Here is a 72,089-nt window from a genome sequence, read left to right as displayed (position 1 = left end):
GGCATCAACCTGTACAGTATGAATGAAGCATCAACTATAGGAATAGTTTGGATGCAAAATAAACCATATTTTCATATGGTTTATTCGTCACGCCTCCGGTGTGTAAAGGCCTTTATGTTTAATGAACTCTTTCATTATTTTTCCTGGGATGCTTTTTAGGACTAGAGAATGAAAATGCCTTCCCAAAGCTTTACTCATCTTCCCTACTATGTACCTTCTAGTCAGTGAATGTTTACCTTTTAATGCGTGGCACATGTAAACATAACAAAGCCCTACCATCACAAGCTGTCATGAAAAGTAGACAAAATGGCTCCAATTATTTGTCTTGGAGCTATTCCAGTAGTCTCCCCTGAGGGAGAGAATCTCCATATTATTAAAGCTATACTCATCCACTATAGATACATAGTGATGATACTCGCATAATAACTTATATCTCATTTGTGAACAGGGCTGTCCATGCCCCCCTGCTAAGTGATCTTACATTGTGTAACAACAGCTCCCTTCAAAACATAGCATTATTTAGGTATTAAGCCAATAACCCGTTAAGATCATTTGTAAAACGTTTGAGGAATTGCTGCCAGGAGTGAATTAAGTGTGGCCCCTGGTACCACTACTGGAGATTCCTCAAGAGGAGCCAAATAACTCGGATAATAATAATATATCAATTTGCTAACTTAAAGGGCAAGTATGCATGAACACACAAAGCACACGTGCGCATGCGGACACAATATCACACGCCATAAAATGACACAATATAAATGCCCTGTCCTTCATGCCTAGCAGCTGATGTCTGATATTTCATCCTTGTTGTTTTATTAAAGATTTAAACAGTTTTGCATCTCCAACAAATACATATTGGCCAATTTCTCTGACACCCACTCTGATCTAATAGTGGAGATATGGAGAAAAGAGAAAACGAAGTGAGAGAGAATGAGAAAGAGAGGGGAGGGGGATCAAGATGTGTATGGTATATTATATTTCCACATGTGAATGTAATGCATTTAGAGAATGCATTATTTTATATTATCAGAGCTAAGGGGGGCGTGTGTTACATTAAGGTGGATATGAGTGTTGTCACATCAAAGACGGGATGTGAATAGATCACAAAAAACCCTATCATTACCATTATGACTGCTATGCACCGAAGCGTCATTTCTCATGACATGATCTGTCCTTATTAGTATTAATAATAAAGTTATAATAATATGATAGTAATATGCTGCATACACACACACACACACACACACACACACACACACACACACACACACACACACACACACACACACACACACACATATAAGTGTATATCAATATATACACTGTGTATATATGTACAGTGTATTTGTTCTGTATATAGTATACGTACATTATGTATGTCCAGTCTCATATTAATATAATTATTAATGTCTATAGAATATTCATACAATATGTATGTCCAGTCCATAATTATTCATGTCTCCCATGCTTTTATCTCTGTCTCGCCCACAACACACACACACACACACACACACACACACACACACACACACACACACACACACACACACACACACACACACACACACATCAACAAATGTCGATTTCTCATGCCGTTGTTTTACCTTCTGCAGTTTACTTAGTTTAATTTCTGCGTCTGGTCTCTTTCATGGCTCCTTTGTCTCTCTCCTCCTCTGGATCCTCAAAGTCAATCGATTGCGTCCATGGCTGAGGTTCCTCTATCCTTGGCTCTCTGACCTGGGCCAACCCCCGTCTCCTCACCCTGCGTCTCCTTCCCAACTTTGATGGCAGCATCCATATCATATCCATGTCACCGGGCTGACACGGTCCGTCCCGCATCGATAAACATTTGGGGAGGGCAGATTTTTCTGGGTTGAATAATTTATAGTGCATGATTAGAAACTCAATCCTGAGTGGAGGATCTGGTTGCTTGTATGTTTGTCTTGGATCTTTACAATAAAACATGACCCAGTCTGATTAGACGGGCCGAGGCCGGAGCTGTGTGTGTGTGTGTGTGTGTGTGTGTGTGTGTGTGTGTGTGTGTGTGTGTGTGTGTGTGTGTGTGTGTGTGTGTGTGTGTGTGTGTGTGTGTGTGTGTGTGTGTGTGTGTGTGTGTGTGTGTGTGTGTGTGTGTGTGTGTGTGTGTGTGAGAGAGAGAGATGCAGTGATTCAGGGTTTTACTGTGGATAAGGACAGTAGAGGTATCCTCAATCAAAACTTGTCATCCTCAGAGGAACTTCCCTTTGGATGTCTAACACTTACATGTGCATGCGCACGGCACACTCACGCACACACACACACACACACACACACACACACACACACACACACACACACACACACACACACACACACACACACACACACACACACACACACACACGCAGTCACACACACACACACACACCCATTAACATTACCGTCAATGTACAAGGTCAACCTAGAGGTGAGAATACTGTAGCTGACTCGTGGCTCATCACCGACCTTGACCTTTCACCTTTTACTACATTGCACCATATATCAGATACTGAGTTAGAGATGTAATGTATGACACTTCATGGCCTTGTGTTGTGATTTGATGATGATACAGTATATTGAGTTATTGCAGACAGTGTGACATACGTACAGTACAAACAGACAGACAGTCTCATTAGAATAGCTTTACCATCTCTTTGCTACTCAACTAATAGAACAACTTCCAAACAACTTTAGAGCTATGTTGGTCCATGAAAGTTGTTGTTATTCCACTGGTATTGGTGTTGTTCCTTTTCTTGACACATCTTGAGCACACATTTCTCATATCAAATAAATGGATGATGTGATGCATGATGCATTGCATTGCATTTCTAACCGACAAAATGTGCATAAAGAATTTAAAATGCTCACATTTAGTTTTTAACCATATTATCCCTGGCATCCTAGTTATTTGGGGCAAATTCAAACATTTTCGAATTGGCTGTTTTTGTTTTCTGTTGTATGATGAAGTACAGTATGTAGGGTTTACGTGGTTAACCTTGCCTGACTTACAACCCATGGAAGCAGACAAATTTAAGGCTAGTGTCTGACAGTCATTGTTGTGTCTCACTGGTCTTTGTGTTTCACACAGAGAGGGAGAGAGAGGGAGAGGGAGAGAGGGGAAAGAGAGACAGAGAACTTCTCATCATAGCTAGGAGTGTGAGTTTTGGGTGCAGAGGGGTTGTTATGTTCATTAGCACAGTCCAAATGCCTGGAGGCATAAGCAGAGGAGGAGAGCGTGGGGTAGAAGGGGTGGCTGGGGGGGGGGGGGGGGGGGGCTGGTGGGTGCTTGTATGGAAATTGACCAGTATAACTGTAACTGTTCGTCTGGTACAGGCCTTTGAAGTGAGCTGTTCAGTACATGTAGCGGACTTTGTTCTTGGTAATTGCCTAAATGATCTCCACGGAGCGAGGAGTTGTGCTACAACTGTACTAATCCAGGGGCAACGTGCTGATTTGACGGAGAGCTTTTCTCCGCGTTGATCTGCCTCCGCCCTGCTCTGCACCCAACACCACCACCACCACAAACAGCACCCTGTCTCCCATTCTGTTTGGTCTCTTAATTAGCCTGACGCATGTAGGGTAGTGGTTCCCAATCTTTTATGGATCCAGGGCCCACTTGAAAATCTCGAAAGCATCTGACCACTTAACACGGTGGGCAGATGGGTGGACCGCGTGCATTTTCACACCATGTTTATTTTAATGATCAATCAATCGATTGTGTTCCGGCTTGGATCAATGCAACTAACATTATTTACCCTATTTATCGCTATCACAAGAAAGAATACCATGACTTTTTTTTTTTGCATATTTTTTTTTTATATTAATATTATATTATCATCAAAATCTTAGTGTTTTGCCAATTATTTTGGGGCCCACTGGCAACAACCTGCCTGCCCACCAGTGGACCCTGGCCCACAGGTTGGTAATCGCTGCAGTAGGGGGGTGTCACGTCATCGTAGGGATGAGGGTATAGGGGAGGGGGGTGGGGGGTGGGGGGGGGTTCTGTTTGTTGTCGGGATGATGGCCCATGTGCTGCCCAGGCTTATAGCCACACGCTTAACCCCCTCTCCTTGACATCATAGCCTCCGTTCTCCCCCATTGATATGCAAATGAGTGGTGGCAGCACCCATTTGCAAATGAGGGAGGAATAATTAGTGCACGGAGCACTTAGCAACAACAACAATAATACATGCCTCTGATCCACGCTGAGCTGCCCTCTCTTTGTCATTTAACCTGCTGCTGGCAATCCGACAAGAACCCCTCCCCACCCACCCCTCACCCCCCCCCCTACCAAGCACCCCCCCCCCCCCACTGCACCAGAGACACTGGTGGGTGGTGGGGCATCTTACAACACAAGCACAGTGTTTGGCCTTTTGGAGGCTCGCCAGGGTTCAGGCAGCCAGTGGAGCATGGAGGCCACGCAGAGCCCAAGGCCAAGAGGAGCCGAACACGGAGCTCAGCCTGGGTTGGAGACCTCGCCGGTATGCAGGGGAGGTCAGAGTCAGGGAGCGCACTGGAGAGGAAGTAATGTGTATACCCTGAGACACCCCCAGCTCACACATCCTGGAGGAGGAAGAGCGAGCGAGCGAGCGCCGAGCGAACGCCGCCGTCTTCTCAGTGAAAAGAAAAGAATAGCAAAGAAAGGAGAAGAAAAACAAACCTTTAACAGAAGAAATAAAAACTTTCATTTACCGCAGGATGGGGGGGGGAGTTGTGAGATAATGGTTATATGTGTCTCTGTCGGAAAGTAGAGCAGCAGAGAGAGCAAAAGAGAGGATGAACGAGGAAAAGAGAATCAGAGAAAGTTGGTAAAAAGCCATATGGTTGCAAAAAAAAAGGAAAGCAACAGCTTCAATTTCAAGGAAGACGATTCAGTGACTTTGGGACTGGGAAACATAAATCATTAAGGCCAATTTACATACAGTCCTATTGCACAAAGGGGCTTCAAAGAGGTGGGTGTCATGTTAGTGCTCCGGTGCCAGGCGTAACGAAGAGCCCCCCTCCCACTGTCCCAGGACGGGCCCAGTGGCAGGGTATCAGGTAGTCTAAGGTCCCATATAAAAGCGGCCCCTATGAATTATAAATCATAGGCCACTGGAGCCACAGCCTGTGGGATACAGAGGGGGTAAGAGGGGACCGTATTCCCGGAACAAAGGACAGCGGTGGGAGGGGGTCAGGTGAATGGTTGGCTGGGGTGGGGGGGCATCATCGTACAGGATGGGATGGTATGTCATTGTTGTCTAACACAAGCAGACTCTCTTTTATGGCTGATTTATAGTCTGTCCTATGACACTGTCACGCCCCGGAAATAGCTGATCTGCACGCCCCGTCGAGTCGCATCGCAACGCTTCGTGAGCTTGTAGATCAGCTATTTTTGGCACACCCATACACGTTGTGTTTAACTTCCAAGCAACAAATGTCATCAGCTGGTCCCGCTATACTTTACTACACTGATTAATCCTGAGTGACAACCTTTGTCATTTGACACTTTCAGAGTTTAATTATTTCCCCGGATTTTGCCGTGTATTTTCCATGTTTAACATACAGTATTTGAGATCATTTTCATTAGGGTTAGGGTTATTATTAATCACTGTTGCTCTATTTCAATTGTGATGTTTTCGTGCAAGCTCTACTGATTTTCTCTCTTATTTCTTGATAGTCACAGTGAGAGAGAGAGAGAGAGAGAGAGAGGGGGGAGAGAGAGAGAGAGAGAGAGAGAGTGATGACATGCAGCAAAGGGCCTTGGGTTGGATTGGAACTGGGGCCAGCTGCTGGAAGGACTGTAGATGTTTATGTGGTACAGTATGTGGTATGTGCTCTTACTACCAGGTGAGCCGCTGGGGTGCCCCCTATACTGTGCTTTTTTGTGCATACTACATCACTATGGAGGGGAGAGAGAGGAAGAGCTCAGATTCAAAAATATGCCCCCCCCTCTTCCATGGCATGAAGTGTGTGTGTGTGTGTGTGTGTGTGTGTGCGCGCGTGCATGCTCGTTGGTGCTCATGTTCACGTGTGAAAAAAAGGGCTGGCTTCTGACCCAGCAGGAGTTCACTGGTCCCGCCCACTGGTCAGTGGTTTGAAGGCCCGGTCCAGTCAGAGGCGATTGAATGGAAATATTGTTTTTTTGGGGTAGGCATGCTGATGAAAGGTTGATTGATATGGTGTCAGGCGCTCTGTGATGGATTAAATTGTGTGTGCAGACGGCTGTGGCCCTGGCCAGTCATGGCTGTTGCTGCCTCCCTCCGCCAGCCACTGCCGCGGCAGCTTTAAGAAAATTTGATTTTCGCAGCTCAGAAACACACGGCAGCCCCCTTTCTCTCCGCTGCCTGACTTCCATTTAGTTTGAGAGTGCACAAGTGATTCTTTATTGGATGAAATCTGCGCCGGATTGGATAAAGTGTTAGAGCGCTGAGCCATCTATCACTATCACCGCCCCGGCTCCAGTTTCGTTTTAAAAGAAAAGAATGAAAGGGGGGGGAAAAAGCAGAAAAGAAGAAGAAAAACAGACAGCCATAGGATGTTGGAGATTTGAAAATTAACTGTGGCAAGAAAAAAAAGAAAAGATCTATTCTCCGACCGCTAAGCCTGTTTCCTCCATCGAGGGATGGCATGCTTTTCTCCGTAGAGGTGGATCCGTCCCTGGTTCGCTCAAGCTCTCCTCCTCAATGGTTATTCTCAAAATGTCCTCTGTGTAGCCCCACCCCACCCACACACACACACACACACACACACACACACACACACACACACACACACACACACACACACACACACACACACACACACACACACATCCATGCATACTGTACATACAGTACATACATACCCTGCATACACAGTAAAATCCTGAGTGTAACTCTGAGATTGAACAAATGTAACCAAATGGACCCGTAGGGGAACATTTGTTCACTCCCAGTGTTAAATGAACACCAAGAATTGTACTGTAAGTTTACTGACCACTGCATATTTTCTCTCTCCTGCTGACCACACCAAAGCACCTTTACAGAACTACTGAGCAGATACTTAATTCACGTGCAGGAGCACAAGATGAATTTATTGTGATGACAGGCTGGATAGATTTTTATCATAATGTAAGTCTTATACTCCAAATATGGAATCAGGGAATAAATAAATAAATGTCATAATAACTTGCAATACTGTATGAGATGGGATGAATGTGTATAGAGGTATTATTTGATGGACACTAGGTCCAGACAATTAGGTTTTGAATGCTCTAATTTCTCTTATTGCAGTTTTTTTTTCACATTTTAAGAAAAAAATCAAGCTTATGTTGTAAGTAATTATAAGAATACCGAATGACCTGCACTTTTAAAGCTTTTTTTAACTCCGTAAATGTCTGCACAGTAAATATAACACAAATACAAGTTTCAAAAGAATAATCTTCCTGAGGACGAGTCAATGAATATTGCTATTGACATACAGATAAAATACCCTTCAAACGGTAACACTAACATTAGCAAAATATAGCTATTTCTAACTCTGTAAATGTTTGCCCTAACACAGTAAATATAACACAAACACAACTTTCAAAATAATCTTCCTGAGGACTAGTCAATGAATATTGCTATTGACACACAGATAAAATACACTTCAAACGGCAACACTAACATTTGCAAATTGACAGCATGAATTTCATATACACCAGAACAGCAGTGCATTCAAATCCATTTGCGTGTCATGATCTGCAAGCTGGCCAGGTCTGTCCCACAGCCTGCAGCTATCTGTCCTCTCCCATTGCGGATAAACAACAGTTGGATGGAGTTGCTGACCACATAGCCCAGCCACTTGTGTCTTGTCCAGCTCAGCTAAACCTGATTTAGCTGGGTCTAGCCTCGTCCAGTCTATGCTACCCAAGGGCTGCTGGCAGCAGTGGACAATTTACTCAACCCCAATGCTTGAGTCAAAGTATAGATACTCCTGGTCAAATATTAACTCAACTACAAGTGTAGATGTGAAAGCTGTCACTTGCTTTAGTAAACATGCTTTAAATTTTCAAAGTTTTCAAAAGTGCAAATTACAAGGTACATTTTATTTTTTAATATTAATACATTCCTGCATATAATACACATTTTCGCAAAAAGATTTTCCAGAATTTTTCTCAAAATATCAATAATAGTGAAAACATGTGTTGTGAATTTGTCGAGTTTCTATAATCACTATTTAAAATAGGGTTTACGTAAGTGGTTCATTCATGCCCCTTCCAAAAAAAAATTGGTGTAGTCAAAAGTACAATATTTATCTTTTGTAGAGCAGTGAAAGGAAGTATCCAAAAATACAAATACTCAAGTAAAGTACAGATACTAAAACAATACTCAACTAAATGTACTTTGTTAATGTCCACCACTGGCTGCTGGCCTATAGTCAACTCCACCACAAACCAAGCAGATTTCAGCCTCACTGTCAGCCAAACCAATAAATTAGTCAGCCCTGTTTGTTTGCTTACATCCGCCCATCACTCATCCATTCATTTTTAAACACTAACCCTCTCTGGCCTCTCCCGTTGCTAATATGCTCTGCTCTATGGAGCAAATGGCAGTGCATTTAGCTCAGGGCGACACAGATACTCAGATCACGTCCAACGAAGAGCCTGCAAAAGGGAAGAGCTGGGGGAGGAAAAAAAAAGAAAAGCAGAGAGGGAAAAAAACAGTTAGAAGCTAAAAGCATACAGTAAGGAACGGCAAAACTCGTATGTATTTCATTTTTGTCTTACATAATTCATTTTTAAATGAGCCTCAGATGATGCAAATGTGTTCAGATCCTCCCTCTTTTCCAAGTCTTTACCCTTAAATGTCTCTGTGGCTATAGTGTCCTGAGGCAGTTTGGCCCCTCAGACCCCCCCCCCCTCCCCCAGCCTTAATAAATCATTATGGAGCAGAGCAGCACTTATCGGGCTGGTCAGAGACCTCTAATGAGCACGGGGACCACGACTCAGCACACACCCCAGAAATATTTTATTAAGAGCACATTTAAACACACTATCCACTCAGGATGTATGACCACATTGGTCAGCCCCGTGAATCATATCTGTGTCATAAATAGCAGGTCTTGTGGCCCAGTCCCGCCTGGGAGATACAGTAAGTACAGTGTTTTTTTTTGCTGTCGTGGAAAGTAACTAAGTATACATTTACTCAAGTACTGTACTTAAGTACAATTTGGAGGAACTTTTACTTTATTTGAGCATTTCCATTTTTTGCTACTTTATACTTCTACTCCATTAAATCTCAGAGGCAAATATTATACTTTTCACTCCACTACAATTATTTGACAGTTTTAGTTAAAAGTTACTTTGTAGATTTAGATTATTATTAGAAAACATACGTTAACCAATTAACCCATATTTTATACATTGTCTATTCGCAAATAGACGATTGTACGAGCTCACAACCCGATGCATCGCTTGTAGATCTGCTATTTTCAAAAACGTTCGAAAGTTTTTTGATGCCAATATACTTTTACACTTTTTCTCTTTGAATACAGGCCTTTTACTTGTAACAGAGTATTTTTGTATTGTCATATTGCTACTTTTACTTAAGTAAAATAAACTAAAGCCTGAGTACTTCTTCCATCACTGCAGTCCCCCGGTTCTAGTGGTCCAGAGGCCAAGGCTGAGTGTCCTCAGTGGGGTGCTTGGATCTCGTCCTGGTCCTAGATGGTTCCTATGGGGCCATCTGACCTGTGCTCTTATGTTCTGCTTATGACGGCCCTGCAGGGGGACGATTGTACTACCAGGTCCTCGTCATAGCAGTGACGGGACACCCTCTTTGAATTGGCTGAATTATCAATATTCTCACATGCTGTATATTGACCAAAAACTGTTGACATGCACGACTGATAGTCTTGACACACAATTATGAAGATTTTAATTTGTATATATATATATAATATATAGCCTATAAAAAAATTGAATCACCCTTATATATGTAATATATATATTACCCTTATATATATATCACAAAATAACAAATCATTATTAATGCACAAAGGCATTTTTCTTTAAATCAGATTTTTTCATTTTTTGTCACAGAAGTTTTGTCATTTTCTTCACATTATTGTAACTTTTATTAGCTAGGGTCAATATATTAGTTTTATACTTTAAAAAGTATTCCTTCTTTTTGCTCTGATTAAAAAAAGAAAGGAAATAATGTCATTTAAGGCAACGGGAGGCACAGAGAGCTGACGGTAGAGAGAGATTGTGCAGTCTTCTTTGATACAGACAGACTGTCATTAAAGTGTTGCATGAATCTACCATTCTAAACTACCTGACCTATGATCAGGGAAACTTACATCGTTAATGCATCATTTTTTTAATACGTTGGAAAATTGCTCAGACCACTGAACAAAGGCAGAGCGAGCAAAGGCTCATTGAGGTTAATAAAAAAAAAGGTAAGAAAGGCTTTCTCTTCCATTCCTTTTAAGTTTCCAACATCCACGACGGAAGCTAACTACCAAGTAAAAAAAAGAAGAAGATAAAAATCATTACGTGGTTGTTTCATCTGACTTTTTTCTTTCTTTTAACTCCCCAGTGCGGAAACACTGGGCTGATTAGGGCTGACTAAAATCTAAAACCTGCCATAGCACTTCTGCTTCTTCCTCCACTCTTCAACTTTTATTTTTAATGGAAAATTGTCCCCAAGCTCGTTTACTCAGGAACAGAGGGATATAAATGTTTTAAAATTTAACCCAAAAAGGAAAAAGAAATGGAAGAAAATGGAACAGCGAGGAGGAAAGGACAGGTAATCTGAGGAAGATTTTAATCTTAATAATTCATAGAGCCGTCCCTCAATCCCTGCTTTCCCCCCTCCCTGCTGACTGGTGTTTGATGAAGATACAAGGTTTCTGTGTGTGCTGCTGGGTACCAGCTAGGTAAACGCTGCAGTCACGCCGCAGTGTCGATAGCCCTCAGATAAGACCAATATGAGACAGTAACCAATGGGACCCCAGCAGAACAGAGGGGAGAAGAGGAGAGTTTAAACAAGGTTAGAATGGCAGGAGAGAGAGGCCCCAGGGAAACTATAGGCAAGACATCAAGCCACATTCTATGCAGTGAAATGTGGAATGTTAATTTAACTGTGTGCGCGTGCGTGCGCGCGTGTCTATTTCGTAGTGGTTGTAGGCCAACATTCTCAAAAATAGCCTAGGTGCTTAATTTATACACCTGTGTTGCGCAGTGAAAATATATGGTAATAAATGGTTAAAGTTTGTGAGAAAGTTTATTATTAAAACAGTCTAGTCCTGCTACAGTACATCTACCAAACCAACTGATTACAGTGTTGTGAACAGTGTCACCAACCAGAAGGGAGGAAGTGGATATTATTGTAATGTGGCAGAAACGTCACCGTCATCATTATTCTAGTGATCTATAGTTTTGCACCCGGTGGCGTCGTTCCTCGCATGCAAGGAGAGGTGGACCTGCATGTTAACACTTGTTAATGAAGTCAAAAGGTAAAAGCGGTTCCATAGCATTTTGTGAACATGTTGCCCGTGATCACAGAGAAATCAGTGACGGTTTGTAAAAGAATGGACCAGCTGACGGGATGAAAGTGATGGAGAGAGAGAGAGAGAGAGAGAGAGAGAGAGAGAGAGAAGGAAGAGGGCTTGAGATGCTCTGAGATACACTCCTCATCTGATCCGCTTTTAAGTCGCGGCCCAGCATGCTCAGCGGCACAGACACTCAGACCTGCAGCCCCTCAGGGTTCAAGCTCCACTCAGAGTGCTTCTCCTGGCCTGGCTCGCCCTGCCCTGCCTCCTCTCTGCTGGAACCACCAGGCTCCACTCCACTGATCACCAGTGGTGGTCACTACAGTAGAGTCAAAAGTATAGCTACAGTACTCCTGGTCAGATATTACTCAACTGCAAGTGGAAGCTGCTCTGTCAAATTTGTACTACAAGTACTGGAGTAGTTGCTTTTAAAAAATCTTTATTTAAGTCAATTGTAGTGACAATTGCAGATCTACAAGCTCACAAAGCGTTGCATTGCGATGTGTATTTTCACTATACTTGAAATAGTCTTAAGTAGTTAATTCATAATGTACTCTTGTACTCATAATGTTCTTTTTCTTTTGGAGTCAAAAGTTAAATATTTGTCTTGTAATGGACTGAAAGCGATTTCACTACTACTACTACTCAAGTAAAGTATAGATACTCAAAATGTTTACTTGAGTACAGTACTCAAGTAAAATGCGCTGCGCTGCTGTCCACCGCTGCTCCTCTCTGCTGGAACAAGCGGGCTCCACTCCAGTGATCACACACACGCTCCCCCTGACCAGGACGTGTGTGTTGACACTGTGTTTGAGGAAGCGTTCTGTGATAATGTCCCGGTATTGATCAGCTATCCGCAGCTCTAGCTGCTGGAAAAGAGATCTGTATTCAATCCAGACTGATCGTCAATGTCGGATACAAGACAGCAAGCAGAGCTAGCCATCTCAATATTTTTGTCTGCCGTTTTCTCTTTTTTTTAAAACCACTTTCACTGTCATCCCTATTTTGGGCATGTTATTATAGGCGGACGTGTTCAACATTTTCCAAAATAGCGAAAACAGCAGATCTACAAGCTCACAACACGCTTCCAAACGACACGTTGTGAGCTTTTAGAGCAGCTATACATCTCTATTTATCATACGAAGACGTATATCCTTTCTTGTTCTTTCCCTTTCTGCTGGTCAAAGGGAGGGGTGGGGTTTTCGGGGTGGAGGTCCAGGGTTCACCAAAGGTGAAGGGCCCTCCTTCCCATCTGTAGTGCTGAGAGTCAAGTTCAGCCAGGGGGTCTGCGGAGGGGGGGCTGGCAGTCTGGACGCCATGTCCATCTGGGTCAATCTGCATATAGAGGACAGCTGACTGAGACACCATGCACGTTCTGGCTGCTGACACGAGAACATGGCTGAAAGGGACAGCGAATTTGACAAATGTGATTCTTTAAAGCACCTCTCAGGTCCATTTACGCACTCGGAATTTAAATGAACGCTCAGGATTTTACTGTGTGTGAAGTTGTGTGATGAAAGCCTTAAAACACCTCTTCGAAATAATGTATTTATAAAAATAATAAAATAATAATCCGTAAAACTGAGTGAAATTAAAGTGGAATTTCTGTTTTCCATGAAAATTCAAAAGTGTGTTTGTGTGCGTGTGTGTGTGTGTGTGTGCGCGTGCGTGCATGTAAACATCCATGTGAATAGTGTGAGCTGTGTCCTCTCTAGAGGTGCAGAGGCCAGGCTCACGTCTGCCTCTCATATGCATGTCTTTTATTGTCTATTGTCTGTGCCGGCGGACCTCTCTCACTTCTCCGCAGTAGACTTTTGACCCTGCTCATTTCCCTGTCCGTTTTCCTGCCATTAGAATACCGAGCAGATGTGAATGGGGCTCTGAAGCCAATGCTAATGAGGCCTCCTGAAAGTATCCCCAAATCATTTTCATGGGCCGTAAGTAGAACTGACTGAGAGGAAGTATAGCCTGTTTCCATATAAGTCGCTCCTGCTGACTCCTGTCGTCTCTTTAACCAGGCATGGATTTTCAAAATAAGAAACAAAATTCTGTAATTTCAGCCAAAGCTCAATAGCAGTTGTCTGAGCTGGAGGTCACGTGTGTGGTTTCCCTGTCTTCTGCGCGTGTGTTTGTGTGCGTGTTTTCATGGCTGCGTGTTCGTGTGTGCACGTGTGCGTGTCTATGACGTGCGCCTGGGTGTGTGTGTGTGTGTGCGTGCGTGTCTGTGTGTGCGCACGTGCCCGAGTGTGCACGTGCAGTGGGTGTGCATGCATCTGTGTATTTGTGTCCCAAGGCTAAACAAAGCATCCTATCCCTGACTGTCAGTTCCTGCTGTCACTGCAGAGGCCCAAGTGTGTGTGTGTGTGTGTGTGTGTGTGTGTGTGTGTGTGTGTGTGTGTGTGTGTGTGTGTGTGTGTGTGTGTGTGTGTGTGTGTGTGTGTGTGTGTGTGTGTGTGTGTGTGTGTGTGTGTGTGTGTGTGTGTGTGTGTGTGTGTGTGCGCACGCACGCGTGTGTGTGTGTGCGCGTGTGTGTGATCAATCTCACGTCGACCAGTCATGGTGTCAGAGTAGCAGTGCATCTGACTCTCTCCTGTTCTCTCTCTCCGTCCTCTCTCTTTCTCTCTCTCTCTCTCTCTCTCTCTCTCTCTCTTTTTCTCTCTCTCTCCCTCTCTCTCTCTCACCCTCTCTCCCTCCCTCCCTCCCTCCCTCCTTCTCTCTCTCTCCCGTCTCTCTTCTCCTTTACCCCCATGATCTCTCTCTCTGCCTCTGTTCTCCTGCTCCTCTCCCTCCATCCATCCATCCTGTCCTCCTGGCTGTAGGACAGTAGGAGAGAGTCGGGTCAGAAAGCAAGCCTGGAGGACTCATCCATCTGGAGGATAATAAATTCAAGCCAGGCAAAGAAGGTGTGATCCCTGCGACACTCTGGACATCTCCAAACCAGGTAACCTCTCTCCCTTTACCTCTGCTGTGGTTCACTGTCAAATCCCTCAGTGTTAACGGAACTCTGAGGGTGTACGGGGTCCATTCGGTCCCATTTGTGCACCCTCAGAGTCACCCTTTCCTCATGCTGTGGTTCACTCTCACTGTGAGTCCACTGAGTTCTGCTCGCTGACTGATCTGCTGACCAGCACTCACTCAAACTCTCTCTCTCTCTCTCTCTCTCTCTCTCTCTCTCTCTCTCTCTCTCTCCCCCCTCCTCGCTCGCTCACTCGCTCTCTCCTTCACTAGCGTGCACACTCATGCTGTCATAATACTGTATGGAGTACACACTTTCTCGCTCAGTCACTCAGTCACTCAGTCATTCAGTCATTCAGTCATTCAGTCATTCAGTCAGTCACTCTCTTTCTCCCTGTCTGTCTCTCTCGCTCTCTCTCTCTCTCGCTCTCTCTCTCTTTCTGTCTCACACACACATATGCACATACGTACGGTACTTTCATATCATCCAAGGACACACTTGTGTAAACACACGCGCGCGCACACACACACACACACACACACACACACACACACACACACACACACACACACACACACACACACACACACACACACACACACACACACACACACACACTCAACTCAATAGTAACTTTAATATACTTTGCTGGAGTGAGACGAAGCGTGGTTTCCTCCTCGATCTACATTGTGTGGGATTCCAGGTTTACAGGTGTAGCGTTACAGAGACATGTTTTATGCTCCGAGGTGGCAAATGCCATGTTTTTGAAGTTGAAGTGGGTTGTCTTTACTGCCCTGGGCTGTACGAGGTGCGTCTATACCTCTGATCGCCTCTGATCGACTTTCTCAAAGGTTGCCGCTTTTCTTTGCACTGATTTTGTGTATTTTATGTGTTATGTTCCTTTCTGAGATGAACCAAATATATATATGGTATATGTGTAACTCTGGTGACTTGGGAGCGGTTTATATCTGTGTTATGGTTTGACAACACTTTCACTTCCTAACCTCTGAAGCGATTGCAGCAATGTTGTCCAACTTTGAATGTGTTTTCGCAGATGTTCTTTTCAGAATATAATAGAGCTAAGGAGTTGTTGCATTGACATTGCCCCCATAGCTCATAACCTGCAATGTTTATACATTGAAAGCGGATTCTGGCACCCACACTTTTTCACTTGTTTGTTGACTTTTAATACTGAAAACTTGTGACTCTTCCATTCATCAACATTATTGATGGATACAGTAATACAGGTTACATCTAATATTACATTTTAGTGGGTTTCTTGTTTTTCTTTTGTTATGCATTTGCATTTGTTCAGGATATAGGATCTATTATCAACAAGTAACAACTATACAAATTATTATTAACATGCACTTTAAATGCATATAAAATTGTCATTTTTTATGGTTTTACGAGTTACTCCAATGTACTGTCTCTTACTTCACATGACTTTTTCGTTGTCGTTTAGTTTGGACTGACAATCTGGATTAACTTTGTGAGTGTTGCTCGCTGGCATGCAGGCGGTTCACAGTTTGAAGGAAAAAGGAAAAGGCGTTTCCTGTAAATGTCACTTACATTTTCAGATGGAGAGATATGTTTCCAACGGGTCAGCACAAGAATTTCTTTGAGGAGGCATTCTGGCAGACTTTCAGAGGAGGTTAATTGGGAGTGTGCTGGCTTCTCATTTTAGAAATGTTTTTTTTTTTACCCCCTTCTTACAACCACCAACCGCCAAATGTGTTTGCCCCATCATCATCTTTGGCTTTATATTGTAATACCAACTGATGCTACAGTACTTACACAGTGAAATCCCGCGCTAATTTAACTCAGAGAGTTAAATTGTCAGACTTTGCAATTAAAAGCCCATGAGAGTAGCATTTGCAGACTCTCATTTAACAAATGGATAAATGAACACTTAGGGTTTTACTGTGTAGGATATGGAAGCTAGTCAACTTGTTTTAAACGTATAATTTACACATACAAAGCCCCCGGTCCAAGAGGTTAATGGCTGACAAATTAACCCCTGCAGCATTATCTTACAAATAGCCCGCGGCCTACGATAACCTATAATCAATATCACCAATTATGTGTCAGACGGGATGCTTGTGGCCATGACCTGTCTCATGAAGAGACTTCTGAACGGAAACAGGATCTCTCTCACTATGCAGATGTATGATCTCTTAGGTTATGATGTCATTACAAGCAGGAAAATTGTTCTAAGTACACAGGCACCTGGGACCAGCTATCCACTGCCTATAGACAATTTTGTCTTCTTTTATCCTTGTCCTTCTTTATGTTTTCATCCATTTTGACTTTTGCAGGGTCCATGTATGCTGATAATTTTGCAAGACTGTCAATTAATTTATAATTAAAAGTGTGTGTATATAAAGCTGGCTAAACTCTTTTACGTCATACAGCTCTTAATGAAGTCTATGATAAAGTTTAAGAACCGAACATATTTAATTTCCTTCCAATCTGGAAAATAACACCTGAATTAAATTGTATTCTTAAACTAATTAGTCTTTAAACAGTTTCCAAATGTTTCTACACGAGTGAACATTTCATATTTGGCCTCTATCTTGTAATTTGAGGATATATTCATTTATATACATAATTTCATTAATATTTTAATTTGGCATTAGTTATAACATTTTGAACATTTTCTACTGTTTACATGTGTACTTTTTGTGAGTGATAACCGATACAGTAAGATGTGCATTGAATGTGCATTTGGCTGCAGGAAAGTAGGAAATTGGTGCATCCTGTTAGAAGTGATTAGAAGTTATTGGTTATTTAAGTTGCTTGCAAATAATGACAACATTTCAAAGCTTTGCAGTATAGGCTAATATTTTTGCAGTTGATAGTTGAAAATAAGATTTTACTGATATTTAGTGTAATCTATACTTAGCTAGCTAGTTACCAATTAATGTTGGCCTAAAAACACATTTAAATATGTTATTTATAGACCCTTTGCTATAGGTCTAATATCATATGTAAATGGTGTTAAGCTATTTTTAAATGATCTTGTGATTGTCAGTATTGTGTTCATCATGTACACCTGCTAGATTTGATCATTTGAACACTAGAAACATTAGGCTAATTAGAACAAGTTTCTCTCTCTCTCTCTCTCTCTCTCTCTCTCTCTCTCTCTCTCTCTCTCTCTCTCTCTCTCTCTCCCTGCCAAGTATAGGGCTGAACAACAAACGTTAGACATAAAGTTAATTAGGCTACATATTTCAATTAAGATATTTGGGGATTTGTAGCCTAGCCTACACATCAGGAATCCCTTTCACATTTCCTCCTATAAATTCTGGCCTTCTTGTTTTCTTGAAGTCCTTCTGTGAAACCGATTGATCTATACATGTTAGTCTTTGATGTTGGCTGTGCTAAGGAAGGCCTAAATCCTAGTGTAAAAAATATATATATGCTGGATTACGTTTAATTTGTATTCTCAGAACTGTTATTTCCGAATCATTGCTAATGAGACAGATGAATAATTTGCACAAAAAAAGTGTAAGTAGATGGAATAGATTGCCTATAATAGTAAAGTGCTGGGGCAACTTTTCACCAGAAACAAACAGAACAACACAGGCTACTTTTTATAATAATTATACATGCCTAATAATAACAATAATAATACCCACGATACGAATTATGTCTAATCGGCCTATTGGTGTTTAGGCTACTTAAAACAGGCAAATAAACATATGTGGCTCTCCATATAAGACGCATGATCTTCAAGCTAACAACTCGTGGCGGTGATGTGTAGATCTGTTCTTTTTGGCATGAAGCGACGCCCTCACGGTGCCGTGGAGCATAAATTATCTTAATGGTCAGCGGGTCCATTGAGACCTTGAACTTCACCGTGGTTGTAGGCTATACTGGGAGTTCAGACACGGGGGACAGCTGTTGTTTTCCCGTGTGGGTCTGACTGCATGGAGCATAATGCCTGGTTGTGACTCAGACGACGGCAGCCAACGTGAAGTGACAAATGGTCATCATTTTGTGGATTGTTAGGATAAATAACTGTGAATTTTCTCTTGTTTTTTGGGGGGGGTTTTTACATTTCTTTTTGGATTTAAACGGTTTTCACCCGGCACAATATCATAGCGTAGGCTACCTGTTCCTACGGTAACAGGATAGGTGGGCATTATAGCACCTCGATGTAAAATTGGCTATTTTGTCCAAAATGTTTAAAGATAATAAATAATATTTGAAAGTAAGTACGTAGGCCTATACATGATGTGAACATGCACAGTATATCAGACGTAACTTTATCCTTCAACTTCTTGTTTATGCCCCACAATTACTGGATAAACAGGTTTTGTAGCAATTAGCAGTTGTAGAAATATTAGACCTTAATTGTGGAATGTTTAAGCATGTTCTAATCATGTATACTTTACTTTACTTAAAAACATTTTCTGAATATTTTAGTTTTTAATATTTTTTTTTACAAAATAGCCAATTTTACATCGAGGTGGCCAGATGTCCCTAGTGCCCTACCATTTCCCCCCCAGCTTTGTTGTGTCCAAAACCTGCTGAAGATTTAGGCCTGTGTCATGGACATCAGGCTATAGCGGAGTGGCCTAATAGCAAATAGAAACATGTAGACAATTCATTGTTTCTTTTGCTCTTTTCCTAAATGTCATTGTGGTGGTTTTAGCTGCTGGCCTGGATGCTTTCATCGTTTTGTTTTTTTGTTGTAGTTTCTTTTCCTTTTTTTTTTCTTCAAACATGGGCTATTTTGTTTCACAAATGCTAATTGATTAATGATCAAACATTCTCGCCAGGCAGTAGATACGTTTACATCCTGCATTGATGTTTCAGGTTTCTATTTTTGTTGCATATCAATTTTGGCAATATAAGACTACACAGGCCATATTTTCTATAGGCTATCCAGAATGTCAGTATTTTCTGTGATTGTGGAAGTCACTTTTAAGCAATATTTAAATCCCCTTTGCTCTTGGAATGAAATCAATTAAATGAAATTAAAAACATCTAAAACATTCCACATTTGTCATTTAAAAAAAAAAAAGCAGATCTACAAGATCACAATGCATTGCATTGTGAGCTTGTAGATTGTTATTTTCAAATAGCCAATGTATGTATAGGTCAGTCTTTTTTGTGATTGTGGAAGTCACTTTTAAGCAATATTTAAATGTCCAATTGCTCTTGGCTTGGAATGAAATCAATTAAATTATATTTAAAAGTGAAATTTGCTTGAATCAGGGTATTATTATTTACAGAAAGAGAGGCTTTGTAATCATCAGCATGGAATGACCAGGAGTTAAATTAAAGAGATACTGACAGATTCAAATGTTAATTGTTTGCCAATTTAACGTCAAACAAAAAATACTTGGGCAACAGAGATGGTTTTCTGCCCACTCATTTCAACATTTGTATTAATTTATACCATATGTTTGCATCTTACTTTAGATTGAACTGACATACTGGGGGTAATACATTATGGTTCAATAGCCTACATACAATACACTGTCTTAGTAAAGTATATACTTTTATGATTAGCATATTATAATTATTTGTTGTTTAAAAAAACCACTTACATGTTGGGCTAGATGTTTTTTTATTTGTGTTTATTTTAATTGCTCATCAGTTTCAGCTGTAATCAGGCTAAGGCTTTATTTTATTGGCAGGACTTTGGCCTAATTGTTGCATCCATGTTAACAAGTGTCCCATTAGAATACAATGAATATTAAACAGACAAGAACAAACGTGTCATTTTCAATTGGATGATCACTCGCCAAAATTCCTTAACAGTTGGCCCACCACGAGGCAATTAATAGGCCTTTACAAGCCATTATTACCCCGCGATAACGGCTAATTAGCCCTGATTACCAGTTCAAAGGGAGCCTAATTGAAAGCCTTTAGAAAAGGGAGGTTGTGTGTTCCAGAGACAACAAGGCCCTTTACAAGCTGCTCTCAGTGGTATAAATGCCATTCACATTCAAATGAGACTCACTAAGTTTGGCACAGAAACAAGCACGCGCCTGCCTGCCGGCCTCCTGCCTGCCGCCCGTCAGCGTTGCCAGATTGTGTGAGAGAAATAAGAAACCAGGTCCTTGAAAACAAGCCCAAAAGAAGCGACTAGGCCACATGAGCACTTTAAACCTATATAGTACTGTATACATGTTTGTTTGTTTGTTTGTTTGTTTGTTTGTTTGTTTGTTTGTTTGTTTGTTTGTTTGTTTGTTTGTTTGTTTGATTAATTGATTGAATACTTTATTAACAGTTTGCAAAAAAGCACAGGAAGTACAGTTCTATATGAAAGGATGCTAAAAGGATTAAACCCAAGAAAGCACTATGGCTTGTTTCCATTGGGGTCCTGTGTATTCAATTCATGGAAACATTTAGTGACAAATATGCAATACTAGGCAAAAGAAATGTTTTTTTTTAAATAGCAGATCTACAAGCTCCCAACATGTCGCTAATGCACTGTGAGCTTGTAGATCTGCTATTTTCAAAAAAATCTTGAAATAAAATGTGGAATATTTGGAATATTTTTGAAACATTCTAACAACACAAATCTGGTACAGGGCACAAAAAAAAAAATCAGATGGGGGTTAGGGACAAAAACATATTCATTTGGGGGTCCATCACCATGACAACCAATGGTTTAAATAGCAATTAAAAACTTTTAGAAACAAGCCCAAATAAGCATGTGTACTTTAGTGACAAGCCCAAAAAACTGCAACCCGCAACTACCAATATTTGTAGCAAGCAACTTTACAGAAAAAGAAGCCCAAAGTCGCTTATAATAAGCGGACATGGCAACACTGCCTGCCGGCCTCCCGTCTGCCGTTAAAAGCCCTTTGTTGCCGGTTGATGTATTAACTTGACACGTGCTGCTATAGGAACTGATTTGGTTAATTTTGGGAGAGATGGCTTATTGCCCGAAAGCTTAAAGAAGAGACAGAGAGACAACAATCTCAAATAATAAAGGGACATGAATGAACTAGAAAATACTGAATTGAAACAAGTGTAAAATTAAGACATTATTGTCTATTTAGGGTGTATATTTGGATATTTTATTTATTAAAAAAAAAATCTAATCTAAAATTAAAATCAAATGAATCATTTAGGCCTACACACAAAACCAACGCTATAAATACAAGAATATAAGCTGGGGGGGAGGTGTGTGTTGTACATGTAGGCTACTTTAAATGTATGTATACTGATGTACAGCCTATACTACAGTAAATATATAATATATATATATATATATGATATAAAGCCTATACTACATACAGTAGAGCAGCGCCTTGCACCTGTCTGTCTCACGCACGCACGCGCACAGACTGGCACCCCCCTCGCGCTGTCGGCATTGAGGACAGTGTTGCCATAATTTGAGAGAGAAATAAGCAAACCATGGTCTAGGAAAACAAGCCCAAAAGAAGCATCTTATAGCCACATGAGCACCTTAAACCAATTATATGCATAGGCTATATGAAAATAGCTGATCTACAAGCTCACAACGCATCACGATGCGACACGTTGTGAGCTTGATCTGTTATTTTCAAAACATATAATATTCCAACAACACAAACTCTCCCTGGCACAAAACATTTATGAAAATATTGAGAACCACTGGTTTAAATAATAATTACGTTTTTCGGAAGCAAGCCTAAATAAGCAACTACCCTTTAGAAACAAGCCCCAAAAACCCGCAACCACCAATTTTGACAAGCAACTTTACAGAAAAAGAAGCCCAAAGTCGCTTATAATAAGCCGACATGGCAACACTGATTGAGGACTGAGCTCTGCAGGCCATGATTGGCCATGCGCGTCATATTTTGACCAAAAACACACACACACACACACACACACACACACACACACACACACACACACACACACACACACACACACACACACACACACACACACACACACACATGCCTTTCCTCAGGCATTTGTCTCTCTCTTTTGTGCATGCACTACAGTGAATAGGCCTATGTCTATGTGACCTAAATAACCATTTTATCGTATAGGCCATGTTCTGCCTCTCAGACATCACGTGTGATTAATCTGGAAATGTCCACGTTTTGCTATGTTTTACTTGGTTGTATAATATTGCTGCTTTGATGAGTGAAATATTAATATGATAAAGATGTGTCAATGCAAATCTCTCTTGTGTAGCTCACATGTTCTGGGATATGGGGGGCTAATGTAATATTAATGCTGCTAGGGCTTGTTTAAAAACACACACACACACACACACACACACACACACACACACACACACACACACACACACACACATATATATCTCTTTCATAATGTTAAAGTGTAGGCCTATTATAACATTGGGGGAAAAACATTTAGCATCTGCTAATAGAAAATTTGGAACTCATATGTGTTTTTCTTCAATAAAGACAATTACCCTTTGTAATACAGTTAGAATTAAATGTTTGTGTCAATGCAGAACCAAACCATGAACTGCTTTCAAATTTCATAGATTACACTGATTAATCATTTAAATAGCATGAGCTAAATTAACAACCTGACATTTTGGCCATGTCATTTTAAACGAACATTTTCCCAAAACATTCAAGGAAATGTCATAAAGTGTCATAAACTTTCACAAATATTCAAAATACCCCATCTATAAGTGCACACTACGTTGTGATTTGATGTGTTAGTGAGCTTGTAGATCGTCAATTTCTGCTATTCGGCGTATAGCAAAGTATACAGGGCTTAATTGGTTTTAAATACAGCAAAACAGGAATCATGCTTGAGCATGCTTTGAATATAAGTGAATTTTGAATGAGCAGGATCTCCCATCAAGGCCAATTGAGATGTATTTAAATGGACAATGGTGCCAGTTGGTGGTATTGATTGTAGGATTGTAAAGGTGTAAGTAAAAAGGAGTGCTGGTGTGTGTACGCTCTGGGCTGTGTCCTGGGTGAGCGCAGAGGAGGACCGCAGGATAATGAGGCGTAATGCTGCCTGAGACAGGGGCCTCCTGCAGAATAATCCCAAATTATACCCCGAACCAAGTGATCACTCTCCTGGGGGGCCACAAGGTCAAGTCCATGACCTCTGACCAACACAGAAGAGTCTGTGTCTGGAACATGGCTGCTGCACAGACAGACCAGGGGGACCTGCCTGTCCTGAGCCCTTCTCCTCCTCTTCCTCCTCCACCACCACCTCCCCCCTCCTGGCTTCATTTTAGCCTAACGCTCCATCTATTATTTAGCGGACTTATTAAAAGTTATTTCAGAGCCGTCAGGTCCTGCCAGATGACCTGAGAAAGGGGGCCTCCTGAGTGGCCAGTCAGAGACTAGAAAATCCAAATGGACACAGTGGAACCGCTAAAACACACAGGCTCAAAACAAACAGAAAAACACGGCCTGCATTATTCAGCAGTGCATTCGCTTTAGGAGAAATAAGAGCTGTTCAATATTTCACAAGCACAATCCCCCAATATGGGCAAATGTTTAATTAAGGCCAAGTGGTGCCATGTAAATGTCAGATAAGACCAAATAAAAGCACAGCAACAATAAAGTATACCATTCCTCAAACACTAATGTAAAAACAAAAAAATAAAGGAAAAGTCAAAATTATGCCTCCACAAAAACATATTACAATTTAATACATGAAAACAGTTGTCATCAGAATGACGAAGTAGTCTTCTGACTTTTATTTAAAAAAATAATAATTAGCAAATGAAAATGGTTGTGATTCTGGGCAGATATTGTAATTAACAGCAATAACGTTAAAATAGAATATCAAAATCTTTAAGCGTCAATCTCTCTCATGTCTCATGTCTTGAGACACACCTCTTCTTGTTTGGTCCACGCTTAGTTTTGAATATTCATTTCTCTGTTGAAGAAACGTGACATAACCTTTTCCCCCTAATGTGATGTGTGCACACGCACTTCCCAGCTGTGTCCGGAGAGGGGCTGGGCTGTGTGTGCACGGAAAGAGGGGGGGGATGTATAGTGCGGGAGCAGGCCGAGGCGGAAAGGTCAGGGGAGGCAGGAGACAGGCGGGCTGGCCGGCTGCTGAGGCTTTGAACCTAACAGATGGTGAAGGTTAGGTGACGTCCCCTCGCATGGCCTTTCCCCAGTAATTGAGGATAATTTGAGCACCAAAGAGAGCAGGGCCTGTCCACTGTCAGACCCGGCGAAGAGAGGCGAGGTTAATATGAAAATGATTTTGCATTACGGCCGGCTTTGTGAGGCCGGCCCACAGTCCTAATCCTGGCCTGAGGCGGTGGGGATGAGGAGTGTCACCCTGGGTCCAGGCGCCACGCCACGCACATGAATATATCTCCGACCCACGGCCCTGTGCCCCCCATTAACCAGCACTCTGCCAGGACCGATTACACACTCGCACTCTGGAGCCGGCCAGGCTTTGGGGGGCATTTTAGGGAGGTGGGAGGTTTGAGGGTAAACTGACATCACCCCTTATCCCGAGGTGCAGAAAGACCATGTGATATCATTTGTTTTTTCACCTTTCCCTACACCAACTGTATCTGGCTACATCACTACAGTACATCTCCTACCAGTACCAGTACCAGTACCTCCCCACTTTAACCATGTAAAACCCTATATAAAGTACTTTTCTTTGCGACAAATAGCCAAAATAGCAGATAAGCTATTTTAACAATGTTTGAGAATTTCTTTGAAAAAGAAAATTCAAAGATTTTGACAATTTTATAAAATTTGCCCAGGGTTAATGTAGTTTAAACTAAATCAATTATCTTTTTATTTAAAATTTGTATTAACAGAAATGGCAAATTATGTGAAACTTTACCAATGTCAATTGGCTCTTTGTGCTCACGCCTGATTACTTTTTCCTATTCTCTCTTGTTTTTGGGATTGAAAAACAGTGCATTTGTAAAATGACTGACTGAAACTCCCCGTGGTATCATCCTGTCAGCCGCAACTGTGGGACCAATTCTGTCCAGAAAGTTGCCTCTTTGGTGTGATGAAGTCATTTACAACTATTGATCTAATAGTCAAACTGGGCATGTTAACCTGAAGAGCCTTGGAGGGAGTTTCTGGGAAAATGGAGGTGCCCCAGGGACCCTCCCATGAGCTCAACTGAGACACAATAGACAGAGATGTAGGTTTAAAGCGCTTGGCCTGAGCCCTCTGATAACTCAGACTAATGCTACAGTCCTGTCAAATGTTCACACATCTACTCTACTATCAAAGCAAAGAAGCAGGGATTGATGACCATACTGCTGTTTGTTGGATTGAACTGTACGATTAGTTAAAGTTTTCATGGTTGGTCTGTGCAGTTTTTTTTCTCCTTTTTTTCTTTCTTTTTTTAAGCTTGAAATATAGTAATCCCAGTTGCTCATTAATATTTGCAAGTCTATTTCTAGAGAGACCTGTTGAAAACAAATGCTGGAATTCATTCAGTGGAGCAAGGCTATTGATTTTCCTACAAGCCATCCAAATATAAGACACATATAATATCACAACGAAAAAATAGGGAGTGCTCCACTGGGTTTAGCGCAATAGTGTTGATACTGTTGACGTCAAAAAATGTGATCTTCAAGGATAGGGTAGTCGAGTAAGAATAAAAAGACTGTCCAGCTTACTTACAATGGAATTCCCTGGTATTGGATGGCTGGCGAACAAAACATCTGAGGCACTCTGATTGTTACGAAAATCCTTTATTAACTCATGCATACACCTGAATGTGAATGTATGACTTAAAATTTTAACTTTGATATTTGATAAATATTTGATAAATTTGATATTTTTAATTAAAGCATGTATGCATGCACCATATAAATGTAGCTGTACAGTAAACATCAATACACTTCATTATATTTAATTAGCAGACTTTTTCAATTTCTTTTCATTTAACCCCATGGTGTCCCTATTTTGTGCATTGTCATTATATTTGTCAAAGATTTTGTCATTATTTGTATTATTGGTAAGGATACCCAACACTGGTCTCTGTCCCCCATATGTGGTCCACTCACCATCCAGTCATCTGCAGGCTCAACCCTTTTAAATTACTCTGTGATTCTAGATATGCTGCATGATGGCCTACTGTACCATTTAAACATTTATTCTGTGTCAAATGTGAAATATTTATTTGCCTTTTGTCAGTCAGTCAGCAAGGTAGATTTATTTATTTCAGGCTCAAATGTGCTTGTGTGTGTGTGTGTGTGTGTGTGTGTGTGTGTGTGTGTGTGTGTGTGTGTGTGTGTGTGTGTGTGTGCGTGTGCGTCCGTGTGTCCGTCCGTGTGCATGTGCATGTGCATGTGCATGTGCATGTGCATGTGCATGTGCATGTGCATGTGCATGTGCATGTGCATGTGCATGTGCTTTCGCGTGCATGCATGCATGAGTCCGTGCGTCTGTCTATGTGTACATGTGTGCAAGCGTGCACGCGTGTAAAATTGCTGCTGTTCCATTCAGCTGTGTGTGTGTGTGTGTGGGGTGGGGGGGGGGATAGGGGGGCTCGGGGCTGGGTGGCCCGTGGGCTCCCCCAGGTGTAGTCCAGATGAAGGGGTCTTTATTGGGGCGTCCCCACCGTTGAGCCCTCTGCGTGTCACTCTTGTTCCCCAGGAGTGGCCGAGCTCTAAAACAGCTCCGGTGCCTGTGACCTCCCGTCTGAACATGGCCTGGCTCCAGGCAGGAGAGGGAGGGACACTACAAACCCTGGAGGATATCCCTGTCCAGCTCAACCACTCTCCTTCTCCCTTTACCTGATTTACGCCCGATTTATATTTAGCTGCGCGCCAGTGTCTCGCACTGAAAATAGCCGATCTACAAGCTCACAATGCTTCGGGGTGTGGAGCTTGTATATCGGCTATTTTCGGTGCAAGACACGATGCACCACCGAGTATTAAATCAAGCTTTATACTCTTGGACGAGAACTGATCTACAAGCTAATAGCCACCTTCGATACTGACCTCGCTAGGCTGAATGTGAGGGCCATTGAATCTCCGGGCCCCCTCAGTGCTTATAGTAAACTACAGCATGTTCATGTTCTGATGTGTGGAGATTAATGATGTGTTTTTGGCTCTGTTCACAGCACAGTTTTATATCAAATAGAATAATAGTAAGAGGTGAAGGGGTTAAGTTAGCCAGGGCAGACATTAGGAGATTCTCTCTCTCTCTCTTTCTCTCTCTCTTTCTCTCTCTCTCTCTCTCTCTCTCTCTCTCTCTCTCTCTCTCTCTCTCTCTCTCTCTCTCTCTCTCTCTCTCTCTCTCCTCTATGTGGACTAGTTGCTCAGGTCAGTAGAACCCTCAGAGGGTAAAGACAGGGGGCCAAATGGAGATTGTAGAATGCTCTACCAAACAATGAGGGAAACAGCTGTTTGATACAACTCATAGGCATTTTTCATTCTATTGTTTATCTCTCTCTCTCTCTCTCTCTCTCTCTCTCTCACACACACACACACACACACACACACACACACACACACACACACACACACACACACACACACACACACACACACACACACACACACACACACACACACACACACACACACACACACACACACACACACACAGTACTTCTGTTTTTCAATATTTCATGACATCTTTTAATTCAATAAATCATTATAATGAACATATTTTTGACAGTTAACATTTATATTTATTTGCTCTCTCACCAGGGGTGTTTCTCTTTGACTGGTTGTTGTTGAAGATGCTATCTTGCATAGTTACATGTAGAAACACATGGAGGAACTATAGAGGCATCTTCTTCTTTTTTATTGTCAGTTGTGTTGCAGTATTGTGTGTGTATACAGTATATAGCATCAAGGCATCTTTATAATTATTTTCCAATAATTTATCCTTTTAACTTCAAATCCAAATAAATAAATAAAACACATCCATCATTCTTTTGACCCACAAGATCATGGCAGAATGTGTGTCTTTGAAAAAGTAACACAAAATCTACTTTTAAATAAGATCAATTGTAAACAAACCCAGGCCAACGCTTTGAAAGGCCTTGCCAAGAGATTTACCTCGCCCTGTGGCAAATAAGATTTCTTGAACTGGGTTTAAATTTCAAGTGTCTTGGGTTTAGAAAAACCTGGAACAAAAGAAAGCCGGTCTCTGAACAGCAAATATTATCTGCTGCTTGGGCAAGATGTCAAGATTGGCTTTTTGTTGTCTCAAATACAGGGGCAGGATGCTGTCTGGTAAATCCCAGAATAAACCACAGCACATATCCCTATTTACTCGCATTTAGTAGGATCACTATAAAACCACATCTACATGCTCTGTTTGAACAAAGTAAGACAGACATTATCTTTATTTTGTATTTATTTTCAGTAAGCTGTATGATTTTAAGATTAAAGAAAAAATAAATATATATATAGCACCTTCCCAGCCTCATTTGATTCACACAATTCATACAGTTTGACCGTTTTACTCCCATTGGAACATTTCTAGAATATTCATTGCATTAATTGACCACATTTGATTTTTCAGCTACAGAATAATAATATTCAGAATTGAAAGCAACTTCCTATGTAATAGCTTCTGCTTGGAGGGGGTAAAATACAGAAAGATAAAAGGAAATTGTTTTGGCCGGTGCATGTACACTGTGTAATCCTGGGCGTTAATGTAACTCCGAGAATGTACAGAATGGATCCGTATGGGTCCCTTTGGTTCCATCAGTACATTCTCAGAGTTATATTAACTCTCAGGATTTCACAGCATATAGTGGCTATCTCTGTGGATGATAATGATTGTGATAGCTACTTAGTGTTTGTTGGTAATAACAGAGGTAGGAAGCTGAGTAATGACCCGCTCCCTTGATCAGTCTCATATTGAGCCATGATGAAAGCACATGAGAATTTGTTTTAGGGCCTTTGGTGTGACATCCCTGCCTCCTTAATATCCTCCAATCATCCCCTCTCTCTTTTCTTCTCTGCCCCTAAAATCCCCGTCTCTAAGAATGTAATAACCTCACCTCAGCATACACATTCCTACTTCTCCATTTCGCCTGCTGGGAGACTTTTTTGTCTTTTGTTTGTTGATGTTATTTTAGAAAAAAAAGAAAAAGAAAAAAAAGGCAGAGAGGGAACACATCAGAGGAAGATGGGTAAAGTAATCATGAAAGAAATCTCCTGCTGTTGCTCCCGACTCCCTTGTTTTAATTGGACGCAGCTTTTTTTAAGTGAACTCCAGTAGGGTGGATGCAGAGAGGAACAGTGGCTGGCTGTAATTTGGTTTCCCTTTGTAGTGAACCCCTTGTCAAAGCCCAAATAAACCCAGCGCGGCTCACCGTCCGTCCGAGCAACCTTTTCCCCTGCAAAACCACCGCCCCCCCCCCCCCGCAAGAGAGAGAGAGTCGTCTCTGCTTAAAACAGAGGAGGAGAAGGGGGAGGAGGAGGAGGAGGAGGAAAGAAAAGAAGGGGGGAAAAAAGCCCTGGACGTGCTATCATCATTTTATTTGGATTTTTTTTTCTTCCATCCTATTCTTTAATCCCTCTGATGAAGTCTGGACAGGAAGAGGCATGCTCTCTCAGACAGCAATTTCACTGCACCATATGCGTCTCACACGTAGGATGGTTGGGAGGAGAGGAGTGGGGTCTGGCATGAGCGTGGCCAGGAGAAAGGAGAGAGAGAGACTGAGAAAGAAAGGCAGAGAAGAAAAGACGACAAAAAAATAACGTGCTGTGGTCGGGGTACACTGATACCCTGGCTCTGTCTGTAGAATTTACCTTTACGTTCCCATAGTTACTGCCTCTAGCTGGGTAAGAGCTCAAATCAAATCACATGGAACATGTCACAAACGATGCTCCGGCAAGCCTCTAAATCAGCACATATGCAGGTAAACAAATGAACCAGGTACTCACGCAAAAAAAAAAGAAGAGCCAGGTACTCAAAACACAAAATGGTGGTGGTGCTAGCGTGCTGCGCGGCCCCTCCCTATGCCGAGGATGTGGTGCCGTCACCCGGGTCATGTGATCAGAGAGGATGGAGAATAGCTGTCAGAGCACACGCCGTGGTTTGCCTTTAACACTTCCCCGGTCTATCCATGTGCCAGTGGTAGATGCCTCTAATTTAGACGGTGCTCATGTGCGGCACAAGGACACATAGAGGGACAACGTTACCATTTCATTTTCCCCTCAGTCGTTCAGTGCACAGTCAAAATCTGACTGTTAATTTAACTCTGAGGGTGTACAAGTGTAACCAAATGGACCGGTAAGGGTCCATTTGGTTACATTTGTTCACTCTTTGAGTTACAAATGGATACATTAAAAGAGGATTTTACTGTCTGCTGCTGGTCTTACTGTTGCAAAAGGGGTTAAAACCATCTATGTATTGTGTACTTAATTACTGCAATGAAATGAAACACTTTTGTATAATTTTCTTTTTGCTTTGTTATCCAAGTAGTTTGCATACTAACGGGCCTTATGAGGATGATATGACCAAATATATTTGGATCTGCGGAGATTACGATCCATGTCCTCTTGAAAGGGAGAGGCGTGTCACGGCGAGGGGGACAGGAAGGGGAAAGCGAGGGGTGGGTGGGGGGGGGGGGGCAAAAATAATTAAATTTGGGTCAATAGACCTTGCTCAGTTACATACAAGGGGAGATCCATAACCCTGCTCATTCTTGATCTGCTTGCATTTCCAGTACACTCCGTGCTGACCAAGCAGGTTGCTCCTTAAACCTCACACTGGCTTCCCATATACATAATATATCCATCTCATAGCCTCTAGACCTGTTTACTCCCCCAGTGAAATATGTGTAGACCTCACGAGGAACACACTTCATTTGTTCTCCTCCCAGAGAAAGACGGAGAGTGTGTGTGTGTGTGTGTGTGTGTGTGTGTGTGTGTGTGTGTGTGTGTGTGTGTGTGTGTGTGTGTTGTGTGTTGTGTGTTGTGTGTGTGTGTGTGTGTGTGTGTGTGTGTGTGTGTGTGTGTGGGGGGGGGTGTGTGTGTGTGTGTGTTAGAGAGTGTGAGTGAGAAGAGAGAGAGAGAGGCAGATGTAACCCAGGTAACATTTAAGCTGTGATTGGTGAGTATGTAATTAAGGTTACGTTTGGCAGCTTTCTATTTTAGGTGAGAATTGAAGGGGAATGAGAGAGACGGTGTCCATTACGACGTTTACCTGAGAGCAGAGGTGCATGTATCACTATTCTGTCCTGTCTCCTGGCATCCTCCATACTGGGCTGGCCAGGCTCACTGACTGTGAGATGCTGCTTAGAACCTGCTATAATTTCAGATTTCTACTTTGGCAGAAGAGAGAATAGGGCTTGCTTTATTGTAGGTGACCTACTCTAGTATAATTTGATCATAGAAGTTACATTTTCAATTAACAGATAAGTAAATATGTCTCATAGATTAATTACACTCGTTCAACCTGTTCCGTGTTTTTGTGCTTGCGGAAAGACAAAAAACAACGGCAACAACAACCAAAACAGCACAACGTTTTGTAAAACAAGACACTGCTGTGAAAGGCCCTTTGAGGAACGACATCAGCATCCATGCATCCTTGCTGGGTTGGACAACAGCGGTTCCACAGAATAGCTTTAAATGTATTTTAAATGGCAATAATCAGGCCTGCTGTGTGATGGATGCCGTCATTGTGCAGTATATACCTGTGCTCAGCAGGTGTAGATCATCAGCGCATTACACAGGCATGGTAAATGTGGCATGCATGTGGCGATGTCTGGGAGGGTTCATGCACTGTACCTCGGCATCAATACATTACGGTACAGTGTGTTGCATTCCTGGAGTTGTGGCTAGAGCTCAGCCCAGGAGGATCTGGATAATGTACTTCATTTGCTGCAGGGGAAACTGAGACGTCCCAAGGTATTGATCCAAGTATTGACATCATTTGACAGTTCCTTTAAAGCCTTAATGTTAAGGCTGAAGAGGCAAGAGGGTGGAAGTGTGCAGAGTAATCTCCCTGTCATCAGGTGCTGTGTCTGTGCACGCCTGTGTGTGTTCTAGTAAACGCATATTCAAAGGATCTTCTTGCTCAATATGATTGATTGACAGCGCCTGATTGTAGATCAGGTGAAGTAGTCCCCAGAACCAGGATAAACCTACACAGTAAAATCCTCAGTGTTAATTTAACTCTGCAACCAAAAAAGGACCACTGCAAGTCCATTTGGTTATGTTTGTACAATCTTGGATAAATTAATACTGAGGATTTTACTGTGTACCATTGTTTTATTGTACTACTACACAATACTAACCAATATAAAGTGTGCTGTACCATGGACCTCTCTAAAATCCATTTACATTAGAAAAAGATTGATTTCCTTTTGTTTCGTTTCCTTAATTTTAGTATGGTCAATTACTTGTGTTTGGATAACTAATACAAAACCGGTTAATTTAAGCATTTTCCTAACTCCCCATACTATTGCTCTACCGTTGGAAACACCCATAAGTCATTATCAACAGCATTTTGACAGTGTCCATAGTGAGTGACTGTTGCAGTGTCCAGCCAGCATATGGGCAGTGGAAGCTGCCCTTGACATTGAGCAGTTCCCAGGCTCTCGGGGACTGTGAGGGGACAGCCTTATGTGACGCAGAGACAGCAGATGTTCCTCTGCATTTGTTGTGGCCCGTCTGGGCCGCCATCCCTGTCCAGACCTGACTCCTGACCCCCAGGGCTGATTACAATGCTCCCGCAGTGGAGGTCACAACCACCTCGCACATGCTCGGTACAGCGCGGAGAAAACCACTTTCTGTGGACAAACTGGTTTTTGGCCACAGCAAGGCAAGGCAAGGCAAGGCAAGGCAAGGCAAGGCAAGGCAAGGCAAGGCAAGGCAAGGCAAGGCAAGGCATGGCAAGGCAAGGCATGGCAAAGTATTTTTTATAGCACATTTCAACAACCATGCAATTCAAAGTACTTTACATGTGGTTCTCAAAGTGGGGTCCAGGGACCCCCAGGGGTCCTTGAAGGAGTTCCCCAGTTATTTTTTAAATGAATAAATTGTGAATAATTTTGAATTTCTTTAACAAAAATCTTTGTGGGGGTCCCAAGCATAAAATATTTTCAAAGGTTTGAGAACCACTGCTTTACACAAAACATTAAAAGCATTAAGACACATTATAAAAGGACATATGAATAATAACCACACAACAGAATAGAAAATAAGAAGAAGTTAAAATAACTGCGCTGGTTTTATCGCATCACTTGATTTAAATATGATTGCTTAAATATGACTATGTTTAATTAGAAGGAGATTGCATGGGTATAATGGCATCATTTCATTGAATAGATATTGTGTTCGCACAATTGCATTATTTCACTTTTACTATTAGAAAATATTTCCAGAAGGATATTTCATTTAGAAATCAACAATTATTCCGAATTCAAATATATACATTTAGTTAGTTAGTTATTTAGTTAGTTTTTATTTCTTTATGGCCAAAATGCTTATCAAAATGTTATTGGCCAACAATATATATATGTTTTACAAATATATATATGTAGTTACATTTGAATAGGCCTATCATTATGACACTTTTAGAGTATTTCGTCTTAAGATTTTCATATGCCATAGGCCGACCGGCTCTGTCATTAATATCTCCTAAAGTCTAAAATATTTTATAGTGAAATTGTAATGAAGATAATTATGAACATACACTTTATAGCAAGAATTTCAGACCACAAACTTGATATTTCTTAGACTGTTTCATTACAGAAAGTTGAAAATGCTGAATGCTAAATCGTTCTCATGGGTGTGTTTAAGACTTTAGTGTTTCATTAGAACAGACTCAGATCATTTCACTGTTAACCTTTAAAATGTAAAATATTGTAGCACATATATTTATTTTATTAGACAACTGGGGTTGCTGGCTTATGTGAAACCTTTTCAGTTTTGTGGAAGGTCTCTCAGGTCTACATACAGTAACTTCAGCTCCAAGTTTCAACTGTGCTACATGCTAAGTTTGTGTTTGTTTTTGCATGCAATCTCCGTGTGCAACGGCTGGTGTGAATTCATTCATGCCATTATGCTGTATATGAAATGAAGCCCAGCTGCATGCTTGCTTCCAGGGTCAGGTAATGAATCTGCAGTGACACCTCTGTCTCTCAAATGGGGGTCCTCTCCTCCAGGATTTCCTTCTATCGCGCTACATATTGTGCAGCAGTGAGGTGTTGTAAAGCCATTCCCCGCTGACCACCTCTGAGGCCCTGGGGCTTTCTAGGGGGAAATGAGCTACCTGCTGACCACTTCAATAAAATTCCATCACAGGTATCATTCACAATTCTTGTAACTATGGTCAGACTTTATAATGTGACAGGTAGCTGTCAAAAATCTAGATTATTGGAATAGAAGTTTAGCCACAAATTGGAATTATCTTTCAATGGATTATTTGTGTGGAGCTCTATAACGCTGTTACTGAGGGCTGTGCTGAAAGGGTGCAGAGACTTTCAGAATAAAGATTTTTTTGTCAAATCAGGAAAGTTAACTTTTCCCAGCTTCATCAAACTGAATACGAAGCGAACAAAATGTGCAGAGAACTATCCAACTGATTCAACTTGCTTCACACAATGAGATGTATATTGCTTGCTATAATTGTGTATTAATGATATAGTAATTATTACTAAATTATTACTGTGTTACTACACAATAATAATAAATGTATTGAATAAATGTCCCTGTTAAGCAAAACCTCATTCTCCTTTCACACACAAACAACACAATATTGGCCAGTCCAATGAATATCACTGCTTCAAAATAAAAAATTATGAAGAAGATCAGTTATTTTAGCGATGAAAGCATATTCAATCCATCTTTTTCATTCTGTTTCTAGTTTTCTTGATTCATTATAGTTTGGATTAGAGTTATTGTTAGCTATTTCTTTCCATTACACATTCTTTATTAAAGCTCCAATCTAACATCTTTTGGAATTCACATACAGCCACAGACAATAGCTCTTCCAAAATGTTGACTCCTTCACTTGAATGGAGATAAAAAGTTATCATTCATACAATATGCTCTTATTGTTGGCACTAACATTATTCATGCTTATTATTAAGGCGAGGGTGGGTCAGGAGAACGTCATTGGCATCTACAATACCTTGATAAATGTGAATAATTCATGTGTTGTGTATTATTCCAATTCAACAACATCACGACTATAATTTTGACTTGTGCTCACAAACAATACCCTTTCCAGAAATAAATATAAATAAAACCTTTGCTTACCTACAGAATTCAATGCTGAGTGGCTCACTGTTATATACTTTATAATGCCAATATAGACTGTTGTGATTCAATTTTTTTATGGTTTCTGAAATTTTGATTTTTGGTTTACTGAATTATCACTAGATAGACAAAAGCAAGTGACCAAATGACTTCCTTAAATATTTTCTTTTGGGTCAGCTGTGGTACACAGCGTTATTTGAACACTGAGAGTGTAAAAATGTACCCAAATGGACAACCACGCACGCACGCACGCACGCACGCACGCACGCACGCACGCACGCACGCACGCACGCACGCACGCACGCACGCACGCACGCACGCACGCACGCACGCACGCACGCACGCACGCACGCACAAGCTGTTAAGCAAAGATTCCTGCATTTCTCCATTTCCTTCCCCAAAGTAAAATCCTCAGTGTTCATGTTCAAGTGTACATGGAACCATTTGTATACTTAATGGTTCCATTTCTACACTCTCTGAGTTAAATGAACACTGAGGATTTTAACAACGTAGCTGAATGGTTCTCAGGTTGATCTGGCCTCAGTCATATTGTTGACTCCTTCAAGGTAATGGGACGCATCTTATTGTGTTGTTGAGTCTGAAGCATAGCGTGATTACTGCCATCCCTTTGAAAGTTTCTGCACGATCAAAGACACTCTCATGCATTAATAACGGCTGTTTTGTGTGAGTCTTATTAGCTGTAATGTGCCTGTCTAGTAATTCATGTCTGATGGCAACGAGTGTCATAGTGTCATCTGTAGGCGGAAGACTGAGAGAGCGCAGACAGTGTTGTATTTCAATATTGCTGCCTTTTAAGGGTACTGGGGCTAGATTTATATTGATCTGAATTTGATAATGATTCTATTAGCTCTATTAAATTTGTATATATTCAAGGGCTCAGTTACACACCGAAACAGAAAAAGGGCCAAAGAAAACAAATTAGTGTGTATGGGTGGATTGTGTTGCATGTAATATAAGAGGGGACCGTTGGTGGGGCTCATCAAGAACTGTCAGTGAAGTTAGCGAGACGACAAGAGGTCTCAAGTGTGTGTGTGTGTGTGTGTGTGTGTGTGTGTGTGTGTGTGTGTGTGTGTGTGTGTGTGTGTGTGTGTGTGTGTGTGTGTGTGTGTGTGTGTGTGTGTGTGTGTGTGTGTGTGTGTGTGTGTGTGTGTGTGTGTGTGTGTGTGTGTGTGGGCGTGCACTCTCCCATTGCAAACTATTTGTATGTGCTATTTGTTCTGCATCTAATTTTTTTTACAGCCATTTTTAATCAATGTGAACATAAATATTTGATCTGTTTGTGTGTGTGTGTATGTTGAAGAATTGTGTAATTGTACATTTAGAAGAAAATCTAATTATTTCCCCATTTCCTCTACAGTATATGCCATATTTTCCTTACGCACACGCACGCACGCACGCACGCACGCACGCACGCACGTGCACACACTTGACACTATGCGCACCGCACCTCACATGCGCGGTGGCTCGTCGCAGTGTACACCGCAAAATCGAGAGTGTCAATTTAACTCTTGACAGTGCGAAAATGGGCCTATAAGGGGTTTACAGTTGTAGGGGCCACAGGGTCACCTGTTATTAACACAATGACCACCTCATTGATATTGGTCAGTGAGCCTGCCAATACCTGTCTCCCTCTATCAGGGCCCAGACAGAGGTCATTATCAGTGATCGGGGCTCCGGGCTCTGATGGGGACCTCAGGGACTTCACCATTCACTGGCTCAACAGGCTGGGGGCCGAGACAGGTCAGGTCAAGGGCCCGTGGCCCCTGTGGCTTCTGCTCCCGTGACCCCCGCCTGCTTCCGCCATCACCATTTACCAAGTTCTCTCTCTCTCTCTCTCTCTCTCTCTCTCTCTCTCTGTGTCTCTTTCTCAGTCTGTCTATTTGTCTTTCTCTCCCTCCCTCCCTCTCCCCCCTCTCTCTCTCTCCCCCTCCCTCTCCCCTCTCTACCCCCCCCCCCCCCCTCTCTCTCTCTCTCTCTCTCTCTCTCTCTCTCTCTCTCTCTCTCTCTCTCTCTCTCTCTCTCTCTATCTCTGTCTCATTCTCTGTTTGCGCTGATCTACAGTAACGGTGTTAAACGGGCACACCTTGAGATTTTCATAGCTTCTGGGGGCTGTTTTCTATCAGCAGATTTACAGTCAGGTGGGTTATCAGCCCTGAGCCCCTCCTAGCCTGGCCTGTGGCCCCCGCAGTTACAGTAGATATGGAGGAATCACAGCTCAGCCTCAGCGTTTTCATTTCACTTGGCGAGCAAGAGGCTGATAAATCTTTGGGAAAACACTCATTTAGAAGGTGCGCGTTCGGAGGCGCCCCTGGAAACTAATGCGAATGTATACTTAGAGAAATTAACATAAGACATTTTACACAGTCTAACAAAAATATAATCCATGCATAATTGATTGGCGGCATGATTGCCTGAGTTTACTGTCATTTTTCTATGGTGAGAGAAAAGTCTTTCCTCAGGCTGTTTCGCCTAATGGACTTTGGGATATTTAATTTGGGGCTGTCCAGAAGCAGAAATGGAGCTCCACCGCTCTCATTCTCTGTTCTAAACGTGTATGGCTCCTACCAGTCAAATGAGTCTCATTTCGCATGCAAACCCACAGCCATTCTAATTGCCTGTCATTTTGATAAACTCTATCAACTTGTTTCAATGTGTTTGTCTCGCATCCTAGTTGGAGGCGCAGGTGAGTGGAGTGGCACTCATTTCAGCCATTGTGTTTTGCTGTAGTGGATTGAATATTTGGTTTGCAGGTGAATTTTTATTAAATTGGTGTATGACCTCTAATGTGATAATTAGAATTATTTTTAACCACCTCAAGCCCTACTGTATAGCTATAGCCAGTTGTATTATGAATTGTGAAAATAGACGATCTGTGAGCTTGTAGATCGGCCATTTTTGCAATCTCGAAAATGTTTTGGAAAATGTGGGATCTTTTTTTGGTTTGTTTGTTTTTTGTGCGAAATCTTTTGAAAATGAATGTCATGCCCATAATAGGGAGGTTGAAAGTGGTTAGGAGTACCATGGTGCAGAGATGAAGGGCACATCACGATGCATCAAAGCTGCTGTGCATGAGAGCAAAAACAGGTAGACAAAACCTATAAGGCACTGTCATCAGGTGATGTTGAATAGCCTTTTATTTGAGCCCGGGAGCATAACTTTGAGCTTGTTTGAGATTGTGTATATTGGCCACTGCCAATGCAAGCTTAAGACTTCAAAACGGCACGTTATGTTTCAAACGGCACAGTTTTAAACATTCTTGTTGACATACTGTATATTATGCTTGTAAGTCTGCAGTGCAATGTATGGGTTATCTAGAAAATGAATGGCTGTAATATATACATATAGTTTATACAAACAGTATATATGCAGAGCAAGGCTAATCTTTTTCATTCTTTTTATTGAAACAAGCCAACGTCATCTACATTTCTGGCTATACTGTAAATGCAGCAGGGTATTCTTTCAGTACCTCTCTGCCATTATAAACGCCCAGCTGTGGGACTGAGGAAGGTGATTGAGCTGTTTTTTTTTGGCCGGTGGAAGCCTAATGACGGTTCAGATGGCGCTGATAGCCATGTTTGGCGGCCGGCTCTATCTCAGCAGGGGTGGGAAGGGGGTGACCGGAGCACAGTCAAGCCACCGGGTGCCGCTTCATTATCCCTCTGTAGCCATCCGCATCAGCGGGCACCTCCGTCTCTGGCCTGCTGGGGCCCCGCCGCCGCCGCACCGGCCACTCGCCCGAGACGGAAAGGCAATGAACTCCAAAACACGCCGTTCATCTTCCCAGATGGAGTGATTTACCGATTTAGCATGGGCCCTGTCCCTCAAGGGCCACCGTTCCCCCCATTCTGCTGAACAAACATTTATTTTCTTTAACTTGATGTTGCATTATTATGAGAATAGAAATCAAGCAGTCGGGGTGCATTTTCGGAAACGTTTCCGCGCATATCCGACCGGTTGGGGGAAATGGAGAAAAATGACATTGTGGAGGGGAGTAGGGGTGGGGGGTACTATAAGTGAGGAGAAATGAATATGTCTGACTGGACTGTAGTGCTCCGGGGGGGGGGGGGGGGACTTGAAATTTGACTGGGGAGGAAGAAGTAGTGGGGAGCTTTGGCTTTTTCTTACTGAGGGGAACCGAGGGGAAGGGGGCACAGATATTTTTATTTCCCCCTTTTCTTATCATCTTCCATGAAGGGGGGAGTTTTTTAGAGCACGGGTTTCACTTTCGTAATTTTGTCATCACTCAGACGCAGCCACCTGTCTCTTCCCGAGATCCCCTTCCTTTGTCTCTTAAATAATAAGCCTGCATCCGAATACGAAATGGAGGGGGGGGGGTGACCAGGGATGGAACTGGAAGGTGTTGTAGAGGAAAAGCAAGAAATGAAGGAAAAAAATTGTGGGGGAGGGGGGGAAAAGGAGGAGGGGATTTAAAAAGAAGAGAGAGGTGACCTTTTTCTTTCTTTCTCTCTGGCTTGTGTCTGGCCGTCAGTAAGCAGCCATGTTTGAGAGGGAAGCCATTTTCTCGCCCCTCTCTCATTACTGTGTTTTATATTCAGCTGTGTCGGGAAGCGCTGGTCACCGTTCAACCCTGCAGTCATGTCAGCCGGCAGCCAGAGAGAGTGTGCGTGTGTGTGTGTGTGTGTGTGTGTGTGTGTGTGTGTGTGTGTGTGTGTGTGTGTGTGTGTGTGTGTGTGTGTGTGCGTGTGCGCGTGTGTGTGTGTGTGTGTGTGTTATGTGAAGGACTAAAGGGGGGGAGGCAGGGGGAGGAGGGAGGGGGTCAGGATTAGACAGACGGACCCCTGGGTTGGAGGCCAGAGCTCAAGTTCATCACCACAGACAATAGAAAGCTCTTCAGAAAGCAATTGGGCTCTCAGTGACATTGGCCCCTGTGTGGCGTACTGTAGTACCTACTGCATGTTGCTTCCAGCTCTGTGTGCATGTGCACACGTGTGTGTGCGAGCACACACACACACACACACACACACACACACGCACACACGCACACACGCACACACGCACACACACACAGCCACACAATACAATCTTCAGTCGTAATAAAACTATTCTTTTCAAATGGACCCATTGAATTAACACTGAGCATTTGAGGTGTATACTTCTACTTAGAAGTAATAAGCATTGCTTAAAAAAACATATGTATGGTTGTGCATGATGTGTTGTTGCTTGTGCGTGTGTTGTTTTCACGAATGCACGCTCATGTGTGTATTTCTGGACACATGCACCGGGGTATGATTCCACTATAAATCGGACACACGGTGACAGTATAGCCCCTTCCTCGGCTCCCCTTCTCCAATTCTTCCTCCTCGCCCTCCACCCTCCTCCTCCTCCTCCCTCTTTATACCCCCCTGCACCCCCTCCTGCCCCCCCCCCCCCCCAGTAGGACAGCTGCTCCCCCAGCGTAACTGCCATTGTGATGGTCCACACTAACAGGGGCTTTAGCCACTGGTGGTGTGAAATTAAACAGCCTCCTCGTCGCTTGATGATAAGTGGCGCCCTGTCTTCATGCAGTGGCTATCTGCTGTCACACGCCACAAGGTCACGCTTCCAAGGTGATCATGGGAATTAGAGTTCACTATTGTAAAAAAGAAGAAAGAAGTACAAGAAGAAACAAAAAGCATCAAGAAACAATAGTTGGAATGATCCGGTTTTGTATTGTTTAGATTTTTTTAAATGTCCGTGTTTTGTCCAACTGGTTGGCTGCATGTGTCTCTGTCATATACAGTACTGCACTGATGACCATGGCAGCGGCATATTGAGCTGTTCACAATAAAATGTGTTATTTTATCCAATTGTAACACTCAGAGTTAAATGAACACTGTGGATTTTACTGCGTAACATCTAAACCACAGCACACGCTGGCACTATTCTTTTTTTCCCACCCTGCTCTCATGAAAGTGAGTGGGTTGCCTCATCGCGGAAATATAATATTCACAGCACTGAATGCACAGGGCAGTATTCAATCCATAATGATAACATAAAATTTACTATAAGTATCCTTAAAGCTGTAGAGTAGAGGTCTTCAGAAAAGACAGAAAGAAAGGAAGAAAAAAAGAAAGAAAAAGAAAGAAAGTGATATAATTAATGAAAAGCCCTTTTTCCCCTTGACTGGGCAAATTATCTTTTGAAATTAATACTTAATATTTTAGCATTGCTATATATTTTTAATACAGCCTTTGCATTTTTGCAAATATAATGTAGCCATCCACATTCATTTCACCGCACACCCTTGATGAGTACTTCAAATGTGAATTAAAGCACTCCATTTTAAGAGGAAAAATGTGTAATAATTCAGCGATATTAATAATACATAATAATGCTATTCAGGCAAATTGAAAGTTGAAAAACAGAGGAGGAGAGATGGGGTAGAGAAAGGGTAATTCCCATGCTACAAGATTGCTTGGTGGTGTTGTGTGGCTACAGGTCTGGACTGGAGCATCACGCTGTGTGTGTGTGTGTGTGTGTGTGTGTGTGTGTGTGTGTGTGTGTGTGTGTGTGTGTGTGTGTGTGTGCGTGTGCGTGTGTGTGTGTGTGTGTGTGCGTGTGCGCGTGTGCGTGTGTATGACACACACGACACAGAGCAGAGGTCATTGGGATGTGAGGTTTTGTTCTGGTTTGGACCGCGATCGCTCCGCGGTCACCGGTCACAGGACGAGGTCGGTGGGGCTGACAGCTAATTGACGCATACAGGCAGCAGGCCTGTACTTAACCCACTTATGAGTAACGGCTAACACTAGTCCACTCATTAATATTAACTGTCCCACTGTTCGTTTGAGCCAATCTCCATCTCGTCGCACTCATGCCATGCTGTTGCTGACAGAGGCCATGCACACTGCACAGGAACAGAGGTTTCTAACAGGCAGGGGAGGGTGGGTGGGGGGGGGGGTGTAGAGTGGGCTGGGGGTCGGCAGGGGTGACTCTTCATCACTTTTCTTTCTCTAACTACCCCCCCCCCCCGACACCTTCCCTTTCTCATAAGATATAACTATATTCTCATTCACCTTCTCTCTCAATTTAAGATAGTTAAGCATAGGAAATGAAATTCCTTTTTTTTCTCCTCTCACCGAAGCTTTAAAAAATAATATTAGATATTCTCACGATTATGACAGCATTAAAATGATTGAGATGTACTGGTAATGTCAATGGAGTCATTTTCCAGTTCTGCTTAAGCCCTTAATGGCGCTGATAGAATGGCGTGGCCGAGCCCATGCGCCCCATCATTTCCTTTTACAGGTAGATGGGCATCCTGGTGCTGACGACCAGGCAGTTAACCGGTTCTGCTGCGCTGTAAAAATCCTCATTTAACTCTTGCGGGTCCATTTGGTTCCATTTGTACACTCTCTGAGTTACGGGTGTGTGAGGGTCCATTTGGTCACAGTTGTACAATCGCAGAGTTAAAGGATTTGAGAATGAGAACAGTGAATATTCTGTAACAGTCAGGACAATGGGTAGATTGATTTATATAGTATGTATTATACAAACAACAGTCTTCCATTTTGTGATATTGTAATGATGTTATTTCCTCTTTTGAGACGAAAAAAGACTATATCATATCCTCTTTGAAAATAATCTGCCCTGTAAAGTGCATGCTATCATGTGACTTTACATACTGTAAGTACAGTAGCAGCAGGAGCAGTGGTTCAGTAGAGCCTGCAGTGGTGGAAAGTAACTGATTACATTTACTCAAGTGCCGTACTTAAGTACAATTTTTAGGTACTTTTACTTTTGGAATTGGAAATACTCAACGTGTTACCAATTTTCAATACTTTTACTTCTACTCTACACTTTATCTCAGAGGCAAATATTGTACTTTTATTCCACTACAATTATTTGAAAACTTTAGCTACTACGTAGTTACTTTGTAGATTTGAATTATAATTACAAAACATACATTAACCTCTTCAGCCCTATTTAAACTTTGGCTATTTGAAAATAGCCGATCTACAAGCTCACAACGCGTCGCATCGTGACGCATGTGAGCTTGTAGATCTGCTGTTTTCAAAAGCTTTTAATACATTTTATACCTATATGATACCTTGTGAAACAGGAAATTCTGCATAATGAGAACTTTTACTTTTGGTACTGTTAAGTATATTTTGATGCCAATACTTTTGTACTTTTACTCAAGTAAATTTTGATTTGCAGTGTTAATAGTTTTTACTTGGTAATCTCTGTGCAGGAGGAGTATACACCGTCAAATCTGGAAGTGTACAGGTCCATTTCTACACTCTATAACGTAAGCTATAACGTTAACATTCTGGATTTTATCGTGTAGTCGTGTATGCAGACCAGGGGCCAGTTGCACCACCTCACACTAAGTTCAAACTTAGCCTAGTTATTATAGCTTAAATGGCTTTTAAAAAAGCCATTTAACCCATTTAGCCGGGAAAGTATCTTTGTCATTTTTAGATTTCTTAGGCTATTCAAAAATAGCAGATATACAAGCTCATAGCGCGGCACAAAGTGCCGCGCTATGAGCTTGTAGATCTGCTATTTTTAAAGTTTTTTATGTGAAAATTTGTGCAAATCTTTCAATATATATATACATCTTTTAAATATATATTCAAAGATTTGCACTCATTTTCACGATTTTTCAAAAAATAGCAGATCTACAAGCTCATAGCGCTGCACTCGGTGCCGCGCTATGAGCTTGTATATCTGCTATTTTTGAATAGCCAAAGAAATCTAAAATGACAGACACTTTCCCGGATTGAATCTGTTGAAGCTATAACAAGGCTAAGTTTGAATTTAGTGTCAGGTGGTGCAACTGGCCCCTGTTGGCTTGAACATGAGGCTCACAGTGCTCTTGGCTTGCTGGTTGCCCCCTGTGGCTGTACGTACGCGTTTGTGGCCAGCATGCTGGCCAGTGTGGCAACTGTTCCAATGTGCTTCCCCCTTCCTCTGTCTTAAATCTTACTCTATAGCCCTACTCTTGCCCTTTTTCCTCGTCTCCCCGGCTAGGTCTTTGCAAGGGCTGTGATCACAGTCATTGTTTAGTGGCAGAATAACTCTGAACACCTCTTTCCTGTCGCAGCAAGCGTCGTGATTCAGGGTGAAGATCATGGGCCATGTGACGTCTCAGTCTCTGCACCCTCTTTCATTTGGTACTATAGTGTAAGGTGATGGTTTTGTTCGTTCTTGTAAAGCCCAGAACAGATAAGTAGGATCAAATGAATCCATGGGATTTTGGAAGTAGTTTGATGTACTCAGGTACACTCTCTCAAAAGAACGTTAAGTGAAACGTGGGCGTAAATAGACAGATGCTCAAGTCTTTCATTGTGTTCCATATGCACCGCGGTGCTTTGCTCTTCACCTATTCAACACGTCCAAACAGTCCGTCTTTGCTTTTAACCTTCTTCTCAGAAGAACAAGTTTCTTTCTTTTTTTATGTTTTAGAGATGCTGTTAAATGGCACTGTCATCTCAGTGAAAATATTTCAATTCCAGCTGTCACTCATATTAATACACTAGAACTAGAACATACATATTTGAATTACAGGTTCTGAAACATGTTACATAGTAGATAATACATTTTATGTAAAAGGCTTGGCATCAGTGTAAAATATATCGAATAATCAATAAAGGTATAAATCCATGAAATCTGCTATTATAGCCTTTCTATTTAGTCTCATTCATTCTGATATCATTATATAATGATAGGACACTATTGGTTTAATTACTCAGATACCTATTAACTGGAACATTGCATTTGCATTAGATTTTTGTATGGACACAAATAAAAAAATCCCAGGTACATTTAGTGGATAATGTCTGTAAATATTGTCAATAAAATTCTGCAAAGCAAAGTATACTTGGATGCAATCCTGTCGATGTATCTCTTACAATTAGAACAATTATCAAGTAATTAGCAATAACGATGAGTATTAGATTACATTTTGAATGTAAAGTTATAATCTCAGAGGATAATTCATGTTCTACAAGTACTAAAAGTTACAGTATGTAGTTTAAGTTCCTTATTTGATTCTCTCTCTCTCTTTCTCCCTCTCTCTTCCAAACTCTCCGTTTCATTCACACACACACACACGCACACACACACACACACACACACACACACACACACACACACACACACACACACACACACACACACACACACACACACACACACACACACACACACACACACACACACACACACACACACACAGAGAGAGGAGAGAGAGAGCCCAAAAATAAATTGAAATCATTTTGATGAAAAAAAAGGGGGTGCAGTGTGATTTGGGGCAGCTCGGAGGAGCCAGCAGTGATGTCATTAAGCAGCACCGGGGCTGATAAGGCAAGCCCAGTTATTGAATAAATAAATAAATTAAAATAATATTTTATGTATTCTTTTCACCTCCCTTTAGGCTCCCACTATTCCAAATCCTGACCATTCATCCTTACCCCCTAACCCCCTACCTTCAACCCCGCCTCCCCAAACACACACTCACATCAATTCCCTGCACCCTTTCACTGCTGAAGCAGGCAGTACCACTGCTCCCTTCCCCCTCGTGCATCCACCGGCATACCCCCCCCCCCCCCCCCAAAAAAAGAAGATTGAATGCAGCAATAAATAATGTATTTTACTAATACACATTCAGCTGGAATCGCTCTTTAGCTCCCCTCTCGCGCACGTCCGAAGAGAGGAGAAATTCAGAGTCCAAGAGCGGACGGGTTTCCTCCAGAACAGAGAGCGGTGACGGCTCGATAATAGGCTAAAACAACTAGCATGAGAGCGCGAGCGTGAGAGAGAGAGAGAGAGAGAGAGAGAGAGAGAGAGAGAGAGAGAGAGAGAGTCAGAGAGAGAGAGAATGAAAGCGAGAGAGCAAGGGGAGATGGGGGGGGGGGGGGGGTGCAAGAGAGAGGGAGAGAGTGGCAAGCATATTATAACTCATCCATGTGGATCACCCTAGTAGATTGGGAGCAATCCCTTGTTGAAATTGTCTTCTAAACACTTAGAGAGAAGGAGACAGGAGCGGAGCAGCCAGCCCATCACAGTGTGCCTGTGTGTGTATCCTCACACTGCCTGCTATCCCAGCCAAGGTAGAGAGACCTCTGACAGACCGCTTGCATGTGCGTGTGTGTATTTCACTCTGTGTGTGTGTGTGTGTGGCGCACGTGTGTGTGTGTGTGTGTGTGTGTGTGCCGGTGCCTGTCTCCTGAGCCAGCCAGCGCGTGAGAGTGCGCGTGTGCCTGTGCAAGAGAGCTAGAGTGTGTGTGTGTGTGTGTGTGTGTGTGTGTGTGTGTGTGTGTGTGTGTGTGTGTGTGTGTGTGTGTGTGTGTGTGTGTGTGTGTGTGTGTGTGTGTGTGTGTGTGTGTGTGTGTGTGTGTGTGCACGCCTGTGTGTGAGTGAGTGTGTGTGTGTAAGGAAGAGGGGGGTATTATGCACTGTGGATGTTGCCTCATGCTTTAAACAGCTGCCTACAAGCACCAGGTACTCGGCGCCGGCTTCTAAATAAGCAGCACATTCACCGTCCCCTTCAGGACAGGAGGCTACGCTGCACAGTGTGAAATCAGACTAATACAGTAGCGTGAGAGAGAGCCTGTGCAGGAGCACCGGCAGGAAACGGCTCCTGCAATGACTTACTTTAGACTAGAAGTGTAGGAGAGGACAAGTACCCAAAGAAGAAGAAGAAGAAGAAGAAGAAGAAGAAGAAGAAGAAGTGGGGATTGCACATCAGACAGGAAGAAACAAATTTAATTAAAAAGACAGAAAGGTCAGTAAATGCTTTTGTTTTTGTGTTAAGATTTCTGCAGTGTAGTGTGTCATTCCTCCGTCAGTCCTTCAGTCCACTTTGAGTACAGTAGAGTGTGAAAGTGAGACTGCAGGCTGAGACTGTGACTGCTGCTGTGTTTTGCTGGAGAAAGTATTGATTCTTCTCTAAGTTTGTAGTAGGAAGTGAGCTTCTTTTGAACCTGCCAGGTGGGAGCAGGTGGGAACCCTGGATATGGGGGGGGGGGGAGTGGGCCAGCTCTCAACTAGTGTGTGTGTGTGTGTGTGTGTGTGTGTGTGTGTGTGTGTGTGTGTGTGTGTGTGTGTGTGTGTGTGTGTGTGTGTGTGTGTGTGTGTGTGGTGTGTGTGTGGTGTGTGTGTGTGTGTGTGTGTGTGTGTGTGTGTGTGTGTTTCCATATTTCTGCTTTTATATTTTAGGGAAGAATGTTTTTTAATTTAATTTAATTTGGATTTTGCCAAACAAAATCTTGTTGTGATTTGTACAGTCCTATATGTGTGTACATATGTCTGTGCACGCCTGTGCACGCCTGTGTGCGTGCGTGCGTGAGTGCGTGCGTGCATGTGTGTGTGTGTGTGTGTGTGTGTGTGTGTGTGTGTGTGTGTGTGTACAGAATTTGCTAGAAAGTGTAAGTCACAGAGGGGGGTCCGGGTCTACCCCAGTAGTACTGGAGTTGGCCACATTACACAGTTGAAGGTAAAAAAGGGGGCTGTGCCAACAAAATAATGAAAGACTGCGTTGCCGCCATTTCATCCGTGGTTCAAGTACATGAAGTCAGAAGAACAGCCCGTGTTGATGGACGCGCGGCGTGTACACATGCCTCCAAAACACTGCTAACATTCATCGTGTCATGTGGTGACATAGTAACCAATGAGAGGGTCATCGCATATGTGACCCTCCCATACAGGTGCACAAGGCACATGTGACCACTGCATGTTAGCACACACAATCCAAGATGGTGTCCACCGTTAACCACTGTTATGGGAAAATGTATTCTCCTATTTTACCTAGTCTTAATAGAAATTTTTAAATATGGATTGTAGCAATATTGACGAGTATTTTTGCTTTAATTCTTTGTATTTTTATTTATTTTATTTTAGTTAGTTAGTTATTTCTTACATTCTGAATGATTTTGGGAAAAATGAAACATAATTTCGCTTCAATCAAAAATATTCAAGTGAAGTAGAAAATGGCTGGATACTGTACCTGTGTGCATACATACAGTACTTCATGTGCAAGCACTTAAATGCGTTTAGCCACACACAGGCAACAGAAAAGTGTAAAAGCCAGGACTACCAAATTGTCAGCAACACTAAAGACATCAACACAAAAATTTCAGCCATCCATCATAGCTGTCGTTCCGTTTCTGTGGCGACAGTGATTTATTCTGGGGCTGAATTCCATTTGGACTCTCTCTCTCTCTCTCTCTCTCTCTCTCTCTCTCTCTCTCTCTCTCTCTCTCTCTCTCTCTCTCTCTCTCTCTCTCTCTCTCTCTCTCCCCCTTACGCATTCATTCACTAAACCCCACACACACACACACACACACACACACACACACACACACACACACACACACACACACACACACACACACACACACGCACACACAAACCATAAGTAGTACCATATAAGCACAGGTAAACACAGTAAAACCAATTTAACCATTTGTACAGTAACTCAGAGAGTCTAACCCATTTGATTCAATTTGAGTTCAATTAACACTATGGATATTAGCCTACTGTTCTGTACATTCACAGTGCTCACTCACAGCCATGTTAAAAGCACCAGTCAGAGGATTTTTTGGGGGGCATATTTATACCATTATGGATGCACACACTTAGATTGTTGAAGAGTTCAACTTGCCATCTGAAAACAAAAGGTTTTTCTTTGCTTTCTTGCCTTTCACCTCCCATGGCAATTCAGAATACAGATGCATTTGACTCCAGTGTTAGACACTGTTTGTGCAGTTGTGTCAAGAACTAAACATGAAGAGATCTGTCAATCAGTGAAATGAAAAGACACGAATGACAATGAAGGGAGAAAAAAAGATGGAGTTCCACATTTTTCTCTTGCTGGTGGGAATCCTATGACTGAAGATTAAAAACCACATTTCCCCCCCCCCATAACCATCAACAGCCGCCTTATATCATCACACATGGACTGAACACATTGTGTAAACATGTTTGTGTGAAATGCACGTTTGTGTGAATGTGTGTATCCGGGCACGTGTGTGTGTGTGTGTGTGTGTGTGTGTGTGTGTGTGTGTGTGTGTGTGTGTGTGTGTGTGTGTGTGTGTGTGTGTGTGTGTGTGTGTGTGTGTGTGTGTGTGTGTGTGTGTGTGTGTGTGTGTGTGTGTGAGAGGCAGAGAGAGACAGGCAGGCAGAGAGAGACAGGCAGGCAGAGAGAGAGAGACAGGCAGAGAGAGAGAGAGAGAGAGAGAGAGAGAGAGACAGCCTTCTAATGTAAATGTGTTTCAGCCTCCCTGCCAGTTTTTTTTTATATCCCAGATGATAACTCCAGTCCCACGCTGTGTTGTCATATTTATCAGAGAGAACACACCAACCCAAGTACAACCACGCCCAGCAACACACACACACACACACACACGCACACACACACACACACGCACACACACACACACACGTACACACACACACACACACACACACACACACACACACACACACACACACACACACACACACACACACACACACACACACACACACACACACACACACACACACAGACACACACACACATACAAGTCCCATATGCAGCCACTAGCTTTTGCCTGAGCCCGCTGCCTTGCACCCTAGGCGTTAATGTGTGTTTGCATGAGTGTCCATGTATTGTGTTTGCTTGTTGTGTTGCTCGTTGTTTGAGTGTTTGTATCAATGCTAGAGCATGATAATACAATACAAGAGCTGTGGGCTCTTAATGTGTTTGTGAGCAGCAAGCATAGTATGTGTGATGTTGATGTGAGCTGGCCTGTGTCCATCCAGAGCCGAGCAGAGCCGAGAAGCCTCAGCTGTCTGGTGTGCTCTGGTCTGGCCTGTGTTTGTCTGGAGGGGAGAGAGGTTATAGCGTGGAGGCAGGGCTGGCCGGGCCACTCACTCACATCCTCGGAAGCACAGGCCCTTCTACATTTCCCACAATGTCAGCCGTCTTGCCCTGCAATGTGGGGACGCTGACGGACTCATACTTCTCTCTCGGTCTTGCTTTATTTGTTTGCAAATGTGGACGTCTTGAGTTTAATTCGATTATTTTAAATCTATTCCGAGGCGAGTCCAAGCTTTAGCTTTAGACAAGTGATGATTCACGGGTTTGGAAATTGTTGTTGATGCGTAGGTCCGGCTGTTACACAGGGCCTGTTGTAGTGCAAGCCATCCCGGAGGCCTCTGTGGTTTGGAGTCTCAGTGCCCATTCTGTGATTGAACTCAGTGTAAGGTCTTGGCCTTGCCATGATAATGTGCCAAACTCAGCTCTGCTGCTAAAATCCTGGATTAATGCCTGCTTTAAACAGCTCAACATGGGCAGCCATTCAGACACGCATGGGATTGGCTGGGGTACTACAGTACCTTGGTTGTCTGTTATCGCCTGCAGAGGTTGACAAGACCAGCAGCCACTGACTCCATTGACAATACCGTCGCTGTCGGGCAGAAACCTTGTAGCTCCATAATCCAACTTTTTTTTAAATGTTTTTCCGTAAATTAATGCCCTACTTTGTCGTGCGATATCACTCAAAAGTGGCAAAAATTGCCGGTCTACCGATCTACATCGATCAGCTATTGATGCTAGTTTTGATCATGTTAGAAAGTGAAAGTGGTTTGAGTGTGTCTGTGGGTTTTATAAATATTGAACCAATGAAAAGTATTAACAGGAGCTTGTGACTTTATAATAACTGCATTGTATCCATTGGAACACAGGTTCATTTTTTTCCAGATCCTGGAAAATATTTTTTTCTGGACATACAGGGTTTCCACCCGACAGCGACAATATTCACATGTCAGGGGATGTCCCACCCGCATGGTACTGCCACCCCCAGCGTATGACATAAGAGCAAAATGGCTGCCGTGTGCACATCGTCGATGTGATCCCATGTCATTCCATCTCATACATTTGACCGGTGACCATGTAGACACATGTGTATGATATAATGGATGTCATTGTTCGACTTACATTTTGTGGACAAATGGTTCTCTCAAATGGTTATCAAAGATAATGAGCATCAATTGATTGGCATTTGTGCAAATTACTAATTTTTGTTTTTATTATTTTGTATTTATGCTGTTGATTCTGAAAATGTTAACATCGAAGATGAACAAAAATTACCCATATACGTATTTTAGACATTTTCATATTTCTTAACATAATAACATGAATAACTACCATGATTAATTTAATCAATTTGTATATTTAAAAGTTGAAGAGTGAAAACAACCATAAACATATATTCCTCTTCTCAGTAACTCAATTTAATTAAATTAAAAATTTAAGTAATTAATTGAATTTAAATTGAAGTAATTGAACAGAAATAATGGCTAGAGTCTTTGTAAATTTGAAAAGACCAAACAAAGAAAATTATCAGTCAACTTTCTGTTTGTCTTGTATTGTCAGTGAATTAAAATGTGAAAATACAGGAAAAATGTAACCCACTCTGCTGTGTTTATAATTTATTACATACACATGCAAACCTATAGGCACACATCAAAAATACTGAAGCATGGACACACACACGCATACATAGAGAGAAACACGCACACACGCACGCACACACACACACACGCACGCACGCACGCACGCACGCACGCACGCACGCACGCACGCACGCACGCACGCACGCACGCACGCACGCACGCACGCACGCACGCACGCACGCACGCACGCACGCACGCACGCACGCACGCACGCACACACACACACACACGAGCGTGCATACATACAGAGATACACACACACACACACACACACACACACACACACACACACACACACACACACACACACACACACACACACTCTCTCTCTCTCTCTCTCTCTCTCTCTCTCTCTCTCTCTCTCTCTCTCTCTCTCTCTCTCTCTCTCTCTCTCTCTCTCTCTCTCTCTCACTCTGCACTGATTTTTAGTGCATCATGGTTCAGATACTCAATTTGAAAGTAAGGTTTTGCATTGGCAATTTGTAATTAAATATCCATCCTTTACATATAGCAATAACATGATCACATTGTGTGCAAAATGATATATTCTTTATAATAAAATCAACACACAAAATATGCATCAGAAGGCATTTTGTTTCACTGTTTTACTGCGAGGCTTTTGTTTTAGAACATGTGACTGCTTGATGTAACATGGTAGAATGATTGTGTCTCATGCCTTTAAGTCTGTAAGCCCCTCCATTGGCTGTGGAGGATGAGTGACAGCTACTCTCCTCCTATGAGACGTGTGCTCCGTGCAGTCTGTGTTTGTGGAGTGACCCTGATTGGATGCTGCCCCCCAGTGTAAAGTATTTACTGATAGCAGCTTGTCAACAAGCAGCGTCCAGAACATCTGCAACTCCCACTTCGGACAAATAATTTTCTATTAGATCCAGAGAACAAGAAACGGGCAACGCTGTATCCTGGTCTGATGAATGTTGAAATGTTTTCTGCTGGGAGAATTCCTGAGCTATACACTATGTGCAACCTCCTCAGAGGTTGTCATAGTACACACAGTACAATCCTGAACGTTAATGTAGGCTCACATAGACCCTTACGGATCCATTTGGTTACATTTGCTCTCTCTCAGAGTTACATTAACACGCAGGATTTTACAGTGTAATGCACATTGTCCCAAAGTTAGAACATCACATCAAGCACATGAAGAAGCCGATGTCTCCAGGGGATTAATTTAATTACATGAATGCCCCCTGATTTCTGTAGTTCCTCTTGACATCCTTGTAGCGTTGTTTGTTATTGTTTTCCCCCCCTTTTCTGTTGCATGTTAGCCTGGATATTTTGTTTGCCTTATTAGTCAAATCTGTAATATGCATTGGAGGGAATAAGACACAATGGTGTGGGCCCCATCCGCCTGGCACAGTGTCTCCAGTAAATATGTATGGTCATACCATGTCTTATTACAGCTTATTACTGCAGTCATGTGGATAATCTCTTCATGCCTTTCTCATGTCTGAGGAACTTTGACACTGTGTGAGCCCAACAGACTGGAGACTGTGATTTTCCTGCAAATGCTGTTTGATCCTGTGTGTCACCCATTGTCCACGCGTAGAATATTTTACTATTTTTGTGGTGCCTTCCAGAGGTCAGATATAGGAGCTTGTGACAATGCCAGTGACTGGATTCAAGCTGAATTACGCGTGGTTCTATAAGCATTGAAGACAGATATTTTCTATGGGCTGTTTTGTCATAATTCAGCTTTCACCTCCCCTTCAGCACTCAGGGTGATTTTCTAATGACAACATTACAGTGCATAAAAGAAAGCAGGCCCGACAACAATGACATTGTAGTCAGCTGTATAATGTTGCAGACGGTTTGTGCCGGGTGGGTTTCACTGCCCGTACCCCGTGCTCGAGAATTTCTAAAGGCGGAATTTGTCATTATGATGTAGAGTACCGTAGGTGCACTGAACAGAACAGAGCGCATGCAGCGATGCTGCATAATGTCTCCGGGTGTGATGCACGTAAGAGTAATGGTGGAGGGGTTTTGGTGTTGATTCCATCTTGGCTGTCCTACAATCATTCAGCAGTGGCGGAGGAAGAGCGAGAAGGGGGGGGGGGGGGTTAGCGGGGTCGCTACCATTTTTACTCTTCCAATCCCACTTCCCCACCGCTGGAATATAATCCACTGTCTCCTGACCTTCAAATCACGCAGCGCTGCAGTCATTTCAATTGGCCCGGCCGCCATTAGCGTGAAATGTCCTCCAGCCAACTCGGCTTCAACACATGGAAGATTTCCTCTCTCCCAGCATGGTACCCCCTCTTCCACTTCCCTCTCCCCCCCGTTCCATCCACCGTGTCCCCCCAATAGCTTGGCTGTGTCGGAGGACCATGTCCCCCCGAAAGCCTGGCTGTGTCGGACCACCTTGTCCCCCGAAGCCTGGCTTTTGTCGGTGGGCCAACACAGGTCTAAAGAAACAGCAAAAAGATTAGATTCAGCCCTCCACTCTGTTCCAATCAGACGTCTTGCTTTTTGTAAATCTGATAGATGGATATATTGGCAAACCTAGGCTATTATTTTGAAATGAGTATGTTTGTATATGGATTTGAAATATTTTTTCATCAGCCAGTATTCATAAACAGATGCTTACTCAAATTGTTACTTGCTCTGTATATTATGTGCTGTGTGTTTGTGTTTGTAAAGAGGGCATCTTTTCAAAAGAGTAAAATCGATTGCAATTTCAAAGACAAATGTAATTGTATGTTACATGTAGTGCACTTTGGATAAGTAATAAGTCTTACTGAAGGTGTGCATCTGTGTCATTGGTCCTGTGCCTATATTGCAGTGGTGTTTATGGTAGTGTGGAGCTAAAGTCTACCTTGTGGTCACACAATAGCGTGGAGAGAGATCTAAATGTCGATTTATACTGCATTGTATTGTATGAATAACGTGTCACATTTTTCAGTTCAGAATTGCTTGTCGTTTTAGTACCACTTAGCATTACAACCGTGCTGTAAAATCCTCTGTCTTAATTTATCTATTTGAAACTGAGTGTATAAATGGAACCAAAACGGACCCTTATGGGTCCGGTTGGTTTCATTTGTACCCTCTCGGTGTTAGAATAACGGTGAGGATTTTACTGTGTACTAAACTGACAGAGGAGGGTACACCGACTAAAGCATACAAATCAGATGCCAGCACACAGCATGTGTTGTGTTACAAGTAGATAGATAGATCAATTATTGAAAGAGGACATATTTGATATGATCTGAATATTAAAAATATATCAGAGCACAAACAACACGGGTGGCTGTCTTCAGATCTGTGGTGAGAGATGTGTGTCAAAACTCCAGAGAGATGCTTTATTCAGCATGGGTCATGGAGGTCGCGGAATGTTTGAGAAAGATGTGAGAAAATATTTTTTCTTTATTTCTTTAATTTTTTATTTATTGAAGATTGCAAGAATTGTCAGCAGTGCTTTTCAAAATCACGTTTATTATTATCAGCAGGTCTCATTAATGATTTCCCTTCCATATTCATAACTCCAGATGGATATGGTACAGTATGACGGTGACCCACAAGCACAGATGTAGCTCAACACCTTTGCAGTTCTGTCACCGTTTTCCTACGTTGTACACAAATATAGTTTACTGTGTCAGTGCTTATTGTGTTTCTGGGACGATGGCAACTGGAGACGTCTACTGTATACTGTATACATACACTGTAAAATCCTCGGTATTCGTTTAACTGCGTGTAAGCATAGGGGTCCCTATTTTGGGCATTTCATTATATTATTATATATATAAAAAAATAGGCTAGCTATTCGTCCTATGATGAAATATATAGGGCTTGAGTGGTTAATTAATAGGATTTTACTGTGTCTACTGATTGTAATGAGCAGGTTCTAGATGCCATAAAGAAGATGATACTCAACTTTATTGTCACATCGCAGGTTTCAAAAATAGTGGGTGAAATTCTTTGTCGTTCAAGCTTCAATCATTTGGAGTTTCAGAAAAAGGGAGAGGGGAATAGAGAAAGGAAGAAACAGAAGAACAGGTCAGATATGTCAGAGTGAGCAGTGTAATTGTGTAATGTAAAATATGTACATGTTTATATAGATGCCCTTTGTGTGATACAGTCTGACAGAAGTCCTCATCTGGAGCCTTCCCTTAGGTCTCCGTCTCCCCACTGGTTGTTATTACATACAGTATATATATTTATATTTATGATTAATGAGCCCACTGGGATTTATCCATAATGCTATGGCCTCAAGGTAAAATTGAAATGCATGCAGTGGATGTAGAGCATTCTTATATTATTGCCCAATATACTTAGCAACCATTACATTTGTTGGCATTGGTGAAAATAAAACAGAGAGGCTATGAGGTTTCAAATCAACAAGGCCACTCTAAGAAATGGACTTATTGGAATTGCATTAACTTGATTAGACTAAGAAATGAATACCATTTACAATGGAGCAGTGTTAAACACTCTTGTTTCTCCCAGCTATGGGAATGCATTGACAATTGGTCAGCATCAATTAAATCTCCTGATCTGTATATCCTGAGAGGCCGGCTTTGTTGTCTTCTAATAAAGCCAGTCTGTGGCAACAGAATGTTTCATTTCCTCTCGGAGATTGCCCTCAGTAATACAGAGTGCTTATCATACTCCTGGAAAAGCACTGAAACAACACAACGTTCTGCGGCTTGATACCCAGATCAACTTGAGGCCAGTGCTCGCAGCACTTCTAAGCAGCAGTTAGGACGGCTTTGTGTTGTTTTCAAAGCAGAGAAATGCATGCAGCTGGTACTGAACCAAGCCCATTTAGATTCTGCACCCCTGCTAGTTTATATCAGGGCTATTGTGGGCTTATTTTTAAAGGCTATAATGTACAGTATTGAGATCCAAACTCTCTTGTCATTCATGCTAAAAAGTTGGTTTCTTCACTTGAATACTGGATTTTTTTTGGTGGTCTTATTGAATGGTTAATATTCACATGTACTGTATATTCCATATTGCGGGGTGAAAAGGGCCTATGAGGGGGGGGCATTCTTCCTATGACCCCCCCCCCCCTTCTCCTTATAATTAATGTGAGCCACATTCATATACGTTATTGCACCAGAGGGTCTGTCACTCATTAATCATGTGACCTTCCGTGGCACAGTTAAAGACCTTGAAGGAGTAGATCAGCTGAAGATGGCTGAGGCTGTGGAATTAAATTGTTTTTGGAAGTGGTCATGTTCACACCGGGTAATTTATACTACCAGCACTGCTCAGCTACTCTCCTGTGGTAGCTTTAAGCCCGATCTATGCTCCATCGCACAACGGTGTCGTGCGTCGAAAAGAGCCGACCTACAAGCTCACAACGCGCTGTGGATGTGACGCGTTGGAGCTCAAATTAGGCTTTTAGTGGTTCTCAAACATATTCACATCAAGGACCCCTAAACTTATGTAAATATGTATTCGGCCGCGGACCCCCATCTTAAAAGATTTTGTGCCAAAAAAGTTTTTCAAAATTGTTCAGAAATAACACATTTACATGATCAAAATGCGTTGCACCGCTACTTGTTTTGTGAGCTTGTAGATCGTGAGCTTGTAGATCGGCTATATCAAATAGCCGAGGTATGAAATAGGTGTAGGCAGTGCAACATTAAACTGATTTTGATGCTGAATTAAGTAATTTTGCTGGGGACCCCCTGGAATCCCCTCAATGACCCCTGGGGGTCCCCGGACCACACTGCTTTTGACCATGTGTGGCTCAGGGACTGGTACAGATTGTGCGTTAGAGGTGCTGTGTCTGGTAACATGGAAACAGGATGCTGTTCCACTGGGGATTGAAAAAAACTCTCCTTTCCGGTCTGATATTCAGTGAATGTGTTGGACTGTTAGTAGGTCAGGTTACTTACATTTTCAAATCATCAGTGAACGATTCTAACGATGTGTTTAACCACCTGAGTGTTTAATACACTGTCAACCTGCTGTCCTTATTTTGGGAATTTCATAATGGATAAAAATATTTTTTGTTTAAATTTTTTGAAAATAGCATTTCTACAAGCTCACACTGCGTCACATTTGCTATCATGCACCGTCATATGACAACGTATAACACACACACACGCACACACACACACACACACACACACACACACACACACACACACACACACACACACACACACACACACACACACACACACACACACACACGGTGGAATAGCCCTTAGCCTTCTTTGATCTATAGCAAGAGTGTCCTTCACAGTCCATGTGCAGTCCACATATTCGAGACTGAGCCATTTGACATCAATGCAATAATTGTATATTATGGAGCTGTAATTCAAGGGACAGATCCCTTACTTTACTTCGGTCATATTTTTTTACTCATCTTTTAAAACCTGTAGACAGACAGACAATACAGACAGGTATGTCAAACATACCACCATCATGGCTATGTTGATAATTAGCACCATGACATTCCAGAAAAAAAGAGGCAGAGCTAGTTATGTGTAAAACTGTCACTGTCATTGAATAGGAAGGGAGAAAGCTACAGTTTAATTCCATTGATATGTCTTCATCTTTTTTATAATACTTTATTAAGTTATATGAAGCTCTATTGCCTATGTAACGCCATGTAATGCTAAAATAGCACAGATTTGAGTGTAAAACCCCCAAACTCATTGTAGTTGATTTACTCAGGTACTGTATAATGGAGTTTTCATTGACTTTGAAGGCCCCTGTTCACAAAAGTGGCAGTGTGTCCCAGAATTAAGACTCCCATTTCTCATGAGAACCCTCAGTCCCTCACCCTCTGCTGGTCTTGTATTTGTTTGGAAGAGAAGAGAGAAAGTCATACTGGTCTTTTTGAAAAACAGCTGTTAGCAAGATGTATTGTGATGAGGTAATTGTTAATACTGGTAATAAACAGTGAACAAGACTTTGTAGCTGCTTTAAGTCATTCCGAGCAAGCTGAGCATTTTGACTGCAAACACTAAATGTGTGGTGTAATATTGTGGCGTGTTAGCTAGCAACTACTGCTTACCATAGCAATACAGACAAGTCACAATATGTTGCACTTTTACCTTATTTAGACCAGGTTTAGCATCAGACTTTGAAAACCTAGGAGATCGCAAGGATTATGCTGTGGTGTGTGTGTGCTAGCCTAGTGGTCTGTGTGGCTATATTAAGCGTGACATTTTTCAAAAGCTTCCAGTGTTAGACTTTTGAATTTCAAAGTGTTCTGGAAGCTCCTGTGAATATTTCATTTGAAATATTTTGAGCACTGAGGATCCTATTCATTTCTTTTAGCCCAGGTTCCTATGGTGGCCCAGAAAGCCCAACCCACTGCAAATGGATGCAACATAAGCACCAATCTGACGACATAAAGAAATATTGACACAGTAAGAAATATATACTTGGATAAAAGAAATAGAGAATACAACTATAAAAACAACATATGCTATAAAGGGTCAGAAAAATAAATGAATGAATGCATACATATGAATGAATACATATTATTGCACTTTTTAGACTAGACCGTTGGACCATGCAAGTCGGGAACGATGCAAATTGGGAATGCATGCCCCACCTGGTCATGCAATTGTACGCATTGTCAGAGTACCTGTTCTAGCCGTCTTGTCTGTGTCCCTTCATGCCCATATACATACTCTATGATACGACAAAGGATAAAATAGTAATTTATATAATAATTATGAATGATTCATAATCATTTTTATTTATGAAAAATCATGTATCTCAAATACGGAGATACAAGGGTATCTCAACAGCAACAATGTACTGTAGAACAGTGTAGTAGGTGGAAAAGTGATGAAGATGGGAGGAAACGTGAGACATGACAGGAGCCGGTTTCCAACTGAGGTCTTGGTGACTCATGTGGTCAATGCGCTAACTGGCTGCGCCACCAGACACACCTGTGAATATGTTTTCTGACTTTGCAGAGCATGGAGCTTAAATACTCTGTGTGTGTTATGAGTCTGGTGCATGTGTTTTATCTATTGGCTTGGATTGTATCAATTTGCAGTGTGTCGAGCTTTCACAACCAGTCAACCACCCTTGGTTCAAGACCTTACAAACATAAAGAAAGAAAGAAAGAAAAACATAATCTTTGTGCCTTTGCAATAATTTAAGGTAAAACTTTAAAACAATTCTGACCGAGATAAAGACATTGTGTGTAGCAATTTTTTATATTCATATTTTTCATTCACATGTGATGGGATCATATTACCATCAGCATTGTCCAATGCACTACATAACATATCTCAACATTATTTCATCATTATTTATAGCAGTCCAATAATTGTAGGCCTCACCAAATAACATACAGTAACTTCCTATAAATGTAATTAGTCACTGTGATATAAATCCTTTCTCTCTGTGCGTGTAAAAAAAAGAAAAGATAAGTGTCATGGCTGCCACCTTCCTCTCACAATCGTAGCATTAAAATGTTAGCTTTCTTCTCAGTGACATTAAAATAGAGGGATTTTGTTTATCCCCGCCTTTGTTTATTTAACATTTTGCTCAGCGGGGGAGTTTCAGATAGCTTGTTTTCAAGACAGTCCCTGCAGACAGCGAGCAAACACTCCACAGTTTCATCAAACAGAACAATCTTCAACTTTCCCCCCTTCCACAGTGTGCAGGGAAATGTGGCAGGGAGACGAACACCATAATGGAATATGATTGAAAATGATTGTCATAATTTTTCAGAGTCTGTAACAATATGTAAGCAGGGCTTTTCTTTGTGTGTGTGTGTGTGTGTGTGTGTGGGGGGGGGGGGGGTATTTATTTATTTTCTCATGGCTCATGCATGTAAGAAAGAGCATGTTGATGGATGAAAACATATCATTTTCGTGTGGAAAACTTTTGAGAGCATTGTGCCATTAATGAATTCAGTGATGTGTGAAGAGATTCTCGAATTCTTTTTTTCTCTCTCAATAAGAACACATCAACTGCCAGTTGGGCACATGCAAAAAACAAAGCAACTCAAACCAGAAATATTGAGAGTAATATACAAAAAACAATCTTTGCGAATTGGAAAGTGTGTTCACCCCTGTATGAAATGAGTTCTGAACTGAGCTCATACCACTGGTGTGTCTCCCATTTCTCTTCATGTAAACTTGTATACAATAAAAGTCTCTGGAACTCTATTGGAGGGATGGCACACCGTTTCAACAACAGGTATTCCCCCACTGTTTTGATGATGGTGATGGAGAGTGCTGTCTAACACGTCGGTCACAATCCCCTGTAGGTGTTCAATTTGGTTGAGATCTGGTGACTGTGAAGGCATATTATGATTCACATCATTTTCATACTCATCAAACCATTCAGTGAAACCATTAACCTTTGTGCCCTGTGGATGGGGCCATTGTCATCATGGAAGAGACCACTCCCATCTGGATAGAAGTGTTTCATCGTGAGATAAAGGTGATCACTCAGAATAACTCTATATTGATATGGAGTGACCCTTCCCGCTAAAGGCCAATTCATGCTTTAACCGGCGAGTTGCACGACGAAAGTGACGTCAAAACGTCAAAAACTGTGTCTTGGAGGACCTCCACCGACGGTGTCGTGTACTGCAGACGCCTTCATAAAATGTCTCTGATTGGTTGGGAAGATGCACGAGACTACGGCCACTTCATTGTTTGCATTTTGTGGCAACGCTGTCGCGTCACAGTATGAATGCTCCAAAAACGTTGAGAGACATGTAGTGCGACGCATCGATCGATACTTGTCGCTCAAAGCATAAATTGGCCAAATATAACTAGTAAGTGGACAAATGGACCCAAACCATGCCAGGAAAATCCTCCCCCCCCAAAAAAAACCAATATTAAACAGAGCCTCTGGACCCCCTCAAGCATTCAGGCCTGTGCCGTTCTCTTGGTGTACACTACACATGCACTTTTCCACATCATTGTAGGAATTATGTTTTTTTACACCACTCTCAAATGACTATAACATCCCTCTCTATGTAGTTGTAGACAGCCTGTTCTTGCTGACAGTCTGATCACGTCAAGCATTGACATTCTCAGTCACCTGAGGAAGGAGTTGCTCATCTGTTTTTCCTTACATATTGCACTAATGTACGAGCATCACGGTCATTGAATGTGCCCTTTCGACCACAATTTCCGACCTTATTTACTGATGTCTTTCCTACAGTATATATCAGGGCTCCAGACTAACATTTTACATTCCGTTTTTCAGTTAGTGCCAGTAGCACATAATTTGGTTGCACAATTCCTTTTTTTGCTGTGACGCCTGTGGCACCGCACAACTGGGTGATTGATTCTCAACTTTTCTGGAGGTATTTTATAAGAAATCAAAATACGTACCCATTTTTTAAAAGCGGTAATAATGTCCAGCCAGTTTCTGCTGGGTTTGGTCTAACCTCAGGTGATGGGGCATTTTTCTTAGTGAAAAATTTGTCGATACGGTTCATTATTCTTAATGTTTTTTGACTGGCAATGATGACCTACAACCTGAACACAGACTTGGACCTCTTCTCTGTCCCCAAAACAAGCAAGCGAACCTTTGGGGACACTGAGCCTTCAGTGTGGCAGCCCCCACCCTGTGGAACTCTCTCCCAATGGAGATTTTCGCAAAATCTGCCAATTGTTTGACCAAAATGTGAATTTAGTTATACTACTACTACGACTACTACTAAAAATAATAATAAACTAATAATAAACCATCGAACACCATCGAATAATAAACACCATCGAACACACACACACACACACACACACACACACACACACACACACACACACACACACACACACAGAGACACACAGAGAGACACACACACACACACACACACACACACACACACACACACACACACACACACACACACACACACACACACACACATAGTGTATATATTTTTTGTAAATAAACAACACACACACACAACTCAGCTTTTGTCTTATGTTTCAATAATATGTTTCTAACAAGAGAATCATTGCATTTCTTACCAAGGTCTGTTTATGTCAGGTTCAATGTCAGCAGGCAGATGGCCAGAGCTGGAGGCCAGGGTGGAGGGGCTAGGCTGTGAGTCTCATTAAAACACACACACACACACACACACACACACACACACACACACACACACACACACACACACACACACACACACACACACACACACACACACACACACACACACACACCATTATCTTTCCTCCCTATCCTATCTATCACCCCTCTCTCTCTCTCTCATTGCCTTCTTGTTTCTGCGTCTCCTTCCACCATCTTTCTCCCTCTGTTGCAAGTGCAGGCTTGATTAATATTTTCCACTGTTCCGTAACCATGGCAATAAGGTCACTGCATATGATACTTAATTGAATCTTTCCAGTGCTTTTGTGTGCATCTCCTGTGTCCGGACAATAAAAATCTTCCACTGATGACTCCAACCCCCTTCCTGCGCTCCCCTCCTCTCCATCCTTCTTTCCCTTCATTCTCTGCCCTATGAATTTATTCATTTGTTTCTTCTGCTACCTCTCTTTTTGGATGCTGGCCTCCTTCTGACCCAATCTTCCCTGTCCTCTCTCTGTATTTTATGGTATTTCCTTTCAGACATTGTGGCTTTTTTCCCCCTGCATGTCTCATTCTACAGTGTGCGGCAGTATTTCAGTGTAATTACACAGTAATTACACGGTATCCATCTGTAACTCTCAGAGTTAAATGAACACTGAGGATTTTACTGTGTATAACATAGCATGTATGGGCGAATCTTTGTTTTTTTTTTGCCTGGTCAAAGCAGCCCGCTGGGACATGAATTAGAAGACGTATTGCTGTTTAACGCAGCACTCATGCACACTGCCAGTACCCCCTTCCTTCCTCTCTCTCCCCCTCCCTCTACCTCTCCCGGGTGAACTCCCCCTTCTCCTCTTTTTACCCCATCACAGCCCTCTGTGCACATTTGCATACTCAAATCAGTCTCAGGCGCATGTTGTTAAATTGATTTCAAATGACACTGATGACTCAAGTGGCGAAACAAAAAGTGCGGCAGGCAGCGCGGAAGCCATTGATACACGAAGTGGACGGCTGACACGGGGACGCTCTATGAGCAGGTGTCCTGATTAATGCCTAACAAATTGGGGTCCTCTAAGATCCGGGGGGCATTAAGTGGGAGACGCGTCCCCCTTCTCACACAACACGTGGACGCAACACACAAACACGCTGACTGAGTCTTTGTTCACGCGGGCATGGAAGCTAATCCATGGTAAGAGGGGGTACAGGTTCACGGGGAGAAAACATTGGAGTGGATAAAAAAAAAAGTGGAGTGGGGTGGGGAGAGGGGGGGGGGGTTGGTGCTGGTCTGTTTGTCTTTTTGAGTCAATGTGGGATTCATGGAATTGAAATGCATGCTTTGATCAATGTTTTGTTCTGTTGCTTTAGCTGTAATAATTTTCCATTTTCATGATTGATTTTGCCTCATTCAGTTGTGTGCACTTGCGTAGAAATACAGTGCACGTGGCCGAGCGTGACATCAGCCACCTTCTGTACTATTCTTTATATGGTGTGCCACTATTAACTTGGACAAATGAACCACCATAAGGTAAATGCTTCCGATGGCTTTAGTCAACAACATATCATTCAAAGGGAAAAGGTCGCCTTGCGGACCTACTTGGCAGGCTATTTCCCTGAGTGGCCGGTGTTGCTGGTGTTTTTACATAGTAGGGGACCTCCATTTACTGTAATAAAAGGTCCACGTGTGAAAATGATCTCGGAGCAATCAGTGGACCCAAAGGAAATGGGGAACGAGTGGTAGGGTGCGGAGAGAGGAAAGAGACCTGCACATCAGATTTGACATATGCACCATAAAATAACCATTAGCAGTTACCTACAATCTAAAGTGACAGTCTATCAATAATGCCACTCTAAAAATGGGACAGGTTTGTTGCTGTCTCTAAATCACCAGAGACTCCATATAGCAGAAAAGCAGGCAGGTATAGGAAATGCATTAAGGCTGGACGTTGATGGGAATGGTGTGGAGTATGGGGACAGCCAGGGGCTCAAGGGGACATCACTCACCACTTGCTGGGTCGTGGGCTAGAGACAACTGTCAGGTCCAGAGCTCGATCCTGGAGGCCACATCTACTGGAGAGTTGCTCAACTCATCAGTTTTGTCTAGTAGGGTGTGTCAAATATTTACATTTGCGATGTAGATCATCAAATGCACGTTTTCAAACATGGAGTCTAAAATACTGCCGCATGCTTTTTAATGGGGAATTGTTTTAATATTGATAAAGCTCCCCTTCAACTTTGGGTTTTGTTACTGACACCAAACGAGTGTTGAAGTCTGTGTATATGCAAATATTTGAACATTTCAAAAATATGTTTTATGGAACTTTTTAGATTGTTTTTTTTTCCACCAGGCTTTGTAAAAACTTTGCTTTCTTAGAATTTACCTAACACACTTAAAGGGACGTCTAAAACTGGAGCAGGTGCGCGTCCTTCTTGGCCGTGGGTGCTCAGCTTAGCTATCAGAACATACTCAAGTGAAAACAATTTCCACCAACGCGGAAAGAAGAATGCGGCACTCCAAAATAAAAGTTGCAAGACTTGTTTTCTCAGGTAAACCATTTTCTTTTAATCTGACACGTTTAGGCGCGCAGTCTTTATCAGAGAAAAGTGAATTAAAAGAAAAATATGCTTTAACTGAGAAAAAAAATATTTTAGTGCCACTTTCTTCTTTTCACCTTGGTGGAAATATATATTTCTTTACACTTAAAGAGACGCTTTGCCAATTTTGAATCTAAATCCCATTCTTTTGATGTGAGATAGTGTGAGAAGAAATACCTTGTATTCTGGGTATTTAGAGTGGAAATCTTTGCACAATGATGTCAAACGTGTCAATTGACAACACGTGGACATTTCTGCATTTTGACACACTATATGACCTCCTCCCATCAAAATAGAACAATGGGATTTAGGCCAAGTCTCCTATTAAGAAATGGATTGAGTCTCTATTTGTACTGCAGTAGTAACTCACACTGATGTCCCCTTTCTTTCATGAAATGTTTAGCATTTTACACAAACTCATAGAGTCCTGTATATGCAAACACATGCACACACGGGCACACACACGTGCACACGCACGCACGCACGCACGCACACGCACGCACACACACACACACACACACACACACACACACACACACACACACACACACACACACACACACACACACACACACACACACACACACACATACACATACACATACACATTCATACACACACACACACACACACACACACACACACACACACACACACACACACACACATGCACACATTCACAAACCGCCTCCTGCCCAATGGGACATTTTGTTAAAAAAAAAAAAGTGTTGCATATGAATGGAACTAAGTAATGAATGGGGAAGGCGCACAGTGGCTGCCAGCTTTGACAGACGTGCGTGGAGCACACTTCTTTTCTCCTGCCGTGTTTAGTATGGCAGCACGTGGACACCATAGAATGCCCATCTGCTCGTCACACGCTCCCCTCAGTCAGCCCACTTCTGCCATGTGTTGGCGTAACAGGCGGGCGTAGCAGCAACAAGTGTCTGCACATTACCACGCTTGCCAGCTCTCCTCACTTGGCAGCCAGCCTGCCCATCTGCCCGCCCCCTTATGTAGATAAAGAGTTGATTGTGCCAGGGGAGAGGGCTTAGGGGGGTAGATGGGGACGAGGAAGGAGGAGGGGGATTTAATTTACATATTGCAGCTTAGGCAACACCCATCTGATTTTTTAAACAGCTTTGAAGCAATTAAGGGTCATTAGTCCTTTTGTTTCGCGTTGCGGTGCGACGGATCACGGGTGACTTCTCAAGCTCCATTGCGTCCTGTTAGGGGCAGGGGGATGGGGGCTCCTGTCAGAACGTCAGCGGTATACATGTCCGTCTTCCAAACCCCTCCTGCCCCTTCATGTGTCCCTTCCCTCTCTGTGTAAACAAACACTCAGCACCAGCCCGGCACTCCTGGGGAAAGCACTTTGGCCAGCACCCAGCCAGCACCAAAGTGCTCTGTGCTGGCTGGTGGCAGGGCAGCATCGGTCCGGGAGGCCCCCTGTTTCTTATCTCAGTCAACCTATTCATGACGGCAAAGGATGTCAAACTGGTTTTAGGGTTTTGTTTTTCCCTAAGGGGTAAATGCATTTGTGGGGAAATAGAAATTAGGTACAATGCTGATAGTAAATAGTCCATTCTGGCATTCACTACACACTCAGTTCCCATGTGTTAACCTCTTTCAACTTGGGAATTTTCACAGATTTTTCACATTTTTCAAAAAAAATCCTAAAATAGCAGAGCTGCAAGCTCACAATGCATCACATTGTGAGCTTGTAGATCGGCTATTTTCACAACCATTGTATGACAATTAAGTATGCAATAAAGTGGCTGAGAGTATAAAGATGTATCTGTGATGGTCCCACAGTGATTTTGTTTTGCACATACAAACTGACATACTTTATGAAAATAATTTGAAATATATTTTATTTGGCAGATTTACTAAAGCTATGTTTTCTAACTAAACTATTGAAACACTCCAGTGGCAAAATAGAGGTTCTTTTCAACCCAAACTGCTATAGCTTTCCCTATAGTTGTTTTTGTTTCAGGTTTGTTTTCTTATACGGTAGCACCACTTCTATCTATCATTGTATACTAATCTATCAGCAACTGTGAAAATCCTGAACCAAATAACATAATGTCAAAAACATCACCCACAATACCGTGGCTATATGTGTCTTATTATATGGAGTGGTTGTGAACGACTAGGTATTTTGTGTAGGATAAGGTTTACAGCTATTCTAGGGAAGGACAGGACATTAAAAAAATTGACTCAAGGTCAATCACACCGTGAGGGAGACCGGATTGTATTGTTCACTGTGCATTTTGTATCACTACTTACAAGCTGTGATGTATTTTAAAGACTTCCTGCTATGGAAAAGTATCACAGAGTGAGTGGACAGGTGTAAGTGAGGAATGTGACTGTTCACGTGTCCGCTGGTGTGGCAGTAAGACCCTCCTCAGTTGGTATAGAAAAACACTTACTGCTAATGCAAATAGCAAGGCAGCATAAATCAGGGGCCACGCGCAGCCGGGGAGAATATCGTGTAATAGTTATTGCGAAATGAAGTGGCATGGGGATCAATATCCCACTATATCTCACTCTGGCGTAATGGTGCAGAGGGAAGCTGTAGGCCAAGGGAGTTGGGTCCCTCCACGCCACCATGGGGCCTATAAATCTGCCTGACCTGCAGCCTGCCAGCACCTTATTAAAGCACACACACAATCAGCAGCAGCCGTCCAAAAATACAAGCTCATGTACTGACCTGGAGTCAGGGGATTGGATACCGTTACCTTCTCTTAGGGCAGGGGTTAAGGGCTGCATGTGGCCCCACCACCGTCTTCTTTACTGCTTAGACAAATGGGCCAGTGTTCGCTCTAACACGGCTTTACTAATATCATTAAAATGTTATATAATATATCAATAGCAATACTGTGGAGAGTCCCGCAAATCAAGTTATTTTATGTGGTTCATCTTATTTGTGTATTGTATACGTTTATTAAACGTTGTTTTTTGTTATTTACTGATAGTATCTTATTTTTGCTTTTACTGCCTTGCGGTGTATTGTAAACGGCGATATCTAAGCCAAGCTGTCAATAGTTATTACACAATAGTTATTTCATTGTAAAACAAAGGGAGATGGAAATTATATTCAAGGCAGAGAATTTGTGGTTGAAATTTTCCCTCTTGCTAATGTCGTTTATGTATGTTATGCACATCCTGTCTGAATGGTGTCCGCTTCTAGCCCTCAGGTTGTAATAAAACGCCATAACAAACAGCCCACAGCCTGCAGACAGGGGCAAGTGCAAAAGAACAATATAATGATAATGTCTGCCTTTCATTTGCAAGATTATGCAGTCTTTTCCCATTCATACACAAAGGCCTTGTTGCAAGCTAAGTGTGGCCTTGGGCCAGACATTATTGGTCAGTAAGGACGATGTTGACAAAAGGGTATGAAGTGGAATGCTAATAAGCCAATATGCACAATGAGACCAAAGGTTTACTTGTGTTTTCTTAGAGAAAATGTATTGAATATACAATGGCAAACTGTGGATGATCATGCACTAATGACCCTCTTTTCACGTGACTTGCAGGACAACCATAAAGGAGGAGGCTTCGTCTACACACAAACTCTTTGACAGCAACAACGCGTGAGTGTTTCTACACATTTTATTTTTCAAGTTTCATTGTGAGTGCTAGGCTTAAAAAAACAGTTCTATACCTATATATTTAATTTCCATACCTTGCTCAGATTCTTTGGTTAGAGAGGGGAAGTGTCAAATAGAGAGTTTCTCATCGTAACGCTGGTTCTGCAGAAAGTCATTACAGTATTGATATAGCTACTGTGTCGACCTGCCATTTGTCATTTCACTATCCTGTCACTCACATGGCCACCTCTGAAAAAAAATGGACAGCGTAACACCGAACTGTACGCTTTTTCAGGGACAACTCTGGTCAAATTCATTGACAGTCATTATTAAATCCTCTGTCACTCCAGTGCATCCTTACTGTGAAATTATTCCAGAGTTGCATGATGCTTTATAGCAATCAATCCAAATGTGTTTTTGCCTAGAGTACTCTATACTGACTGAGTGCTATTATAGAATATTAAACAGTGTGCATGCTACAAAATAAGGATTCTGGAAGGGCCTTGGCATGTGGAATACATCTGTTGAGAATTTTTGCCTGAAATGCGATTCTTGTTAAAGACAGCTCAGGCAGGATTCTGTAGGACAAACCTTTTTTTATCCATAATGTTTATGCTTTTTCTAAATGGAATGTGTTTCCTGCTGTTTCAATCAAGTGGATTCAAAGTCAGAAAGACGTATTAAAAACTATAATCATCTTCTCTTCATTTTAACTTTCAAAGCATTTCATTAAACTTCTCAAAGTTCTGCTCAAAGTGATCAGTGGTGCAAATTTAACCACCTAAGCCTTATAAAAAAGACTATCTACAAGCTCACAAGGCGTCGCATTGTGGCACGTTGTGAGCTTGTAGATCAGCCATTTTCGACAAATATTCGCCTGTGTTTGCCGAACGTATACGCCCATTATGACATATCCAGAATAGGCACGCTAAGGTTCATGTGGTGATTAAATCTAGTTAGAGAAGGTTGGCAACTAAATGTAAAGTACATTTATGGTCACAGACGCCATGTACTATTATAATGCGCTCAGTGATGTGATACAACAACAAAACAACACAACAGACACATGGCACCATGTGAGGTCCAGATCATGACGGTGTATCAAAGAGACGTCTGAACACACATCACGTTACAAACAAACAACATCCAAAGATATGCCAGGGGATTCGCACTCCTTGGATCTGAAGAGCAGATCGTGAACAGACAATACACACTAAAATCATCGCTGTTAATTTGACTCTGGAGAGTGTACAAATGTAATCAATTTGGTTACATACTGTACAGTATGTATACTCTCAGTTACAAAATGGTTGGACTAACATTGCGGAATTTAGAACTTTTTACTTATCTTTTCTGTTTTCTTAATAGAAATAAATAGACACATATCCAAACCCTAATCATGTTCCCTCAATTGAATTTTGAAAATAATGTATCCAGGACCTGTAATAATAATAATAATAATAATAATAATATGTTTAATAATATGTATTTCACATATTACTACATCATTCTACAAATTTAAACAATTTATTTACATTAAAATATTGATGAAATCAGCCGTTAGAAAGTGAATAATAGTTTTTTAATTTGTAGGCAATAATGAACATTCAAATCAAATCATTCACATCATTCAGATTATTTGTTATGATACACATTAACTATGTTTCTGAATTTGAAACATAGTGAACTGATGATACACTCTGATGAGTGTATCATCAGTTAAGTGTACAATAACCTAAATGTAACACTTGTAATTATGAATAAAAAGCATAAGCGAATTGCCCTGACAAACTGTCATATTCATAATTATGTTTGATTAAAGTGTTATAAAGTTGCACTGACAAGTTCCTCATCGCTGCAGTGTATCTGTGGTACAGATTCATTAACATTAAGTTCAACATTTAAGTAGTTTGTGTCAGAGCCCCACTGGTTTTAATGTGACCCAGAGGTAATTATATAAATACAAGGCTTTGAGGTAATTTGCTGTAATCTAACAAACAGATGTTCGGCCAATCCCTTGTAATTAGCTATCAGAATTGTGCCGTTCTACTAATCAGCATCAATGAAGTGGCTTCATTTCATTTCATTTTAATCTGCTCAAGTGTAGTTTTATGGCTGCGAAGTAGACTTGGAGCAATGGAGCAATGGAGAGGAATTCTTTTGCACTTTCTTGTACACGGACGCACGCACACGCACACGCACACGCGCACACGCACACGCACACGCACACGCACACACACACACACAAGCATATTATACCCAAGCAGAGTAGCTGTCTGTAGGATATGCATACAGTAACAGTCCTTTCATTTACAATATGCTGTATGTTCATGTTTAGTAAGCGTACCCATGCTACAGTTACCCTTACGGGTCCATTTGGTTGCATTTTTCGCTCTCAGTTGAATCAACACTCAGGATTTTGCAGTGGGAGCGGCTGAAATTCTCCCTCCACCTGTCTGTCACTGGAGCCTGGCATTGAACTTGGAGGGGTCAGCCGTTGTCAGGGGTCAGGGGTTAAAGTGGGAGGAGTCAGACTGGTCTGGCGGTGTAGATTATAGGACACAGAGTGGGGGAGGAGGTTCAAGGAGAGGGATGGAGAAGGAGGTGGAGGGGGGGGTAGCGGTAGTGTAGGAGGATGTGGTACCTCAGGTGATGCTCTTAATGAGGCCTGACGTGTGTGTGTGGAAGTCCCCCCCATGTAAATGGCTTGTGCAGACTGACCTTTGGCCCTCTGCTGTGGGTTATCTGTGACCAGTGGCCGACCCCTCGTCCCCTCCTCATGTGAGTTGACAATAGAGAGAAGTATTGATCAGGTCAAGTTTCCTGG

This window comes from Gymnoscopelus braueri (assembly GCF_963280865.1).
Source record: "Gymnoscopelus braueri genome assembly, chromosome: 1".
In the NCBI taxonomy this organism is placed as follows: domain Eukaryota; kingdom Metazoa; phylum Chordata; class Actinopteri; order Myctophiformes; family Myctophidae; genus Gymnoscopelus; species Gymnoscopelus braueri.
This window is presented reverse-complemented; position numbering follows the sequence as displayed.